The sequence below is a fragment of the Zingiber officinale genome, chromosome 7A (genome assembly GCF_018446385.1).
Source record: "Zingiber officinale cultivar Zhangliang chromosome 7A, Zo_v1.1, whole genome shotgun sequence".
Classification (NCBI taxonomy): domain Eukaryota; kingdom Viridiplantae; phylum Streptophyta; class Magnoliopsida; order Zingiberales; family Zingiberaceae; genus Zingiber; species Zingiber officinale.
Window position 1 is genome coordinate 10641844 of NC_055998.1, and position 72089 is coordinate 10713932.

General features: G+C 40.1%; 1 protein-coding gene, 1 long non-coding RNA gene and 1 pseudogene across 3 annotated transcripts; all 3 read left to right on the forward strand.

Annotated features, from left to right (window-relative positions):
* The first annotated feature begins 30420 nt into the window (after positions 1 to 30420).
* Positions 30421 to 32166, forward strand: LOC122000967 (dof zinc finger protein DOF3.6-like). Of its 2 annotated transcripts, none has more exons than XM_042555489.1 (2): positions 30421 to 30663; positions 30937 to 32166. In XM_042555489.1, exons 1-2 carry the CDS (start codon positions 30613 to 30615, stop codon positions 31852 to 31854), a joined length of 969 nt encoding a protein of 322 aa, XP_042411423.1. In that variant the 5' UTR covers positions 30421 to 30612; the 3' UTR covers positions 31855 to 32166. The 2 variants fall into 2 exon arrangements, with proteins under 2 accessions (XP_042411423.1, XP_042411425.1); XM_042555491.1 differs by having other exon boundaries at positions 30940 to 32166.
* A 3846-nt stretch (positions 32167 to 36012) lies between these two features.
* On the forward strand, positions 36013 to 39736 carry LOC121999203 (annotated as a pseudogene).
* Positions 39737 to 41341: 1605 nt separating this feature from the next.
* On the forward strand, positions 41342 to 41996 carry LOC121999917. The gene is made up of 4 exons (XR_006116827.1): positions 41342 to 41393; positions 41527 to 41615; positions 41719 to 41832; positions 41917 to 41996. It is a non-coding gene; the product is annotated as an uncharacterized LOC121999917 (long non-coding RNA).
* The last annotated feature ends 30093 nt before the right edge of the window (positions 41997 to 72089 follow it).

Below are 72089 nucleotides of genomic sequence, written 5' to 3' on the forward strand. Positions count from 1 at the left end.
AAAACAATAGTGAAGGAAGGCGACAAGGGGATGCGTGATGGTGTGTGTGTGATGCCTGGACTATGGAAAGCCTTGGGAATTCGTTGGGAGCGTATTAAGATTTCTTTTTAAATTGCTAGTAAAATTTTAGAGATTTTACTTTCTAATTATTGTTAAGAGGATGTCATAAATTGTTAGTTTTACATGGGTCAAGTGTCATCTAGTATTTCTGTTATTAATGATTGAATAGACTAGTTTTGGTGGATACTTGCTAGATATTATGATTCCATATTTTTCTGAGATGGATGTTTTTGGGCACATAAGATATAATATTTGATACATTGTTTGTAGATTAGTTTTAAAGAGTGCCAGAAATTCATTATGATCCTTCACATGCAATTATAGTTAGAAATGCTTTAACTACTTTAGAATTATGAGTTGAGTGTTGAAATGAATCATTTATGTTCCTTTATGTGTTGCATGTTTCGTAAGAATGCATTAAGAAGCTAGTAGTACTTATGCTATTTAACTGCATGTTATGATGTCGCTCACCGTAAGAACCAAATTAGTGGAAAAGTTCTGCGTCTAAGTTTAGAAAATTTTATGTACTACTATCATTAGCGTAAGCAACACTAGTTAAGTAAAGTTCATAGATAAGTACCGTTCACCTTAGAGAGCACTAGGAGGGTGGGCCTTTACAATAGCGATTTCTTTGGATATTGCTAAAGTTATTGAGTGCTTGCACAACTTTGCCAAGGAGAGTTTTATTCTCATATATTTGAAACTTTATAATATACTACTAGACAAAGATTTAAAGGCCAAAGTTTCTAATTTTTAGTTAGTAAAACTTGTTACAAATAAAAAAAAAGTCAATAATAACATGTTTAGCGGGAACTTTTAGATATATTGTAGCTGAATAAGCAAGTAAATGAATTGTTTTACTTTTTAGCTGATATTTTATCTTTCAAATTATAAAACTGAAACGACCCGACCCTTTGGCCTCTTGGGCGACCCTTGTGGCGGCCCAACTGGCGGCCCTTATGTCGTCGGCTCATTTGGCGACCTCTCATGTCGTCGACCGACGACCCTTTGATCGTGTCGTTACTCACTAGGACTTTCCACTCCTGGCAGTGGATTTTTGCCTCCCCCAGGATTCGAACTCTAAACCTCCAGGCTTAAGTATTAGAGTTTATGAATCCTGGTAACCAAGTGAGATCATCTTCAAGAGAATGATTATGTTATCTTCAAGAGAATGAGTTTGACATTGGGTTGAAAGATGATCCCAAATCCTTCCAAGAAGTTAAACAATGCCCTCATCCAAAAAAATAGATTGAAGTCATGAAGGAAGAGATGAAGTCTATAGTGGAAACCAACATTTAGGAACTTGTCGAATTGCTTGAAGGTGTGAAATTTGTTGGCTGTAAATAGAAATTTAAAATCAAACAAGATTCATATGACAATGTAAAAAAGTATAATGCACGACTAGTCGCTAAGGGATTTACTCAAAAAGAGGACATTGATTACAAGGAGACATTTTCATCGAATTCGATGAAAGACTTCCTTAGGATAATCATGATATTTATAACTCATTATGACCAAGAGCTACACCAAATAGATGTTAAAACTGCGCTTCTCAATGTCAATATTGAGAAAGTATATATATGGTGTAAACGAAGAACTTTATGTTAGGAGATTCAAGGCACCTAGTATGTAAACTAAAAATGTCCATTTATGGTTTAAAGCAGACATCTCTGTTAGGACCGAAAAGTAGCTAGAGGGGGGGGGAATAGCTCTTCGCTCGCTCGTTGCTCGGCGTTGCTTGTTTCTTCAAGGATGCGCAGCGGAAATACAAAGAAACAAATACAAACACGCTAACACTTGGATTTTACTTGGTATCCACCTCCAAGGGAGGTGACTAATCCAAGGATCCACACAACGCACGCACCCTCCACTAATGAAACTCTCCTTTATGGTAACTACCAAGGGCGGAGAAGCCCTACAAGACTCAATACAAGAAGAAGAAAGGGTAGTAAAGAAATACAAGCTTACAATGAGTGCACAAACCCTAACCCTAGTTTCTTCTTTTTGCTTTGATCCGCCTCTTGACTTGGAAGAGCCTCCAAGAACCTTCAAGAACTGGCGATCTCGAGCTTGAGAAGAGTTGTGGAGGAGCTGGTGAACATCTGAAATGAATCTGTGAAGTGATTACCGAAGACAACGCTCGCCTGCGGCTCAAATACGACGCAACGGTCGGATCCCAATCGATTCGATTATTCCCAATCAATCGGGGAGGCTTTGGATCGATCCACGGATCGATCCAAAGCGCCTCTATGCTCTGGAAAAATGCCTGGATCGATCCAGCGCTTATCGCGCGAAGCAGCAGCGTCCCAATCGATCCACTGATCGATTGGGACCTCTGGATCGATCCACTGATCGATCCAGAGGCTTTCTATTCGCTGGGAAAGGTCTGGATCGATCCACTGATCGATCCAGAGCTTGGTTTTTGCCCAAAACCAAGTCCCAAACCTCCCAAACCAACATCCGGTCAAACTTAACCTGTTGGTACGTCATGCCTAGCGTCTAGTCACTCCCTTGACCTGCTAGGACTCCCTCACCAAGTGTCCGGTCAATCCCTTTGACCCACTTGGACTTTTCTTTCATGCCAAGTATCCGGTCACTCTCTTGACCTACTTGGACTTTCACCTAGCTTCACTCACTAGGGTTTTCAATCTGCCTAGCTTCACTCACTAGGTCTTTCACCTGGCTTCACTCACCAGGATTTCCATCTGCCTAGCTTCACTCACTAGGACTTTCACCTGGCTTCACTCACCAGGATTTCCATCTGCCTAGCTTCACTCACTAGGACTTTCACCTGGCTTCACTCACCAGGATTTCCATCCAGTCAGGTATACCTACTTGACTCTTCTTCATTCACACTGATCAGTCCCTGATCAGAATCTCCCCATATGAACAACTGCACCTGCATTATCCATGTGTCTACATGTATTGTCAAACATCGAAACTATGACCAAGACTCAAGCTTGGTCAAACCAGTCAACCTTGACCTAAGGGATATTGCACCAACAATCTCCCCCTTTTTGATGTTTGACAATACCTTTAAGTTTGGACCATTCTGAGTTAAGCTAATCCCATAGCCTTAACTCCATTCATGCAAAGGTATGAATGTTGGTTCCCTTCATTCTCCCCCTATGACCTCCCCCATAGGTAATGAAGGTCTAACTTAAACCACACATTCTCCCCCTATTGGCACACATCAACCCATCTTTGAGCACACATCAACCCGTGCCTCAATTTTGGGCACTCTTCAACAAATGCCCCATTGTTGAAAACTCTCCCCCTGAAGAGTTGCTCATCGTTGTTCACAACTTCACTCGTTGTGACCAACACGATAATGAAGGACTCATTCCCTTCATTTTCAAATAATGCTCGCTCTGGAGCATTAACATGGTCTAATGACCCAAATGAAGGTCACATACCCTTCATTTATCCTTAACCCTACATTCTCCCCCAATGTAGGCAAATGCCCATCCTTGAGCATTATCCACTTGAAGCCACTTGAACAATGAGGATATCCACTCCCCATTAAAGTTCAAACGCTCAACCTTGAGCATGTTCTTAACGGAAGGTTGACCACCTTCCAAGGTTCATGAAAAATAGTTTTCATGTCTTTAAAGAGTCTCTCCCCATTAAAGACATGGTGGTAACTTCTGTCATTGCACCAACAATGACTTGGAATCCCTAAAATTTTAGGAAACCCAATTTTAGAAGTTTTGAGGTTCAAATATTCAAAATTTGAAACAAACCTCAACCTAAACTTCAACTTAGCCTTCCTTAACCAATCCATCCTTGTTTTCCACACGAAAACACCCTTTTTATGTATACAAATGTATTTTCAGGGGTTTGGAATGGTTACCTAGACTAAAATAGGTTCAAAATGCTGAAAATAAGCTTTCCCAGCCAAAATCAGCAACTTGGATCGATTGGAGTTGGGTTCCAATCGATTGAACCTTTCTGAATCGATCCACTGATCGATTCAGACTTCCTGGATCGATTGGCTGATCGATCCAGCGAGCTTCTGCTCGCGGGAGACTTGTCTTCTGAATCGATCCATGGATCGATCGGAGCTCTGATAGTAGCTGAATTTCAAAATCAGCCAACTTCAGAAACCCCTAGAAAATTCTACAAAAATCCAAAAATCATGAAATTTCGTGTAGGCATTATTTAGGGCATATACTATCAAGGAAAAATAGTTTTCTATGAAAATACTTCATATTTTCAAATATTTACACAAACTTGAAAACTTGCAAAAACTTTAGTGTTTTTCTTCAAGATTGTGTCTAACTATTCAATGGTGATTACTATCAAAAGATAGCCTTCACCAATGTTTTCCAAAATCATTTTAAAAACATTTTCAAAACCAATATCCCACCATGTTCCTTGGGCTTAATGCACATGACTTGTACATTAGCTTTCCCAATGATGGGAAAACACATAACTATGTGTTTTGATGAACCTAAAACTCAGAAGAATGCACTAAATCAACATCTTGAGTTTTGTTCATCTTCCTAACATCTCACTTGTATCTAATGTGCACTTAAACACATACAAGTCACCTTATAGTCCTTGTGAGATGTGAGATTTTGGTTTTACCCTATTCTAGGGTTCATGCATACCTATCTAGGCATTTTAAAGATATTAAACATCCACCTAGGATGTCACTTGTTAATAAGTGATGTTAAATGTCATTTGTCCTTAATTTCAAGGAATTTAAACTTAATGCATGATTATGTTATGGCATACATCAAGATGAAATAATTTTCAAAAGAAAATATCCTATAACTACTTGATGTATGAATGTCATGACATGGTATTTTTGGATTTTTTTTTTCTCATAATAAAACATAAATGCAAAAATAGACATGATGTCATGACATATGATGGGCAAATAATCATGACAAGGTTTAGCATAAGTAAAATATACCTAGATTACCTATCTAAGTATCCTTAACCACTTAGCTAAACCAATATATATCACTTGTTTTAACTTAAAATGTTAAACCTAGATTGCCCTAAATGCTTCAAAGAAATGTCAAAACCTAAATTGACATTTCTATTTCTCTTGATTTGTTTATGCCACTTAAAAATTAAGCATATCCTCAAATGTTGGCATATTCCATTTTTCCTCAAGAATAATCACATAAATCAAGGCCCAGATTGCCTTAAATTTCTAAGAGAATACCAAAATCCCAACTTGGTATTTTTCTAGGTTTTCCCAATTTATGTCACTTAAAATATCATCCAATTTATCAAATTGTGACACATTTTACTCTTCCCAAGAGTAAACATAAATCCACTTCATTTTCAAAGGTTAATAAAACCTTGAAAATGCTCCTTGAGTGTCAATTTCCTCAAAGTTGGGTTAACTACCCTTCTAATCGGAGTTGACACTCTCTAACCCATCTATGGGGTAGAGAAGATGCTCCTAGGAACCCAACACCTATTGGTGCTCCTTGGATGCTCTAGGTACTCACTAGGGATAACTTCCCTAGATACCTTCCTAATGACCTTGTTGGGCTTCTTAGAAGCCTTGGTCATATTTTCTAGGTCAACTCTAGGGATAGCCTCCCTTGTGACCTTGTTAGTGACTTTCTTAGACTTCTTAGAAGTCTTAGTCACATTTTTCGCAAAAATACTCTTAGCGATAACTTCCCTAGTATTCTTGGCTTGACCACTTGACCTAGGGTTTGTTCCATAACTATATGGAACTCTATGGTACGAGGGCACATCCTTCTTAGCCTTTGGTTTGTATCCCAACCCTCTATGGCCATTGGATGGCTTTTGTACCCCTAAACCTAGGTTATGCTCATTTTGCCCTAATAGGATATTTTCCAATCTTTTTAGGGTCTTTTCTAATTTATCAAGTCTTGACCTCAAGACTTGATTTTCCCTTACTAAGTCCTTAGTATTTGATTTTTCATTTGATCCATGAGCATTTTTATTCTTAGGCTTGTATCTATTATCCTTAGTGTTTTTGCCCAAATGTCTATCTACCTTCCTAACCTTAGGTTGGGTAGTCTTGGCATGTAGGGCCACATGCTTTTCCTTAATGCCCTCATGCTTTCTATTCTTATGGTAAATTGCATTAAAATGATAAAAATTTGAACTATCATGTTTTTTACCATAACGTAGAGGGGTAGGCTCAATAAATGTTACCTTCTTCTTTACCTTGGAGGCTCCCCCTTGACTAGTGCCTCCTTGAGCCTTGACCATCTTCTTCCCCTTGGGGCATTGACTTCGGTAATGCCCTTTTTGTTGACACAAGAAGCACACAATGTGCTCCTTGCTCTTCTTTGTCCCGGGGGTGGTCTCCTTTGGCTTCTCCTTGCCCTTTCGTGTCACTTGACCCTTCTTCTTGGCCAAGTTGGGACACTTGCTCTTGTAGTGCCCACTTTCCCTACACTCAAAACATATTATATGATTTTTATTTTTAATTGAAACATTTATACCTTCTTGTGTAGGGGTGGCGCTTTCTCCTCCGTGTGATGTGGATGTAGAGGCTTCCTCTTGATCCGATAGTGATGCTCCTCCATTTGATTTTTCTTGACTTGTGGAGGTGGAAGCTTCTTCATCCTCTTCTCTTCTTGACCCGGATGTAGACGATTCTTCTTGCTCTTGATCCGGTGTCAATGAAGATTGCTCCCCCTCAATCCTAGAGGTGGAGGCTTCATCATCTTGTACATGGAACAAGGAGTTCTCTTCATTGCACTCCCTTGAAGATGAAGCTTCTTCTTGGACTTCTTCTTCGGAGGTTGAGCATCTCTCAACCTTGGAGTCCTCCTCTTGGTCTTGCTCCAAAGAGTCACCCTCTCTGGATTCTTCTTGCTCTTGTACAGTGGAGGGGATCTCTTCATGAAGCTTGGCCAATTTGCTCCACAATTCCTTTGCATCTTCAAATTCTCCAATTTTCTCCAAGATGTTGCTCGGCAATAGATTGACCAAAAGCTTGGTCACTTTGTCATTTGCCTCGCACCTTTGAACTTGCTCTTGGCTCCACTTGCTCCTCTTGATAACTTTTCCCTTGGAATTTGTGGGAGCTTCAAAACCTTCCATGAGAGCAAACCATTGCTCTATCTCCACCATCAAGAAGTTTTCGATCCTTGATTTCCAAAGATCGAAGCTTGTAGATGTGTATGGTGGAGGCACCCTTGTATCAAATCCAAGTCCATCTAGGAATTGCATCTTGAAGTTGAGCTTCTTGAATTCTTTGACTTTTGATGAATTTGCTTCAACTTCTTCACCCTCTAGCTCTTCTTGTTATGCTTGACCCTTCCGGCGATGATTCCGGTGAAGAGCGGCCTTGCTCTGATACCACTTGTTAGGACCGAAAAGTAGCTAGAGGGGGGGGGTGAATAGCTCTTCGCTCGCTCGTTGCTCGGCGTTGCTTGTTTCTTCAAGGATGTGCAGCGGAAATACAAAGAAACAAATACAAACACGCTAACACTTGGATTTTACTTGGTATCCACCTCCAAGGGAGGTGACTAATCCAAGGATCCACACAACGCACTGTTGGGTTCTTCGAGCCACGAAAACCGCATTTTCGCGTCGCGGAAACCCCGAAGGACCCAAAGCCGTAGATCCGTGCAAAGATTCGTATAAAAATTCGAAAAACTATTTCTTGTACGAGTTCAAAAACTGATCTACTACTTAGATCTATGAGAAAAAGTGTTTACCCTTGATGCGATGCCCTTCGCGTTCCCGCTCGTCCAAATGATGCCGGATCTCAAGACCGTCAAGCGTCGGTCCTCTAGAAGTATCCACACGGACACACTAGATGGAGATGACCAAAAACCAAGGTGTGCTAGCACCTATGTGGTTCGGCCAAGGGAGGAGAGGGAGAGGGAGAGCTTGAGAGGGAGAAGGAGGAAGATGCACACAAGTGAATGAAAAATGAATTTTTTTTTTCATCCAAAAACCAAGTGGCCGGCCACATTTCAAAATTCACATTAATTGCATTAATTGCAATTAATATGAAACCATAAAATCACATTAATTGCATTAATTGCAATTAATATGAAACCATTAAGAGAGTGGCTTTGTTACTTCCATGAGGTGGCACCCATGATGATGTGGAACATCATTATTGGTCCACCTAATGTCAACTCACCAATGAGGTGGCAAAAAGGTCAAGTCAAAATTGACCTTTGGTCTTCCTTCTCAAGTCAAGTCAAACTTGACTCAATCTCTACCATGGTGGATCTAATCCAACCATTTGATTCGAGCCAACTTAATATAATGAATCTAATTCATTAAATTAAATTGATTCAATGAGTCAAAATCTAAATTAGACTCATTTAACACATGAATCAACTTGAGTCGAACTCAAGTTAGCCCAATTAGGATTACTCTTAATCCAATTTGATTCATCAAATGAATCTAATCCTCTTGGTTCATCATATGAACCTAATCTCCACCTAATTGTCCTAAGTGTGTGACCCTATAGGTTCTTGTAACGTTGGCAATGCCCTAAACCCATTTAGGAGCATAAGTAATGAGCGGTATCTAGCAACACATCATTACTACCCAAGTTACAAGAATGTCGAGATCCGACATCACCTTGTGACTACCAATTGTGACTACTCACAAAATAATGACAAGTGTCCTTCTATCCTAGACATCTAGATTGATCAATATGAGGCATAGACCGTGTCATCCTCTAATCAATCTAAATCTTGAACTCCAAGTAGACTCACTCGATCAAATGAGCTCAACATCTAATGTTGACTCATTTGAGCATGGCCATGCACTTAGTGGTCTCACTCTATCAAGAATACCGATGTCGCTCCCGTCATATGGGAGGGATAGATCCCATCTACATCACTCACATCCCTCTACATAATTCGTTATATACCCAGTAATCGCCTTTATAGTCCACCCAGTTATGGGTGACGTTTGACGAAACTAAAGTACATAACTCCTTATGTAGGGATCCATGGTGACTTCAGGTCTAAGGACTAATAGTCATACTAATAGCCACATGAGAAAGTATATGACACTCATATAACGATCCATGATACTTTCTCATGGCGGGTCATTCAGTATAAATTCTCCAATGCATACCCATGTGTCGACTTGATATCTCTATATCCATGACTTGTGAGATCAAGTCATCGAGCTGACCTACATGCTAGTCTTATTGTATTAACATTGTCCCTGAATGTTAATACTCGACTAGGAATGATTTAGAGTAGTGTTCCCTATATCATCTCACTATCGATTCAACTAATCGATTGATATAGGTATGAACCTTCTACTCAAGGACGCTATTATACTTAGTCTATTTGGCACTAATATAAATGAGTATAATAACCAAACAAATGCCTTTATTGATATACAAGAATATGATATACATGAGTCCATACAATCATCAAATGATTGGCTCTAGGGCTCTAACTAACAATCTCCCACTAGCACTAGTGCCAATCAGTATAGGCTCTAAGGCCTAAAGACCTAGTGTGACCATCATGCTTCCTCTGTGCCAAAGCCTTGGTCAAGGGATCTGCGATGTTAGCCTCTGTAGGTACTCTGCAAATCTTCACATCTCCTCTATCGATAATCTCTCGAATGAGATGGAAACGTTGTAGAACTGCTGTGAACTCTGCCAGCTCATAACACTACCATCTAAGCAAAACACGAACCCTGACTGCGATCGGTAATCATCCTGATCGGTCTGGAAGCTGGCATCACTGTAACCCTTTACAGTTAGCTCATCATTGCCTCCATATATCAAGAAATATTCTTTAGTCCTTCTTAAGTACTTAAGAATATTCTTAACCGCTATCCAGTGACTTTCACCTGGATCTGACTGGTATCTGCTCGTCATGCTCAAAGCATATGAGACATCAGGTCGAGTACATAGCATGGCGTGCATGATCGATCCTATGGCTGAGGCATAAGGGATCTGATCCATGCGGTCTCTCTCCTCTCTAGAAGAGGGACCTTGAGTCTTCGAAAGACTCATGCCATGTGACATCGGCAAAAATCCCTTCTTGGAGTTCTGCATGGCAAACCATAGGAGTACCTCGTCAATGTATGTACTCTGACTTAGGCCAAGCAATCTCTTAGATCTATCTCTATAGATCTGTATCCCAAGAATGTGGGATGCCTCACCTAAGTCCTTTATTGAGAAGCAACTCCTTAGCCAGGTCTTGACAGACTGAAGCATAGGGATGTCCTTGCCAATGAGTAGTATGTCATCCACATATAATATGAGGAAGACAACTATGTTTTCTACAACCTTCTTGTAGACACAAGGCTCATCTTCATTCTTGATGAAACCAAACTGTTTGATCACATCATCGAATCAAAGATTCCAGCTCCGAGAATGGCCTCTAGCCATTTCTCGGAATCTGGTCTCATCACAGCTTCCTGATAGGTGGTGGGCTCATCCTCTATGAGCACAATGTCATCATGGTCATACAAGAGAAATGAGTATCTCTCAGGCTGACGACGTACCCTATCAGACCTGCAAAGAGGTATGTCTACTTGAACTGGTTGTTGTTCCTCAACACCTTGTGGAACAACATCATCCACAACACTTTGTGGTTCCAGTTCAATTTCCATCGAGGCATCAGTGCTATTGTTCGCATCTTGAACTTCTTCAAGATCGAACGCGCTCCCATTAGTCTTTCTAGAAACAAAGTCTCTTTCTAGAAAGACCCCAGTCTTTGCCACAACTACCTTGTGCTGACTGGGAATGTAGAAGTAATATCCCTTAGTTTCCTTGGGATATCCAATGAAATAGCACTTGTCGGATTTAGGTCCTAACTTGTCTGAGACTTGACGTCTAACGTAAGCCTCACAACCCCAAATCCTCATAAAAGACACCTGGGCATCTCTCCCAGTCCATATCCTATATGGTGTCTTTATCACGGCCTTTGATGGAACTCGGTTGAGTATGAAAGCTGCCGTGTCTAGAGCATATCCCCATAGATATGTCGGAAGATCTGTGTGACTCATCATAGATCGTACCATATCTAATAAGGTACGATTCCTCCTTTCGGATACACCATTCCACTGTGGTGTTCCAGGAGGAGTGAGTTGAGATAAAATCTCACACTCAGCTAAGTAGTCACGAAACTCATGGCTTAAGTATTCACCACCTCGATCTGATCGAAGTACCTTAATACTCTTGCCAAGCTGGTTCTGTACTTCATTCTTGAATTCTTTGAACTTTTCAAAGGATTCAGACTTATGTGTCATCAAGTACACATAACCGTATCTACTAAAATCATCAGTAAATGTGATGAAGTATCTATAACCGCCTCTAGCAGCAACATTGAAAGGGCCACATACATCACTATGTATGAGTCCTAACAAATCAGTTGCTCTCTCGCTATGCCCACTAAAGGGGGTCTTGGTCATCTTGCCTCGTAGGCATGACTCGCATATCTCATATGATTCAAAATCAAATGAGTCCAGCAAACCATCTTTATGGAGCTGGGATAAGCGCTTGTCATTTATATGACCTAAGCGACAGTGCCAGAGGTAGGTTCGGTTCATGTCATTTGACTTGAACCTCTTGGTATTTATGTTATAGATAGGGCTCTCAAGGTCTAGAATATAGAGTCCGTTTATTAGTGGTGCACTACAATAGAACATATCTTTCAAATAAACAGAACAACATTTGTCTTTTATTATAAAAGAGTATCCTTTCTTGTCTAAACAAGAAACTGAAACTATGTTCTTAGTAAGAGCAGGCACATAACAACAATCATCTAAATCTAGTACAAGCCCAGAGGGCAGAGATAACTGATAAGTTCCTACAGCAACAGCAGCAACCCGTGCTCCATTGCCTACTCGTAGGTCCACCTCGCCCTTTGCCAATGCTCTGCTATTTCTCAGCGCCTGCACATCAGTACAAATGTGAGAAGCACATCCAGTATCTAATACCCATGATGTAGAAATAGATAGATTGACTTCTATGACATATATACCTGAAGTGGAAGTCTCACTTCGCTTCTTCTTAAGATCTTCCAAGTATACCTTGCAGTTCGTCTTCCAGTGCCCGGTCTGACCGTGGCGACCCCTCCTTTAGGCTTCAGTGCCTTGCCTTTGCCCTTGGCTTGGGACTTTCCTTTGCCTTTGGGCTTGCCTTTGCCCTTGTGCTTCTGGACCATCAGAATGGGCTTAACCTTCTTAAGGTTAATCTCAGCAGTTCGTAACATGCTAAGTAGCTCGGACAGTGGCTTGTCAATCTCGTTCATGTTATAGTTGAGAACGAATTGACTATAGCTATCCGGCAAGGACTGCAAGATCAAGTCAGTGGCCAGCTCTTGGCCAAGTGGGAACCCCAGTCTTTGTAGGTTCTCTATGTACCCAATCATCTTGAGTACATAAGGACCTACAGGAGCCCCGTCTGACATCTTGCACTGAAACAGTGCCTTCGAGATCTCAAATCTCTCATGTCTCGCTTGTCCCTGATATAGTTGGTGAAGATGCTCAACCATATCAAAAGCGCCCATCAACTCATGTTGCTTCTGAAGCTCTGAGTTCATGGTCGCGAGCATTAGACAGGACACATCTAATGCGTCGTCTTGATGCTTCTTGTAAGCATCTTTGTCGGCTCGCGGGGCATTGGCAGGAGGAGCCTCCGGAATGGGCTGCTCCAGAACGTACAGCTTACGCTCCTGTACCAGTCCAGGAAATTCGCTCCGTTGAGCTTGCCCTTCTCAAGGACAGATCGCAGGGAGAAGGAATTCGTGTTCGACGTCATGGTTATTTACAACAGAAAAATTTGCAGAAATAAATATCATATTCTTTAAAAATCATTTAATTAGGCCTTTTAATTAAATGATGCTTCCACTGAATTCTATAATTCTTGTGGGACAAGATCCACATCATACTAACCCTTGAGTTAGCTTTGGCTAATACGCCCAAGGCTTAGTATGATCGGTAGGTAACGATTACCAATTACATCTCTATGCAACTCTTGTTTATAGAATCAATATCCGCATTTATATTAAAACTCGAGTTAGCTTTGGCTAATACGCCCGAGAGTTAATATAGATGTGATTTTGACCTATTTTTCCAACTATTGGAAGAATGCCTATAGTTGACTCGATCCAACCGAGTAACTATGAATACTCAATCTAATTGAGTTTTTATTCACCCATGCGTTGATAGACGGGACCAAGATTGTCCCTCCGTACCCTACCAAGATAATATGTATTGCTCTGCTTTGGCAGATTCAACAATACATGTGATCGAGGTAGTGATAGGTATCACGGCACGGTTAGGCATTTTAGAGTTGGTTCGATCTAGATCTAATCTAATCGAGAAGAATGCATCTTGTGCACGACTTAGATCTAATCTAATCGCAAGGGTGCATCATGTGCACGACTTAGATCTAATCTAATCGTTAAGGCACTAATTAATTAATTAATTATTAAATATGCATCAAATACATAATAATTAATTAATTAATCTATTTGTGATTTAGTCATGGCCCTACTACGATCTTCTCAAGCCAATGAGAAGATCGATTGGTCAACCTAGGGTCAACAGCTTCTCCAAGCGCCTCCCTTTGACCACCTTGTGTTGCTCGTGCCCGCCTCGGAACTCCGTCTCGTGTGGACCCTCCACCGCTCCAATTTGTACATTACAATTTGAAACTCGAGTTACATTCGAGTCTAAATCTAATTTACAACAAGAATAAAAGACGAGGCACGACGCGCAGGTCGCGAATAACAAAATAAATACAACACGCGAAAACACATCACGGCACGCAGGCGTATTATGAATTACAACACAACCAATCATATTGGGTTTTGGGCCATGACTATCACAAATTAATATATATAATTCAAAATTATATATTTTCATAATTTTCTATAATTTTAAAATTAATTTTTACAATTTTTACAAGTAAAATTTCCCGGCGGTCCCGTTTAGCGGTTTCGGGCGCAATCGCGGAACGGATCCCCTTGCGGGGCCCAGGGGCAGCGCCCCTACCCGCGATCTAACCATCGCGAGGGTTCCTTTGCGATCCAACAGCGCCTAAACCCGCTGTCCCAAAACGATTTGGGCCGAGACATTACCGTTTCGGAAAAATCTTCCCGGCGGTCCCGTTTCAGCGATTTCAGGTGCGATCGCTGAGCAAATCCCCTTGCGGGGTTAGGGGCAGCGCCCCTACCCACGATCTAACCATCGTGAGTTGCTCCGTTGCGATCTAAAGGCACCCAAGTCCGCTGTCCCAAAAGATTTTGGGCCGAAACGAAGCCGTTTGGGTTCCGATAGCCGAAGCCTACAAGTGCCGAGACACTTGTGCTTCGCCTATAAGGAAAAATTACCCATAAAACATAAAATTGAATTTTTACAGAAAATCACAGAAGCTTTTGTTTTCCAAAAACCAAAACTTCATACAAGTCTTTGCAGTGGCTCGATACCCTTTGTTGGGTTCTTCGAGCCGCGAAAACCGCTTTTTCGCGTCGCAGAAACCCCGAAGGACCCAAAGCCGTAGATCCGTGCAAAGATTCGTATAAAAATTCGAAAAACTATTTCTTGTACGAGTTCAAAAACTGATCTACTACTTAGATCTATGAGAAAAAGTGTTTACCCTTGATGCGATGCCCTTCGCGTTCCCGCTCGTCCAAATGATGCCAGATCTCAAGACCGTCAAGCGCCGGTCCTCTAGAAGTATCCACACGGACACACTAGATGGAGATGACCAAAAACCAAGGTGTGCTAGCACCTATGTGGTTCGGCCAAGGGAGGAGAGGGAGAGGGAGAGCTTGAGAGGGAGAAGGAGGAAGATGCACACAAGTGAATGAAAAATGAATTTTTTTTCATCCAAAAACCAAGTGGCCGGCCACATTTCAAAATTCACATTAATTGCATTAATTGCAATTAATATGAAACCATAAAATCACATTAATTGCATTAATTGCAATTAATATGAAACCATTAAGAGAGTGGCTTTGTTACTTCCATGAGGTGGCACCCATGATGATGTGGAACATCATTATTGGTCCACCTAATGCCAACTCACCAATGAGGTGGCAAAAAGGTCAAGTCAAAATTGACCTTTGGTCTTCCTTCTCAAGTCAAGTCAAACTTGACTCAATCTCTACCATGGTGGATCTAATCCAACCATTTGATTCGAGCCAACTTAATATAATGAATCTAATTCATTAAATTAAATTGATTCAATGAGTCAAAATCTAAATTAGACTCATTTAACACATGAATCAACTTGAGTCGAACTCAAGTTAGCCCAATTAGGATTACTCTTAATCCAATTTGATTCATCAAATGAATCTAATCCTCTTGGTTCATCATATGAACCTAATCTCCATCTAATTGTCCTAAGTGTGTGACCCTATAGGTTCTTGTAACGTTGGCAATGCCCTAAACCCATTTAGGAGCATAAGTAATGAGCGGTATCTAGCAACACATCATTACTACCCAAGTTACAAGAATGTCGAGATCCGACATCACCTTGTGACTACCAATTGTGACTACTCACAAAATAATGACAAGTGTTCTTCTATCCTAGACATCTAGATTGATCAATATGAGGCATAGACCCTGTCATCCTCTAATCAATCTAAATCTTGAACTCCAAGTTAGACTCACTCGATCAAATGAGCTCAACATCTAATGTTGACTCATTTGGGCATGGCCATGCACTTAGTGGTCTCACTCTATCAAGAATACCGATGTCGCTCCCGTCATATGGGAGGGATAGATTCCATCTACATCACTCACATCCCTCTACATAATTCATTATATACCCAGTAATCGCCTTTATAGTCCACCCAGTTACGGGTGACGTTTGACGAAACTAAAGTACATAACTCCTTATGTAGGGATCCATGGTGACTTCAGGTCTAAGGACTAATAGTCATACTAATAGCCACATGAGAAAGTATAAGACACTCATATAACGATCCATGATACTTTCTCATGGCGGGTCATTCAGTATACATTCTCTAATGCATACCCATGTGTCAGCTTGATATCTCTATATCCATGACTTGTGAGATCAAGTCATCGAGCTGACCTACATGCTAGTCTTATTGTATTAACATTGTCCCTGAATGTTAATACTCGACTAGGAATGATTTAGAGTAGTGTTCCCTATATCATCTCACTATCGATTCAACTAATCGATTGATATAGGTATGAACCTTCTACTCAAGGACGCTATTATACTTAGTCTATTTGGCACTAATATAAATAAGTATAATAACCAAACAAATGTCTTTATTGATATACAAGAATATGATATACATGAGTCCATACAATCATCAAATGATTGGCTCTAGGGCTCTAACTAACACGCACGCACCCTCCACTAATGAAACTCCCCTTTATGGTAACTACCAAGGGCGGAGAAGCCCTACAAGACTCAATACAAGAAGAAGAAAAGGTAGTAAAGAAATACAAGCTTACAATGAGTGCACAAACGCTAACCCTAGTTTCTTCTTCTTGCTTTGATCCGCCTCTTGACTTGGAAGAGCCTCCAAGAACCTTCAAGAACTGGCGATCTCGAGCTTGAGAAGAGTTGTGGAGGAGCTGGTGAAGATCTGAAATGAATCTGTGAAGTGATTACCGAAGATAACGCTCGCCTGCGGCTCAAATACGACGCAACGGTCGGATCCCAATCGATTCGATTATTCCCAATCGATCGGGGAGGCTTTGGATCGATCCACGGATCGATCCAGAGCGCCTCTGTGCTCTGGAAAAATGCCTGGATCGATCCAGCGCTTATCGCGCGAAGCAGCAGCGTCCCAATCGATCCACTGATCGATTGGGACCTCTGGATCGATCCACTGATCGATCCAGAGGCTTTCTGTTCGCTGGGAAAGGTCTGGATCGATCCACTGATCGATCCAGAGCTTGGATCGATCCACTGATCGATCCAGAGCTTGGTTTTTGCCCAAAACCAAGTCCCAAACCTCCCAAACCAACATCCGGTCAAACTTAACCTGTTGGTACGTCATGCCTAGCATCTAGTCACTCCCTTGACCTGCTAGGACTCCCTCACCAAGTGTCCGGTCAATCCCTTTGACCCACTTGGACTTTTCTTTCATGCCAAGTATCCGGTCACTCTCTTGACCTACTTGGACTTTCACCTAGCTTCACTCACTAGGGTTTTCAATCTGCCTAGCTTCACTCACTAGGTCTTTCACCTGGCTTCACTCACCAGGATTTTCATACTGCCTAGCTTCACTCACTAGGACTTTCACCTGGCTTCACTCACCAGGATTTCCATCTGCCTAGCTTCACTCACTAGGACTTTCACCTGCCTTCACTCACCAGGATTTCCATCTGCCTAGCTTCACTCACTAGGACTTTCACCTGGCTTCACTCACCAGGATTTCCATCCAGTCAGGTATACCTACTTGACTCTTCTTCATTCACACTGATCAGTCCCTGATCAGAATCTCCCCATATGAACAACTGCACCTACATTGTCCATGTGTCTACATGTATTGTCAAACATCGAAACTGTGACCAAGACTCAAGCTTGGTCAAACCAGTCAACCTTGACCTAAGGGATATTGCACCAACAATCTCATCAATGGTACAAGTAGTTTGATCAAGTAGTTTTTTCATACGTGATCCTGTCCGAGAGTTGAGTCGATGGACGTTGGGGACGTGGTGCTCTCCGCTATTTTTGACTGGTGATGTGGATCTCCAGCGGGCTTGCAAGGAAGACGAGCCGGGAGGCGTTTCCCAATTTGATCCTGTTCGAGAGTTGAGTCAATGGACGTTGGGGACGTGGTGCTCTCCGCTGTCTTCGACTGGTGATGTGGATCTCCGGTGGACCTGCAAAGAAGCTGAGCCAGGAGGGGTTTCCCGGTGACGACCCTCCGACGCTCAAGTCAGGCAGCGAAGAAGAAGACAACGTTACTGTGGCTACAGTGATGAGAATTGCATACCTCCATCGAAGTCTGGGGTTCCTTATATAGGACCCCAGGGAGACGCAGGCATGCTTCTCGATGCGTGCACGCTTCCCCAAACATACGTCAATAGGTCGTGTCAGAAAAGCATGTCTGACGTCATTCCACAATCGTCCGAGCATATCCCGGATGTGACGGTGGAAGCTTCCACCGTACGATAATCTGTCCACTCTGGCCGCCAACCATGCTGTTTGTCGGCGGCAGGGGTCTCGAGGACGAAGTTACCAGTTGTCCTTTTTGTCTCCTAGCGCTCTTACTTGTTCCCGGGCCGAGCGGACCAGCTGCTCGGCGCTCATGGCCTCCGGGAGGCCCTGCTCATGTGCTCGGATGGAATTGCGCCTTATTGTCCTGTAGCTCGGCCGAGCGGCCTGTCCACCCGGCCCATAGACCCTTTTACCTTGAACATCATAAACCCGACCCCTGGTCAGGCTGTCTTTCATCCGGTCCGGGAGACCCTTGGCCAGATGTCCGGTCGACCGGATGCTCGGTCGGCCTGCCACTCCACTCGACACGACCTTGGGATTGACCCTCTTGCCCATTGACCTCCACGTGTCGTTGGCCTCCCGCCAACGAGTGATCCCCCGTCCTTACTACCGGATCAATACGATTTTAAGGAGAATCCAATTGATCAATGTTTGTATATCAAGTTCAGTGGGAGCAAATTTATTATACTTGTTTTATATGTGGATGATACATTGTTGGCAAATAATGATAAAAGTTTGTTACTAGAAACTAAGTCATTTCTATCCGATGAATTTGAAATGAAGGATCTTAGTGATGCATTCTTTATCTTAGACATATAGATTGTACGTGATCATTTAAGACACACACTTGGACTATCACAAATGCTTGTATAGAAAAGGTGTTCATTTGGTATGACATGAAGAATTGTGCTCTTGCTGGCACTCTGGTGATAAAGGATGATGGACTTAGCTTGCAATAATGTTCACGTCATGAACTTGAGGTTAAGGAAATACTATAATTGCCCTATGCATCAGGAGTAGGGACTTTGATGTATATTCAAGTATGTATGCATTCAAATCTTGCGTACATTATGGAATATTGGATAGATATTTGTATAACCCTGGACTAGACACTACAAAAAAAAATAATCATCTAGGATGAATTTTGGGACGAATTTCTAAAAAAATTTCGTTGCAAAAATTTTTGGGACAAATTTTGGGACGAAAAATTTTTCGTCCCAAAATTTTCGTTCCCAACTTGGGGACGAATTTGGCGACAAAAAATATTTTGTCGCCAAATTCGTTGCCAAGTTTGCAACAAGAACAGTATTCGTCGCAAAATTTGGGATGAAATCTGCGACAAAATTAGCAACGAATTAGATTCATTGCCAAATTCGTCGCCAATTCTGAAACAAAAATAATATGTCTCAAAATTGTTATAGCTAACTTTGTGACAAAAATTATTTTTGTTGCAGAATTAGCGATGAATTTGGCGACAAAAATAATAATATAAAAAATTTATGAACGGCGACAAATTAATTTTCGTGCCAAATTTTGTCCCAGATTCTGGGACGAATCCACAGATTCATCCCAAATTCTGCGACAAATTAATTTTTTGTCCCAGATTCTGGGATGAATCCACAGATTCGTCCCAAAACTGGGACGAATTTTGGAACAAAAATATATTTGTCGTAAATTCAGCTTGCCAGATTTGTTACAAAACTTTTTTGTTGCAAAAAATGTTACAATTTGCAAATTAGCATGATTAAAAAAACCTAATTTTCATCACAACTTTGCGACAAAAATACATTTTTGTCCCAAAACTGGGACAAATTTGGATTCGTTGCAAATTTTGGGACGAATATTATTCGTTCCAAATTTTGTCGCAAAACTAAAAAATAAAATTTCCAGCATTTCCCCTCTTTTTTGCTATCTTGTTTACATTTATACATATACAGCATAACAACATTCAAACATCCACCAAACATTCAACCTTTTACAATCATACATCCTTCACCATATTTGTGATCGACCTAGGATGGCCGCCACCGCCCAACAGTATTCAAGCGGGCTGTGACCGACCGGAAGTAGCCAAACTCGGTGGACCAACGGCCTGATCTGGCCAGGTCTAGCCGGATCTAGGAGATGCGCCGAAGAGGAGAGAAGAGATGGGGAAGAGAAACCCTACCTGACGGAAATTGTCGCCGCGGAAGAGCTACGCCGCCCTACTGCTGGCGGCCTCCAGCGGCCCCATACCCGCCGCCGCCTCCCCATTGTCGCCGGCGCCTCAGCCAGACCGACAGCAGCAACCCTAGACCAGCGCCTTCCCCTTGTCGCCGTAGCTACAAAAGATGGAAGAGAATCAAGAAGAAGTGTATTTAGGGCGAGAAGGAGCGTGTATTTAGGGCAAATTTTGGCACGAAATTAACTTCTGTCCCAAATTTTGGGACGAATCCTATATTCGTCCCAGATTTTGGGACGAATCTAGGATTCCTCCCAAATTCTAATAAAATTAAAAAAAAATAGAAAACTTAAAAATTTATCTAGAGATATCGGAATTTTATGAAACAAGTTTCTATGGGTTCCTAATTTTATCGTGATCTTAAAAATATCTTCATCCATAATTCTAACATACTATATTGAGTTTGGTAAATTTTTTATTACGAATTAGGTCATATTTGTGTTAAAAAATTACCACACTAAATATATGAAGTTAAAATTATAGATGAGGATATTTTTAAGATCATAAGAAAATTAGGAACCCATAGAAACTTATTTCATGAAATTCTGAGATCGTTAGGTCCATATTTAGGCCTTCCGAATGATTTTTCAGGATTCGTCCCAAATTTAAGAAAAATAAAAAAGGAAATAAAAATCATTCAGAAGGCCTAAATATGGACCTAACGATCTCAGAATTTTATGAAATAAGTTTCAATGGATTCCTAATTTTCTCATGATCTTAAAAAAAATACTCATCCATAATTTTAACCTCATATATTTAGTGTGGAGATTTTTAACCCGAATTTGACCTAATTCAGGTAAAAAAAACACGAAACTCAATATATTATTTTAAAATTAAGGATGAGGATATATTTATGATTAAGGGAAAATTAGAAACTTATAGACTCTTGTTTCATAAAATTCTGACATCTATAGATCTATATTTTAAGTTTTAAACACGTATTCGAACATGCGTTAAACGCTAACATACTTAATTAATACTAAACTATCTATGTTTCACTAAATATGGACCTAACGATATCAGAATTTCATGAAACAAGTTTCTATGAGTTTCTAATTTTTTCGTGATCTTAAAAATATCTTCATCCATAATTTTAACATATTATATTGAGTGCGGTGAATTTTTTATTACGAATTAGGTTATATTCATGTTAAAAAATCACCACACTCAATTTATTAGGTTAAAATTCAGATTTAGGATATTTTTATGATCATGAGAAAATTAGGAATCCGTAGAAACTTGTTTCATAAAATTTTGAGATCGTTAGGTCCATATTTAGGCCTTTCAAATGATTTTTCTTTTATTTATTATTTTTTTTTAAATCTGGGACGAATCCAGGATTCGTCCCAAATTTAAGAAAAATAAAAAATAAAAGAAAAATCATTTGGAAGGCCTAAATATGGACCTAACGATTTCAGAATTTTATGAAACAAGTTTCTATGGATTCCTAATTTTCTCGTGATCTTAAAAATATCTTCATCCATAATTTTAACATATTATTAAGTGAGGTGAATTTTTTATTACAAATTATGACAAATTTGGGTTAAAAAATCACCACACTAAATATATGAGGTTAAAATTATGGATGAGGATATTTTTAAGATCATGAGAAAATTAGAAACTCATAGAAACTTGTTTCATGAAATTCCGAGATCGTTAGATTCATATTTAGGTCTTCTAAATGTTTTATCTTTTATTTTTTATTTTTTTTTAAATCTGGGACGAATCCTGGATTCGTCCCAAATGTTGGGACGAATTCCTGGATTCGTCCCAGATTTTGGGACGAATTCCTGGATTCGTCCCAGATTTTGGGACAAATCCAAGATTCGTCCCAGATTTTGGGACGAATCCAGGATTCGTCCCAAATTTAAGAAAAATAAAAAAGAAAAGAAAAATCATTCGGAAGACCTAAATATGAACCTAACGATCTCAGAATTTCATGAAACAAGTTTCTATGGCTTCCTAATTTTCTTATGATCTTAAAAATATCTTCATCCATAATTTTAATCTCATATATTTAGTGTGGTGATTTTTTAACCTGAATTTGACCTAATTCAGGTAAAAAAACATGAAACTCAATATATTATTTTAAAATTAAGGATGAGGATATATTTATGATTAAGGGAAAATTAGAAACTCATAGACTCTTATTTCATGAAATTCTGACATCTGTAGATCTATATTTTAAGTTTTAAACATGTATTCGAACATGCGTTAAACGCTAACATACTTAATTAATACTAAATTATCTATGTTTCACTAAATATGGACCTAACGATCTCGGAATTTCTTGAAACAAGTTTCTATGAGTTTCTAATTTTCTCGTTATCTTAAAAATATCTTCATCCATAATTTTAACATATTATATTGAGTGTGGTGAATTTTTTATTACGAATTAGGTTATATTCATGTTAAAAAATCACCACACTCAATTTATTAGGTTAAAATCCAGATTTAGGATATTTTTATGATCATGAGAAAATTAGGAATCCATAGAAACTTGTTTCATGAAATTCCGAGATCGTTAGGTCCATATTTAGGCCTTCCGAATGATTTTTCTTTTATTTATTATTTTTTTTTAATCTGGGACGAATCCAGGAATTCGTTCCAAAATTTGGGATGAATCCAGGATTCGTCCCAGATTTAAAAAAATAATAAATAAAAGAAAAATCATTCGGAAGGCCTAAATATGGACCTAACGATCTCGTAATTTCATGAAATAAGTTTCTATGGGTTCCTAATTTTCTCGTGATCTTAAAAATACCTTCATCCATAATTTAAACATACTATATTAAATGTGGTGAATTTTTTATTACGAATTAGGTCAAATTCAGATTAAAAAATCACCACACTAAATATATGAGGTTAAAATTATGGATGGGGATATTTTTAAGATAATGAGAAAATCAGGAACCCACAAAAACTTGTTTCATGAAATTCTGAGATCGTTAGGTCTATATTTAGGTTTTCCAAATGATTTTTCTTTTCTTTTTTATTTTTCTTATATTTGGGACGAATTCCGGATTCGTCCCAAAATCTGGGACGAATTCCGGATTCGTCCCAAAATCTGGGATGACTTCTAGTTTGTCCCAAAATCTGGAACGAATCCTGGATTCGTCCCAAATTTTGGCCCGATTATTTTTTTTTCTTTAAAAAAAATTTGATTCTGGAATGAATCCAAGATTCGTCCCAGAATCTGGGCAAATCCTGGATTCTTCCCAGAATCTGGGACAAATTTTGCAACGAAAATAATGTTCGTTGGGAATTTGCGACGAAAATATTTTGTTGCAAATTTCGTTTCTAATTTGGATCAAATTTTGTATTTGTCGCCAAAATTGTTGCGATTTTGGGACGAAAATTTTTCGTCCCAAACTTTTGTCCCTAAATTATTGTTTTTTTGTAGTGAGAGCATTGGAAAGCTGTAAAGAGAGTTATGTAGTATTTAAAATAAATGAAAGATTATATGCTCATATATTGGAGATTAGGTCATCTAGAAATCATTGAATATTCAGACTCTGATTTTTCTGGATGCTTAGATAGCAGAAGATCCACCTCAGGATATATCTTTATGATGGTAGGAGGGGCTATATCACAGCAAAGTGTCAAACAGACACTAATGGTCACTTCCACTATGGAGGTAGAGATTATAGCCTGTTATGAAACTTCCAACCACGGGATATGGATGTGAAACCTTATCACAGGTATACAAATCATTGAGGGCATTGATAGACCATTGATGTGATAATAAAGCTGCAGAATTATATTTCAAGAACAACTACAGTTCGTTAAACTCTAAAAACATTGATAGAGCTGTCAAACGGGTCAAGTTGAAGTAGGGTGGTTTGGCCTGTGGTGGGCCAACCATTTGGCAAGGTGGGATGGGCCAACCCATTATCTTGGCAGGCTAAAAAAATCCCCAATTCAACCCAATCCAAGGTGGGTTGCGAGTTAGACGGGTTAACCCATAGACTCATCAAAAATTTTAAAAAATTTTAAAAATATTTCATATCTTCAATGTTTTAGTTTAAAAAGGTTTCATTAATCAAATGTATCTGGAAACATATATTTTAAATGTAAATGGGCATAAAAGAGTATTCATGTTTAATGAAAAGTACTATTTTTATTTCAAATTTATAACAAAAAAGATAATAAATTGACATAAAACTCTACTTACATGTGTTTCTCAACCTACAGGCCAACCCAAGCTTATCACGGGCCGACCTATACGAGTCGCGGGCCTGGGTTGGTCGGCTCGCAGCTGGCTTGAATTGATAAAATTTCAACCTAACCAACTTAATTATTTAGTGGGGTGGGCCAACCCGACGGGTCTAACCTAAATTGACAGCTCTACACAACGACATAAAGTTTTTGGTGGTTAAAAAAATATCTCAGAATGGTCAAATAATAATAGAGCATATAAGGACAGATTTCATGTTAGTGGATCCACTCACCGAGGGCTTATCACCGAAGGTGTTTCATTAGCATGTGTTAAACATGGGGATTCTTCATTTTAATGAAGTATCTATTATGTAGGAATCTTTATTTCGTATGATACTCTATATTCATAAACACATATTTTGGCTTATTATATATATTACAGATTTTCTATATGTGTGCATAATTTTGACTTTTTCTAACATATGGATATCATATCTACTGTTGCATTTTTTTATTTGATTGTTATAAATATGATGTGGACTTTGTTTGGAGTTATAAGGTTGAATCTGTAGGATTGCAAAGCACTAGGGGTTGAATAATGCAAGTCACTTTTTCACTTTTTCATAAAAACACGTGAGAAAGTTGTGGAAAAGAATTACACAAAAAGAACACGACTAACACAAGTTTTTTTAACTTAGTTCAGAGCCTTCAATGACTCATACTCTAAGGTCCACGCTCGCTGAATGTTTTCGTTGGACAATTCACTATAAGCTCAAATAATTACAATGATATAGAAAATTAAAGTGTAAGTAAGTAAATACAAATATGCTGACGACTTTGTGTTGAAGCTTGGGCGTAGTCGTCGGAGTGGCATTTCGTCATCATAGAGAGCTTTTTGGAGCAGTGTTTGAGTACTAAAGTTGCAGTAATTTGTGTTCTGATGTTGCTGGTTGAAGCTTCTTTTATAGGCCTTTCTAGACGCCTGGACCACCACCGAACGCCTCCACTTGTGCCTATTCGATCCTTCTTTGACGTTGAGTTATCCAACTCTCGGTACTTGGACTGGTGATATGGTTGCACCTCGACAAGCTCTATTTGGTAGACTCTATCCATTCCTAGGTGTCTGGACACTGATGTGTGTCGGTCGATCAAAGAGTGCCAACTCAATCTGCAAGCTTGCCTGGGTTTGATCCAATGCAGGCACCTGGACCCACTTTGAGCGCTCGAACCTCTAGGTGACTAGACCCTTTTGGGGTGCTTGAACCATATTTTTCCAGCCAACTTTCATCTTTGATTTCTTGCATCACAGAGTTAGGAAAATATGCAATAACATGAAAAAGAAATATTTTGACAATCTCAGGACTGTCTGATCCTGACTTTAGATTTCACTGAAACCCTAAGTCGAACCAATGCCTACTGTTCCCTCAGTTGGGAATATGTCCTTACTGGATTTCTCCTCAAATTCTTACCTTACTTACCATTGTAGACTTTCTCAACCTTGATCTTTTAACCCACCAGGCTTTCCTGTAGATTTCCCATCTGAATTTTAGTCAGTTGTTAGGTCCTCTAGATCCAATTGGACTTCCTGCCAGACATCAACTTATCTGGTATTCCTACCAGTTTCTAATTGAACTTCAACCTAGTGTCAGGTCTCATCAAGTCTGTCAATCTTGCACACTTAGTAAATAGGTTAGAAAACACAAGTCTAATTTTAACGTTTGTCATACATCAAAATTTGAGTTTGATTATTATTGCAAAATGCACTAATAGAATCATGATTTACCACTGTGGTTTAGCAGAAGGTTTTGGTAAATATGATTTGGACCCGGTTTGGGTGATAAAGTAGATTTATTGAGAATAGACACATATAAATCACATTTCGTATCATTATTGTACTGCATATTCACATTTGATATCTATATCATTAATGATATTAGTATTGTGATTACTATTGGTCTTGTTACAATTATAGTACCTATGACTTCTTTAGTTCTGTACTAATTGATTTAATAGACTAGATTATTTAAAGAAATACATAACCCATAGAGTTTAGCATGTTGAGCTCAACTAAGAGGTTATGTGGTGTATAAGGAATCAAGTATAATCCAAGTGAAAAATTGTAAGATTAAGTCCACGTGGGTAGACTTAATCTCCATAAGATGGGCTTACACTTGATTAATATACACACAACTAATTATCATTAAGGAAACTAAACTGCAATATTAAGTTATCTAATTCTTGATTGTATATAAAGGGGGTTTGGATTAAATGAATATAGATTCAATGTGTAGATCCAATAATATGGTTTATTAACATTGATGGGTTGTTAATGAGGAATGCGCTTTATGGTGGATAATGTCCATAGGTTGGGTCGATCATATAAAGGAAGAGATTGATTCAATTAGTGCATGATGAATCGTACTCTCTTCCTTTTGATTCTTCTTCCTCATTGAGAAGAACCTTTGGTTGCACGCTCAATCCCGTGGAAGATTTTCGCTATGTTTGCAAGATTTTCGGTAACAAGTAAGAAATAATAGTCCTTAGCGGTAGATTCAGATCATCTCTTCACTAGTTATTATTTCAATTTTATATATTATTTTAAAGTTTGATAATAGATAGATTATGTTGTAGATGTATCCTTTAGTTTATTATTGATATATCATAATCCTAATAACCATCACCAATGATCATAAGATCGCCACCTTAGTTCCCTCCTATAGCCAAGAACCTAGTCTCCAGAGAACGAGAGATATGTTTGCATTCCACCGTATGTCTTTTTACTTTTTGCTACTTTTGTTTTTCATTTTAGATGGAATATTCATCAAATACTCCCTTTCTTTTCAGATACAATTGCTTTTGGTGGTTCTGTTCAAGCTGACAACACCTTGAATTTGATTTTCTATTGATGTTGCCTTTATCAGTAACTCGATTCTTCTGCTATACAAGTAGGGGCTACGTTATGTTTCACGACTGGATTCCTCCACTACAACTATCCCTGTCTCGGAGTCTGAATTTGTGGAGGACAAACTTAGAGAAGTGCACTTACCTTGCTCTTGCTTCCAAATGCTGATATACTTTATATAACTGGGACATCACTGCTTTTCTTTCGGTGCTTTAGAATCTTATCTGGCTTGTCGTATTATATACTGGGTCTTCCGATCTTCTAAGATGCTGTTTATTTTCATGCTTGGCCAGATTAATTTCACCTAGTAACTTAGCACACCCCTCCTTTCCATCCCATCAGGCACTCGCCTTTTCTGTTATGAATTGCAAAGAGAATTCACGCCTAACCTATTAACTTGCATGCATGACTTCTCCACCGAGGTCTTCCAAAGCTGATCAAAGCTGTGACAGAATGGTCACAGTTTGATGCAGATGGATGTGCATTTTGTTCGAGAAAGTCGATGCAATGCCGCAATCGAATTGAACTTGTAGCTGACGATCATGCGATCGAGTAAATTTAATTAAGCTTCTTTTCTGAAGCAGCAAGTGTGTGATGACCTGAATTGGCTAGTAGCCTGCGAACAAAAACAAACGGATAACTAATTTATGGTTTGTTTATTTCTATTTAAACATTCAGAATAATACAAGAATTTTGGATTGAATTGTTCTCGGTAAATCATCGATTTACCGTACGAGATGTTAACTAAACCGGTGGCCGGTCTAGCAACGACGAAAGAGATGGGGAAAAGAGACGGAGTTGCTTTCCCAGTGCATCTCGGCCGTCAGCTAGGTGGTCCGGTCACCAGGTGACCATCCTTGCCGCACATTCGTACGACTAAGCACCCGCGACGGACGCGATGCTGTCGGGCGACACCACCGGTCAGCCCTCGTCATTGACGCGTGGGGCCTCTTTGTGGGTCCTAGACATTGACTGCTCAATATCGGCTGTGTCATCGGATAGAATAAAAAGATTTGATTTAAAGCTGCAAATGCCACCATATAGAATGAAATTAAAATGAACTATTTTATTATGATCCAATTTGAGGTTTAAATAAATGTTCAAGATTCATTCTATTTTGTTTTTTTGTTTTATCTAATCTGTCGTTCCATATTTTATGAGCAAATGTATATTATTATAGGAAAAATGATATATATAAGGAAAGAATCGTACAAAAATATTATATATAAAGTGATGAATCATAAAACATTTTTATTGACCATACATTTAAGTGTCTATTTTTTAACTTTTTTCTTAAATGATTTCTCTGTGTATATAGTTATTTTATTGTAGTATATTTTGCTAGATAAAATATTCTGTTACCTAATATTTTAAAAATTAGTTAAATTTAAATATATTAAATTAAATTAAATTCATCTGTTGAGATGACCTGAACACATAATCTCAGTCAATAAAGACTGATTTCTACCAAGTGCTGAACGCAGACGAGTGACCGACAAGGGCGAGCGAGCGGATGATTGAGCAAATCGAGCGAGTGGAGGGGGGGGGGGTAAGTGACTGATCAGGCGAGTGAGCGAACGAGCGAATCGCAGACCAAGTGACCCAGCGACCGAGCGAGCAAGCAAACGAGCGGTCGTGTGAACTGACCGAGCAAGTTGAGGGCGGATGGGTGGATGAACCGAGGCATGTGAGGGTCGCAGTTTTCTTGAAACAGATTCGCCCCACTTCCGGCTTTGCTTTGAGGTTTTCTCGGGTCGTCTATTTCCCAGAATACAACGGTGAACCGTGGAGGTATCCGACTGCTATCATGGGCACTGCACTCTACCGAGCAAGAGATGCACGACAGAAGAGAAGGGGAATATAGGTGAAGAGCTTTAACTTTTTTGAGCATATAACCTTTTCCTTATGGTCGCAGCCTCCTTACATTGGAACTAAGATGAATGGGCAGTGTTAATGATCATTATTCACCAACTGTGAAACGTCAACATTTCACTCGGTAAATTTTGCCTCGACCAGTCAAGCATTTGATGTGCTCAGATCGTGCTCGCACACGAGTGAACTTAGTTCAGTACAATTCGGGCCTTGAATTTGCACCCCTGCGCACCCATATGTGAGAGAGAGTCTCTCCCTATATATTTGTTCACATCATCAATACATGTGAATCAATATAAACTAACAAATATGCCTTAAAACTTTCAATATAAGACTAAAATCTTATTTACAATGGAACTTCATGTCTCTTCCATCTTTTCTCCATTCATATATATCTAACATGTTTATCTAAAATGATTGTAAATTTGACCCCAATCTACTTAGATAATATAATAGACAACGCACGTAAACTCTTATTTCTTATGTATTCGTTGAATGCTCTTATGTTTGACATAAATTTTAGTTTGAATCATTCAATCAAACATCCTTAGAGGCAATATTAATATATTTACTATGTTAAAACAACAAGGAGATCTTGCAAATGGAACACTTTGTTGATAGTGCACATATGCGTTGAAAAATCTAAGATTCGAATTGTAGAATATTGTAGGAGATTTTTTCTTTAGTGAAAAATAGATTTAAAAATATTGATAGTTTGGATGAATTTTTATAAATATTTTTCAACTTATTCTGGCTATATATATATATATATAGCCAGAATAAATTATTATATCATACATCATCCACGTGTTTTTTTAAGCTTTAACTACAAATTATTTTAATATGACATTAGGTGTGACTATTTTTTATTTCTAACAAAAGTTAGAGCTAAAATTAAACCCTATTAAATTATATCATTCTGCGCATTTTAAAAACTCCCCGGCCCAAATGAAAAAAATATCATTATGCCAATTTTAAAAACTTCCCGGGCCAAATGTACTGAAACATGAAATATTAATTACTTCTTTGATGATGAGGGTTAACTTTCAAAACATGTTATTTACTCATGTCGACAAGGATTACAATTATATATCTTCTGCGATGTGTCATACAATTATCCTCACAATCCTTACGATACCCTTCAACATGAACACACTCCCCTCCTTATCCTGCATGAACAGTGTCTCTACCCTTTACGGTAATCGCATGCCACCTTTAAAAGCTTAAAGGCAAGGCTAAGGAATCTCTCTACCTCTCTTTACCAACCAAACACTATGAATTAAACAGATATATAAATATAATGGCCACTACATGATAATATAGAAGTAAATCCCTTCATCCTTTTTTTTTTCTCAGCTCCTCCTCTCCTTTATTTGCCTTGCTCTCTCTGCAACTCTCCTTGTGGATGTGTGATTCTCCACCAGTACTATCAGTCTTTTGCTCAAAAGGAAATCACACTTAAAAGGTTGAAGAGGAAGCACAAAGCTATAGCTAGCTTGTTGGCCAACCATGGTTTTCTCTTCTCTTCCTCTCTATCTAGATCCACCCAATTCGAACCAGGTGATCAGTGTCTTTATTTCTTGAATTCAATTAGCTATAGCTAGTCCATCTTTCTTTCTCCTGCTTTCATTTTTTCCCCCTAGCTAGCTATCTTTCTTTATGCATCTTCCCATAAAAAAACCAAAAACAAAAAAACACAAAACCCTCACACTTTTGTTCTTGAGTATATATACCATCACTTCACATAAAGTATCAATTTCTTGCTTTATTTCTTATATTTTGGAGTTATCATCCACTTGTTAATCATTTCAATATTTATCTATTTTATAACAGCAGCAAACACAACGACAGCAAATTCATCTGTTAGGGGGCGGTGGAGAGTCTATCTCCCGCCTGCCGCTTCCAGAGGGCTTGGTCCTGGCAGCCGGATCGATCCGGCCGCCCGGGTCCATGCCGGACCAAGCCCGGCTGGCGAAGATCCCGCAGCCGGAGCCAGGGCTAAAGTGTCCGCGGTGCGATTCCAGTCACACCAAATTCTGCTACTTCAACAACTACTCACTCTCGCAGCCGCGCCACTTCTGCAAGACCTGCCGCCGTTACTGGACGCGCGGCGGCGCCCTCCGAAACATCCCCGTCGGTGGGGGATGCCGCCGCAACAAGCGCACAAAGCCCTCCTCCACAGCTACTAATTCAACCAAGTCATCCACCGCCGCCGCGGCCATCCATTTTGTGGCCTCCTCCTCCACGGCCACCCCCACAGAGCATCAGCTTCCGTTCATGTCGTCGTTGCACCCTCTTCCTGACTTTGGTGGCTTCGGAGCCAGTGCCGAACCGCCGGCGAACACATTGGATTACCAGTTTGCTACTGCTGCTGAGAATTTGAGGCTGAAGCAGCTGCCTCAGCTCCCTTTGCTAGGAGGAGGGCAGCTGGATCATGCACTGCAACCGCCGCCAGATCCAGTGCCGGCTGTCTACTCTTTGGAAGGCAGCGGCGGCAGCACGTTCTTAGCCGGATTGTTTGCGGGACCGTCAGCAGTAAAAATGGACGACAAGAACAACAACCAACAAATCTTTACAAATCTAGCGACAATGCAGTATCTCAGCGTTTCGCGCAATGATCAATTATTTTGGAGCGGAAGTGGTAGCCGCGCCGGTGGCAGAGGGAGTACCAGTAGTGGTAGCGCTGGCGGCGGTGGATGGCCTTTGGATCTATCTGGATTCAACGACTCTTCCCCGGGCAATATAATCTGATCATGATAACAGATTATGATATTGATTAAGTCGTAGAAGCTTAGTTTTTTAGCAATGGCTTCGAAGAACATGGATCTATATCTTATTAAGAAGAATTAAGAAGTTTAGTTAACTTGTGATCTATTGCGAATTACTACAAGGATCGAGCCTAAGAAATGTAGTTAGGTTAATTTCAGCTCGGTTAATTAATTTCGGGTTTCTATTTGGGTCGGTGTGTAGTATGCTATGTATTTTAGTTTCATAGAGTGGAATTCTGTAAATTAATGCATGTGCATGGGATTAATTTGGTTGGATCATTTGTAATTATGTTCTGGACCTTCTGGTGTCGTTGGGTTATCTTTTTTTTTTTTTTCTGATCAAAATAAAATGTTCCAATCAATTCATAGATCTATCTCTCTTCCAGCTTTTATTTATTGCAAATGCATGCCTTAACTATCTTGTAAACATATTAATTATTCACTTCATGCTATATATCGCCATTCCTTTTTCAATATTAGGGTTTTCTATTCTCCCTAATTTGTTTTGATCTCTCTAGAATATTTATTTATTTAACTAATGTGATTCTGAATTCAATTATCATTTCTGAGCAATGTTTCTGGGTGCTCTGAAGCAGAAAAAATCTTACTAATTATCAATTAGGTTAAACTATATTTCTTATAGTATATCTTATATATTGAGTTCTTTTTACAGATTTACAAGATCTATCTGTTTATGCATGCATCTTGATCCATCTATATTTTGGAATATTTAGCAAACTGATGATGCTTGATCTCTATTAATATATATATATATATATATAAGCCAAAAGTTACAGTTGAAGTCTTTTTTTCCTGCATCTTTGTAAGAGTCCTTCAGATTAAAGTTTTCATGAAACATTACTTCCCATCTTTTGAGAGATAAGGAAGAACAACTTTTGACCAACAGTACTATTACTTGCATGAATGGTTTGTATCAATACATTTCTCCCTCATACATGTACGCATGCACTATCATATAGAAAATCAAGGCAAGCTGTTGAATTTTTCTACAGTGGCTAGGTCATCACTCAAATACTCGCCAATATTGTGCATAATGAAAGACCTTAGATGTTCATCAAAAGTACTGTACTATATATATGGATAAAGGAGATCTAGCTGAAAGCAAAGCCACGGTGTCACTAAAATTCATGCAACATCAATTGAAGAAGTTAATATAACCTAGGGCATGGTTAGTCGTGGAAGCTCTTGCACTGAAATATGAGAGGAGAATATGGGAAAGAGAGAAGAATGAATGATGTAATTTATTAGCTAAGAGGTGGGGGGCCATGTATGCATGAGCATTGGGCTGAAGGAATCTGGGTTCCGGTTGCTTTCGCAAGGACCAAGAAAGCTCTCTTAATTAGCTCTCCATTGAAGAATAAAGGTGGTGCATGAGGCCACATAGTACAAAATTAAAGGAAAAGGAGGGGCAAAAAAAAGAGAAGCCTCCCTGTATCTGCATGGGTTATATGGTTGTCAGAGTACACAGGATTGATAGTGTAAATCTAGCTCAGTTAATTCGACATGTTGGATCAAGACTAGTTCGAAACTCATCTGACTTACTATGATTTGATCGTCAACTTAGGGGTTGTAAAGGAGTCGTCAATTGACATATGATGGTGTGATATGACATTAGATGGTACAGAATTTTGTGGCTTTGCATATTGTTTACAGAATTTTTGGCACAGTTAATAATTAAATGACTGATTATTTTAATAAGTTTGGGATTAATTTTTAACTGGTGTAAAATATGATGTTAGATCTTTTATGCAAAAGGTCACTATATTAAGGATAAAATATCTTCGATAATTTATTTATTTGTCTATATTTAACTGGGATATATAGATATACTGAGCCATGAACATTATTCCCTTTTGCTCCACGTATAACATATTTTTGGTGATAACGCTTTTAAATATTTTACTATATATCATGAAGTAGCTTTGGTATGCCATTTGTCTTGTAGTCATACCAACTTCTATAATCAAATTGATTGAAGGGTAAAGCAATAGGAAGGGTTTGCGTCAGATAGTTAAAATGTCAAGAGAAGTCGCATCTATATCTCCACTTGTGTTTTGGATTAAGTTCGTGTTTCATATTTTGTGCACTTGGTCTTTTCTCTGCATGCTTCATGTTTTTTTTTTTTATGAATCAGAGAAAAACAAATGATGTACATAAATGTGTTCCCTAGTTTGTATTGCAGTAAAAAGTTATAATCCTCATCCAGTTCCTCCATGACTATCTTATACTCGGACACGTTGAGTTTTGACTTCAAGATTTTATGTGACAACACCCTATGTTTTAACCACGGCACCGTCTGAAGGGACTGAATTTGCACCACTACAGACCCTTATCAGGAGGTTGATTTCTTTCATAAAATGTTGGAATTAAGGATTATATTTGCTTGGAAGAGGAAGAAGGTATTCAATTTGAATAAGGTATATATGAAACATTTTTTCGGGGCCAGGCAAAGAACGAGAGAAACAAGATAAACAAGTTGACATCAAGAGGAAGGAACAAAACCACTTAATACAATTAGATTATTCTCGTAATTAACATTAGTATTTTGGTGTTGGACGAGTCCACAATATTTGGAGTTATAAAGAGACTATAATCTGATGAATATATTAGGAAAGTCTCTTTGAGATAGAAAAATAAAAAATAAAAAATAGATTGACTACTTTAACGGCCCATGTAGTGTTGGTCATTTTTTTTTTAACTAATTAACTTACTACATGATTATTTGTGATAACATATATGTTGATCAATATTATTTTATTTGATTCATATAAATACATTATAATTGGAGATTGAACTTAGGATGATTGGGTGACAACTTGGATATTCTATCACGGCACCATAGTCCTGAGGACGACATCTCTATCAATATAATGTAAACCTTATTAGTTATTCTAGTTGCTAATTATGCACTAAGAAGTGCATACAAATCACATCCAATTCACTAAGAAATGCCATTTGACTTGCTCTATTCCAAAAAATTAACAATTTTTATCCTATTTTTTACTTTGGATTAGCTTGAAACCGCTATCCAAATCAATTAAACTATATTCAATTGAACCAAGGCAATTAAGTTCTGACCCATTAAATAGCTATCATGCTCAAGTTATCGTGAACCCTAATTCAAACTTAACCAAATAATACGGTATGTTAGGTCAAGTTTAGATTTGAATTATAACAGGGTTTCCTCTGTTAAGGGAACATACAACAACTTTAGCTTTATGACTTTGTCCTCTCGCTCTCCTAGGAGGCCTCCTTGGTGTGACGAGGGATATGAACAAGAAATAAAAGGAAATAACATAGAATGGTGATGGTGTTGAGAGAGGCCACAACCATTTGATTCCTCTCACTGTGCCTAACATGATTTCAATCATATTCCCTAAATTTATAAAGTATATCATTAACTAGTTAAGTATTTCTATTTGTATAACTTGCATGGTTGAGTCATGACAACGTTGGATACCCCAAACGGCCATTCTAATTTTCTTCTACTTTTTCTCCTCTCAAGTTTCGGACGTATTCACCAGAGGATTCCCCTTCTTGTAGCAATTGCAGGTCTTGACAGTTGTGTGAATTTGGAAGTTGTTTGGCGTTATTCGCATCATCCTCCACTGGAAAATAATAATTAAAAAGGGAATCGACATGAAAAACATGTTCTCAGTCCAGGTATGAATGAGGGGACAATTAGTTGGATTACCATTTTGGTGGTAAAAATAAATTTAATTAAAATGGAAAAAATGAAAGAGAAGAAAATTAAAATAGTTTTGCATTAACATTACAACCGTTTATACTCTCAGTATTTTTTTTTTAAAATTCAGAAATCTAAATCTTTGGTTGAGATGATTAATTTGATCCCATAAAAAATTTTCACCATTATCAAAATAAACACGAAAATATGTGCAACTCTCTCAAATTTTTTATCCCATTTACACTTGCCGCTGAACCGGGACTCTCTCAGTCGTTAACTTGATTGAACTACAATTTGGTGCATAATGATCCCATTTACACTCGATCAATGTGAATCTCCAGTATTTGAAGTCAGAAGTTTGGCCAGTCCGGTCACTAGTGAAAATGATGACGACGTCTGTCTAATTCTAGTTTTAAGGGCCGACAAGCTTTTTCCATGGTCTTATTCACTTTTGAATCAGGTGGCATCGATAACTGTCTTCGAGGTGTGAATAATAATCGTGATTTTTTTTTTCCGTTTTTTTTTGCAAGAATTTCGAGAGAATAACGCAAGTAATAAATATAGAGGAATAAAAAAAAATTTGATATAAGTTGACTTTATTTGATTTTGAATTCGTGACGACTCTTATTTTGAGATTCGTGATCGTACATCGATTTCGTTAGATAATTCATCATAAGTTCGAAGAATTACATCGAATATGAAATTTAACTTGTATGAAAATAAAATAATATACTGCCAACTTAATGAATGATGAAGAAATTTGAGCATAGTCGTTGGAGTTCTCAGGACATAGCGTAGATGGTGGGTGCATAACATCTCTGGCGTAATGATCAAGGTTGATTTTCAGGAACTGATAACTTAAGATTTATCCCACCATGCGTCTATGACCTGTGTTTCTACATGTACCTCCCTCCATATCTAAGACCGGCACTAGGGGACTGCTAAGGTAGCGGATTTACCTTAGCGTAGTTGTTGGAGAAGCGTTTCGACTTCGTAGAGTAATTTTCGGAGCAGTCTACAAGTATGAAAGTCGTATGGATCGTGTTGTCGCTTTGTTGATATGAGGTCTTGTTTGACACTATGCCTATATAGATGAACTAAGACGCCTTAAAGTAAGTTGGAGGTGCCTTCAGCTCAATCTAGATCAGTGTTAAAAAGTCCGATTCTTATCTAACCGAAGATGCCTCCATCCAAACGGAGGTGCATGGAATCCTCCACGCGATAAGTGTTGATCTGCACGGAGGTGCCTCCTCGAACTAAGGCGCCTCTGCACCTTCTGCACTGAGGCGCCTTCGCGCCTCAAACATAAAGCGCTTCGGCCAACTCAATCGAAGCCAGCCTTTTCAATTTTGTTCCTGCAACCAATGTTAGTCTAAAACAAATAATAACTTGCACCAAAGAGTTAGCACAGTCAAAATAAAGATAATTTGACAGTCTAGGGATTGTTTAGTTCTGAATTTTGGATTTCTTGTGAAACTCTGGGTCGAACCGATGTCTACTGTTCTCTCAACGGGAAACACGTCCTCACCTACTCTTCTCAGGAGAATTTACCTGATGTCAAATCTATGCTGTCTAGACCGTTTGAACTTTTGCTCAACATCTGAGACTATAGAACTTTTCGTTGAACGACGTTTGATCCCCGACCTGTCCAGTGTTCTGTCCGGTGCCCGTGACCTCCAAAACTTTCACCTACTCTCCTGGACCTGTAAGATTTTCCATCCGATGTCCTTAACCTGCTAATTAGTTTTTTGTCCAATCCCTCATACTAAGACTTTCTTACATAGCCACAACTAAGATTTTTCATATGCCTAGTACTCATTAAGACTTTTTATTTTTCCTAAACTTATTTAGGACTTTTCTACCTACTATTAAATTTATTAGTACCATAATAATCCTTGATTTTAAATCATTTATCATTATTAAATCTTTTATCATTATCAAAATTTAAGTTCCATGCGTCATGCACCAACCCAAATTAAGAAAAAATTATGCGATCTTAGTAATCTCACTTATATAATAAAAAAGGTTTAACTTTTTCACAAAGTACAATCGTTTCTCTATTTGTGTCGAACATCAAATTATTTTCGATTAATTTTGTAAAAAGTATTTTTGTTTATTTATCAATAATTAATTTTGTCCCGATAATTTGTTTACTTTAGTTTGTTTGCAGGTGTCACCCATCATCATGACCGCCATCGCTCGGGCCAGGAGCAACTTCGAGGCGACCCCAACGTAGGAAAATGGAGGTCGGTCGCGGCTGCTCCGCCGGCTGAGCAGAGCCTATCCATGTTTCCACTGGGGTCGTGCGAATGTTCAGCGCCGGAAGGCCACGAGTCTAATTTTTCTATCTTTCTTGAGGATGGTCCTTCTCGGACTCTGCGGGTCATCTGAATTAGTATGTGATGGGTGTTGTTATAATGAGGTCGCAGAGTCGATCCTGGACAGCTAGAGAATAAATCTCCTATCCCCGTATTACACCCTGTCTGTCACATGCTCACTCGGATGTTGCGATTTACCTCCCTCGTGATGGCCTTGGGTCGGGTACGACGGAGGCGCTAGGGGCGAGCGTTTCACCTTTTGCCACCACAATGAGGATGGTCCTTCTTGAAATGGTCAATAGCTAACGCATAAAATGTTACCATCATAAAGTCTAAGATTTGAATTTCTTCATAGTCGAGGTAAATACCTCTCTCATACATCAGCCACTATGCTAAAGGCTAGTAGTCATTTGTGAATTACCTCCTCTGTGTTGGTCCTAAGACGGATTGGCGGGACGTTGGGGCGAGTGTAGTCACCTTTTGCCATCATGAGGATGGTTGATAATGCCTCCTACTTACTATTTCAAAGACTAATAATCATACATGATTTATCTTCTTTGTGATCTTGGGATAGATTGACGGGGACACTAGGGACGAGCACAGACGCCTTTTGCCCACCCGACGGATAATGTGGAGGTCAATATTAGAGAATATTTTTAAAAATATTTTCATTTATTTATTTCTTAGTTTTTAAAGTAGTTTCCTATATTAACCACACCAAATAGACAACAGTTTTTTGAGAAACTGTTGTCTTTTTGTCATTTAACAACAGTTTTATTGAAAACTGTTGTTGTTGGTCGTGTTTTTAAAAAAAGACAACAATGTTTAAAAAACCGTTGTCTTTGACATACATAAGACAACGGTTTTTTAAAATTGTTGTATATGAGATATCTTTATTTGGCATACGACAACAGTTTTAATCAACCGTTGTCTATTAGCGTTGCTTACATTTTAATGTGCATATTTTAATTTGATGTCTAAAACTATGTTGTCTTTAAAAATTATTTTATAAAAAAAATAGTCAAACATAGTTATTTGCCTATTTTCATTGATGAAGTGAAATTTATATCCCTTAATGTTTATCTCTAAGATAAAATTTGTGGTTTATTTTAAGATGGATGGATTTATTCAAATAGTAAAAATAAAATTACAATTTTGTACGAACTATATTTTGCAACAACTATTCTAAAGCGGAGGTTATACGCATTGCGCGAGCGCAAACCCTAATCGCGCTTTGCGGCACGGTGCCCGGGTACTGGTTCACGGTGTCACTGATCGACATCATCGGCCGGTTCACGATCCAAGTCCTAGCGTTCGGAATGATGACGGCGTTCATGCTGGGGCTGGCAGTGCCGTAGCACTACTGGACAACGCCTGGGAACCACATCGGCTTCGTGGTGATGTACGCCTTCACCTTCTTCTTCGCCAACTTCGGGCCGAACAACACGACGTTCATCGTGCCGGCGGAGGTCTTCCCGGCGCGGCTGAGGTCGACATGCCACGGGATATCGACAGCGACAGGGAAGATGGGGGCGATCGTGGGGGCCTTCGGGTTCCTGTACCTGGCGCAGAACCCGGACCCAGCGAAGGCGGACCGAGGCTACCCTGCCGGGATCGGGGTGAGGAATGCCCTCTTCTTGCTTGCCGTGTGCAATCTTCTAGGGCTAGCGTGCACCTTCCTGGTGCCGGAGTCGAAGGGAAGGTCGTTGGAGGAAATGACCGGCGAGAACGAGGCGACAGTGGACGATGATCACAAAAGTTGGTATGGAGGGCTTCGGCGGCATCACAAAAGTTGGGAACTGGCTGCACCGGATCGCTATCTACCGTGCCATCGACCGTAAAGGCGCATATGTCTCCGATGCCAGCGCCTCGTCCAGAAACCTAGGTCACAAATTTTTGGGCATCGCCCTCCATGATCACCCCTCGGTCGACTTCTTCGTCATCCCACTCCCACGCCACTTGACCGTTCTCGAGGCCGACGCAAACATCCAAATCCTCATGAGCCAACTCGGATCGTTCAAGCATTCGAGTGTCAGATACTTCCAGGTCTTTGTTCAAATCTTTCCATTTCTTACATTTTTTTCCCCCACTCCTGTTACGCTCAGAGTTCTATTAACTTGCAGCAAGAAGTATACATTTCCTTTTAACCGACAAAAGTTTACAATTCTTCATATTCTTTTTAATGCTTCTCCCCATCTGGATTGTGCAAGCAATGATGGAGAGTGACTGAATGCGTTTCATGGAAATTGGTCGTTTGGTATGATGTCGGATGCAAAGCATTTCGGTTGCATCCAAGAATTTGCTCATTTTTTTCTTCTTTTTGATGCATCTTTCGCCCCTTTCTTTACATTTTTTCAATTCTACTTGCTCCTTTATCATTCCACCAGGTTCGTCTTCCTGCTGTAACGATCACAAGATTGGGTATTCTATCCTTATTTTCGTTACTGATTGTTTAAGGGTCAGTGTGAAGTTCAAGGTCTAGTCTTGGAAGGATTGTTTTCCTGCACTTTTAGGTGTTCGACCAAATCGGTTGATTTCTTACCTTTTATAATGCTTCTCTTCATTCTTATGCTTCTACTGCTAGTTTGTGTGAGCTGATAAGAGATGGAATACCTTAAAGAAATTGATGTCTAATAGAAAGAGATTTCCATTGCTCCCGACATTGTATCCAAGAATCTGCTGCCTTTTTTTGCTTTTTTTTAAAAAAAAATTATTTTTTGCCTTATTCTTTATGTTCTCAACTTCACTTGTTCATTTATCATTCCACAAGACATGGCTTTCTTCTGTAGTGCTCATCAAACAGGTTATTCCATCCGAATTTTTCAAGCCTACATACACTTCATCACAACAATAGTTCACTTACTTTGAAATATATTTTAAGAATTCATCCATCTATTTAACTGTATGAGAAGTTTAATTTAGAGTATATCACAATGAATAAAATAACAAACCTTGTTAGCCAGTTTTTGTTATATACTTTGCAAACTCTAAAGCTAGACTTGTTGTTGTTGAATGACAATCTGGACGATTCAATTAATTATCACAATTCACAAGAAGGGTCTGGTTCTTCAAGGACATGCTATGCATAAAAAAGCGGTAAAAATATCTATTGGTGTTTGCTGATAATAATATTCAAGTGATATGTTCTTGTGGCGATATATGATGTCTTTAGAATAGCTTACTATGGGAACAAAATTTACTTATTGTATCATAAGTGTGCATTTCTTTAATTTTCACTATATCTATGTGAACTTGCTAAATAAGTATTATGACATATTAATTTGTCATTTTGACATTCGAATATTCTGTAACTATTATTATCAATTTTGTGACTTTTATATTTACATGTGGAACTTGTTTAATAATTATGTTGAACTTTATGCTTAGTCTTAATTCTTAACTCCTATGTTTTGTGGTATATATTCACTTATATTAAGGGATTTGCAGGGATTTGCAGGGATTGCAGCTGCTCATGCACTGAAAAATGCAGCTTTTCAGGTGTTATGTCGATATAAATTAACAGTTTTTTCAGTTGCCTTTACATATTAGATTCTAAGTTCTGATATGAATGCAGTGTGTGAAGTGGCTGGGTAAATTTGTATCACATGGAAGTTTATTTTTTATTCCTTAGGTTGTGCTTTTAGAATCTCGGGATAGAATTGGTGGTCGAGTTCACACTAACTACTCATTTGGTTTTCCTGTTGACATGGGAGCAGCCTGGTATGCTTCTTTTTTTTGTGTTTTTGTTTTCATTCCTTCTGAAGAGGATTGTGGCCAGCCTTCAAAATTTCAGTGACTAGAAGTTTTAATTTGGACACTTCAGGTTGCATGGTGTCTGCAACGAGAATCCATTGGCATCTTGGATTGGAAGACTTGGTCTACCAATTTATCGAACTTCTGGTGACAATTCTGTCTTGTATGATCATGACTTGGAGAGGTAATGGTTAATTGAATAACTAACATATATCACTGATCATGGAGACTATAATCTTATGGAGACAAATTTACTTCTATTTTTCAGCTACGCACTCTTTGATGGTGATGGACATCAAGTGCCTCAAGATCTAGTGGAAAAAGTTGGTTAGGTGTTTGAAACCATTCTGGAAGAGGCAAGTTCTTTATTAACCTTATATCTGCAGTGCTGAAACTTGGAAATATTTCTCTTGTGAAATAACTGTTCAACGTTTACAGGCTAACAAACTCAGGTATGAAACAAATGAAGACATGTCTATAGCACAGGCTATTAAGCTAGTCATGGAGAGGCATTCAATATGATGCATTATTAATGAATTAAGTCTACTTTATGAGATTTCAGATTTTTTTTATCATTCATAAGCATTTAGTTTAGATCAAGTGACATTTCTTTATCTTCTTCTTACAGGTGGAGTTTGAAGGATTAGGAGAATTAAGAAGCCAGGATGAAGAAGATGAAGGATTAGGAGAATTAAGAAGCCAGGATGAAGAAGATGAAGGATTAGGAGAATTAAGAAGCAAGGATGAAGAAGATGAAGGCATTTAGTTTATCTTCTTTCTTTATCTACTTGGTCCACTTCGATCCAAGTACGATGCAAACATGGCAAAGATGAAGAAGATGAAGGATTAGGAGAATTAAGAAGCAGTGTTTTGTTACTCTTCTAGTGTTGTACATGGTAAAAGTAGTTCAAATGCTCCAACTCTTCAAAACTAGATATCAAGATTAGGATGTTGTGTTACTCTTCTAGGATTAGGATGTTGTGTTGTTCTACCTTTGTTTTAATAGTGTCGTTGTCATTTTGTTGGTTGCTTTTGAAATTTCTTCGAAATGTTGTAAATATTATTTTCGAATGTTAGAAAATTATATGTTAAATTTTATTTACAAATTTAGTATTTTGAATGATTTATAATACTAGAAAATTGTATAATAAATTTTAATATTTTTTTTTATTTTTTATCAAAAAAAGACAACGGTTTTTCACTGTTGTCGTAAATAGTTTAAAACTGTTGTTGAAGACCCTGTTATTAAAGGTAGACGCTCAAAGACAACGGTGAAAAACTGTTGTCTTTGAAGGAAAAGACAACAGTTTTTCACCGTTGTAAAAACCGTTGTCTTTGAGTACCCCCTTTAACAACAGTCCGAAAGGGGCTACGACAACGGTGAAAAACCGTTGTTGTAAAGCTTTTTTCTTGTAGTGTTTATATATTATAGGCATCATTAATAAAGATTATCAATGTAACTTTCAACATGATATATCAACTTAATAATATTTTTTTTTCTACAAACCCTAGTCGTGCATCACTGTAGTTGCTACCCACAATGGCCAACGACGATGCCATCATCCGCCATCTACCTCCCATGAATGCTCCTAATCTGTCTTCCGGTCTTGTGGTTCTCAACGTTAATGTTTAGGCAACATTAAAACTCATCACCTCCAATTATCCTATCTAGCGCTTACAGTTCACGTCTCTTCTATTTGGGTTTGGTTTACTGGGATTTATTGATAGCTCACGTCCTTGCTCCCTTAGATAGATAACGCATACAGACGTTATTTTAGGTGAATCCTGATCATATTCTCTGGTTTTGTTAGGATCAACTTCTCCTCAATGTTATTGTTGGATTAGTGTCTCCTATTCCTGTGCAGTTTATTTCTATATCCACTTCATCTAAAGATGCATGATAGATGCTGGAATCTGCTTCTAAACTATTGTTTGCTTTTGCTTTCTCTACGTTTGTCTCATCGTCTGTGTCTTTATAACATAGTCATTTAGGTTATCCGTTGTTAGGTATTTTATGATATTTGTTATTTTCCTTGGGTCATTTGTTTCCTATAAATACTTTGTCTAATTTTTTTTGTACTTCGTGTAATATCAATAAAAGTCATAAGTTGCATTTTCATAAATCTAGTATTTCGTCTTGTGCTTCTTTGGATATTATCTTTTTTGATTTGTGGACGTCTCCTATTCCTTATTTGATGGGCTAAGATATTATGTTATCTTCGTTGATCATTTTATAAAGTATATATGACTTTATCTCTTATGCAAAAAATTGGATGTATACTTTTATTGTGTTCAAAACTCTTGTTGAAAATCAATTTTCAATGACTATCGAAATGTTGTTCACTTACAATGGAGGTGAATTCTTAGATCTTCGCTCCTTTCTTACTGCTAATGGTATCATTCATCTTACCACCCCTTCGCATACTCCTGAACACAATGGATACTTTGAATGTCGTCACCATCATATAGTCAAAATTGGTCTCAATCTATTGCATAGAGTGTTTATTCCAGTCACTTTCTAGCCTTAAGCTTTTGCTGCCACAGTCTATTTGATTAATCACATGCCTAAGGCTGGTCTTTCCAATGTTTTCTCCTTTGAAAAATTGTTCACCATCATCCTTGATCTTTCAAAGATTCGTGTCTTCGAGTATTTGTGCTTTCTGTCGTTCCGCCCCTACTCATGCCATAAGCTTGATACCAAGTCAACCTCTTGTATCTTTCTTGGCTATTCTCTTACTCAGAGTGTCTTCTGTTAGGGATCTTGTATGACTGGTTAGAAGAGGGGTTGAATAGATGGTGTCCCCAAATCAATTGCTCCCTTTGTATTCGTTAGTGCACAGTGGAAATCTAATACTAATATGAATATAAAAGCTAAAGACAATAAGGAAAAGAATAAGCAAACCGCTACATGCCGATTTACATAGTTCGGAGATAAGACTCCTAATCCAAGGTTGTCCATAAGGTGGACGATTCCTATCCGTTGGTGGATTACTCCTCGGAAGACCTCCGGCTAGCTCACGTAGCTCCTTGTGGGTGGAAAAACCTCACCACAACTCTCAGAAGAACTCTTGAGAAGCTAGGGCGTTGGTAGACTATTAATAGGGGTTAACTACCTATACTTCGTCAACCTTAACCAAACTCCCAAGGCTTGGTTATATAGGCCATGGGTTGGAAAACCCCGTCTATTAGTTAACTGGTGAAAGTGTCAGTCGACTGTCCTCTATGGAGATTCGATCATTATATCCCAATGACTCGATACTAGTTGACTGGTGAAAGTATCAATTGATTACTCCACATTGGCTGAGCGAACAGAGACATTCTGTTCGCTCCCTAGTCGACTGGTGAAAGTACCAGTCGACATGTACCCCGAGTACAATCTCACGCACTCGGACCCTCACCCTTACGACTCACTTGACTCTTCGTTGTAGCCTTGACCTCTTGCCTTCAAGCCTACTTCCTTTGGCTCTCGTCCCTCGGATGCACCCAAGCCCACGGTTTGTCCCAATGCCATCCTTCACGTATGCCTCGAAGTCGTTTCCCTCGACCCTTGTCCTTGATGTCTTGTCCACGGTCTCTCGGATGCTCCATCCTTCACCGGACCCGAAGCCATCAAGCTGAGTCATATGCATATCCTGCAAACCTACACACTCATATACACATATCAAATACAAGGGTGAACCTAACTTAAACCATTTGTGCAAACATCAAAACACATGGTCGCACGGACCATTGAGATTGCTGTAACAATCTTTCCTTTTTGATATTTGACAATATGTTTAAGTTAGGGAAAACATAATAGCAAATAAATATACTAAAACAAATGGACTTATGTTGCCAAGGCTACACGCTTGGACTTACACTGCCGAATGGACTTATGTTGTCAAGACTACACACTTGGACTTACACTGTTGAAAGGGCTTACATTGCCAAGGCTACACACTTGGACTTACACCGTCGAATAAACTTACGTTGCCAAGGCTACACACTTAGACTTACACCGCCGAATGGAAAATGTAAACATGCATTGGAACCTATCCCAAGGCTCCCCATACACTTAAGCTCCCCATTAGTTAGGATTTTTCCCACAGGGATATTTAAGAACCTATTACAAGACTCCCCCTACACCTAAGCTCCCAAGCTAAGATTTTCACCACCGCAAAGGTATTTTCAGGTTTTCTCAACTAAACCTTACTTCTCCCGCTTTGCGTAATATCAAAAAGCTCTAACAGTATCCCAATTGTTGAAATTTGACATCCAAATTGACCCTAAACTCATGTATTAATCTCTCTAAGGATCTCATATACCAATGCGAGTTGACCCGGTCACAAACCAATGCTGAAAACAGTTTCAGACTTGTATCAGTCGACTGCCAAAAGTACTAGTCGACTGCCCTTATCGAAATAAACCCATAAAACCATTCTGTGTTCGATAGACACTATTACCAGTCAACTGGTAACTGCATTAGTCGACTGTCACACTATTTTCAGCCCAAATAGTATTTTGAACCCAACTTTAGAAATATGCCAATAATTTCATAGACCTCTAAAATTCTCCAAATTTTATGGAGAGGTCTGTTTTACTCGTGTCTACTTGGGAAAAATATATTTAAAATTTTATATATCTTGGATCCCAAGATTGACACAAAACCTAAAACTAGTTAAATGGTTCAATTGAACCTTGACCTAAAGTTCTAGTTTTGGCTTCCTCTTGATGTATTTGCCCATACTAAACATCAATTTATCCCTAGCATTAGTTTAGATGACATCTATACATCAAAAACTAATTTTCATGTCATATGACCCCAATGTCATATGACCCCAATGTCATATTTCCATGCATGAATTTAATCTAATTGTGTCAATTCACTAGGTTTGAGACTCAAGTCCATCTCCAAAACCCTTTGGCATATTCCATGACTCATCTAAAATTCCAAGCAATACCCACTTGAGATGCATTGGCCATGTATCCTAAATTGACTCTTTGATCTCCCTTAGAGCTCTTAACCTTAGTTATCTCCCTAGGCGACTCATCCACTATTGCTAGACCACATCAGTGTACCTCCGGTGACACTTGATCTACAAACCTAAACTTTTAAACCTTGGACACCTTGTCCTTGATTAACTTCTCCTTACCTTTAAATGACTTCCCCTTGCCATTTCTTGACTTCTCCTTACTATAGTCATATGCAACCCTAACATAAGACTTTCCCTTAACCTTGGAGACCTTAGATCAATATCCCAAACCCGATCTACTATTGTTGGGTCTTTGACTATCCAACACCGTATCTAACTCCTTAGATCCAACATTGAGTCTCTCTAGGATTTTCTCCAAATGATCAAGCTTTGCCTTCAAAACTTGATTTTCCCTTTCTATATTCTTAAACCTAGAATCAACATATCCACTTTGGACATTTCTAGACCTACCATTCTAGGCATGTGTCTCCCCTTATTGGGATTAATGCTTTGGTTTTCCTTAGGTCTACCATTTCTAGGTTTATCATGCATAAATCTCCTAGGGTTATGATCTACATTGACCATATGTAAAATACCAAAAATGGCAAATAATGATAAGGGAAATTTCCAAAATTTTTAGAAATTTTTCTGGATTTTTTCGGAGCTCGTATGGCTCAGGTTACAGGGATAAAAATGAGGCCTGGAAAAATCTGTTTAGGCTACCCTATTTAAATGAGGAAATGTTAATTTTCCTTTTTATTTTTCTTTATTTCTTTTTCCCCGTTTCCTCTACTGTGCCACCCTCTTCTTCATCTTCGTCGAGCCCTAACCGCCACGAGAGCACCGCCGGCTCCTCCTCTCAGCCAATCCATCCTTGCCGGTCGACGAGAGCCAAGGAAAAGCCCTGTCGCCGGCCACACACACACCCGAGCCCTAGATCTTACTCTCTCGGCATTGACACCCCGATACCTCTTCTCTTCGTCGCGTGCCCATACCGACGCCATGCCCTAGCCTGAAGCCGACGACCACAGTCCGATCTATCTCCGGCGACCACTGCTTTGCATCCCTCTACCCTAGCGTCGACCGCCCCTTCTGCACGGGAGAGCCGAGCCCTAGATTGAGCAGTCGTCGTCGCCTCCGCATTCAGGAAGCAGCCACCGTCGGGCGTTGAGGGTGTTGTCGGTCACCCAGTCCTCGTCGCCCTCCCCACAGTCGACGTTGACCCTTGATCCGCCGGCATTTGTGCCCTAGAGTCGCTGCCATGCCACAGCCGATGCGGCCGAGACTTGCTCTCTGCCCTAGCGTCGCTGCCTCCCTTGCCCTAATCTCTGCTCCGTCTTCCATGTGCCCGAGATCTGAGTCAGTGAGTATCTTTATCTTGTTTACCTTTCTATCCGATTTGTATAAGGGGGGCAGATGTATTCGAAAACACTGTGAACTTACTGAATTTCAACCAACAAATGCTGATTTTGGGTATTTGATTTGGGACATTCATTGGGTGGTCAGCAGGTATAGATGTTTTCTGTGAAGCTGGAATCGTGAGCAGTGTTAGCAAGAACTGTTATATTGAGGTAAGGTGTAAGGGAATTTGATACAATTGGTTAAGTGTGAATTGGGTTTATGTTTGTGTGTTGATTAGGGGTTTACCCTAATTTAGGGTTAGAGATTTTTATTTAGCTATTTATAAGAATTGTAGCTAAATAAAATATGTATATATGTTGGTGATACAGGACTTTGACGCGAGACGAGTATCTCGACGTCAGATTTGGACTGGATTGGATCCTTTCTTTTGGAGGCGGGTACTTTGACTTTATGTCATTCGATATGCATAATAATGTTTTTAACATATAGCAATGATTGTTTTCTCATTTGCTTCGGTTGATCACTACCCGATTTATTACATGTTTGTTTGTTTATTTTTATGCACATCATGTTAGTATTTACCTAATCATACATGCTTATAGAGGTAGTGACACAACCATGTTATATACTATGTTCAAGACCTAGGGTTTATTTGATACCCTATCTGATCTGTGTACCTTTGATTTGATTCATTGTCCTGTGGTACACATTTTATATTTATATATGGATATTGCTATGCTGTTCAGGATATTGTTATGTTTAGTGTCATGCATCATCTCACATGATTGCATGCTGTGCGATAGTCTGCTCCATTATTGTCGAGCACATCGCCAGTTACATGTATCTGTACACACCACCACTCATGGGTTAGTGGTATATCAGACAGGTGTGTGGCAGTTCTGCTGTTTGGCTCCATTGGTCTGGTGACTCAGCATGGTAGTCGGCAGACGGTTCTGCTCTGTTTGGCTCCGCTAGTTTAGTATAGCAACGTGGTATCTGGCAGGCGGTTGGACTCTGTTTGGCTCCGTTGGTCCGCTCATGGGTAGTGTGACGCAACGTGGTAGCCGACAGAGATTCCTCCCCATCATCGTGTACCGAGAGATAAGAGCATTGAGATCCCCCATTTATGATTTGGGGTGGGAGGATCGGTGTACTCTGACAGCATCACGCCCACTCGGTCACTCATCAGCAGCAATGATGGTAGAGTGCATGGTTGTCACAGCCCTATCCACTCGGTCTCACCATTGTGTGTGAGATGGCTGACTGGCGTCAGGGGTGACCATGACATTTGCATCATATGCATGATGCATTTATTGCTTGTGTTTGCTGCACTTATATGTTGCATTTATATGGATGCATATGATTAACATGCATACAGGATTTATGACACTCTCGGTCTGACGACCCTGTTGTACTTATATCCTGGTCCTGGTTAGTACAGTTATCTCCTGCTTTATTCAGTTGCATTTATCCTTCTTGTATTAGGAGACTGTACGCATGATTAGTGTTGGTTGTTATTTTCTTTATTATACATATCAGTTGTTACCCGCTGAGTTATTGAACTCACCCCCGTGGACACTATTTTTAGGTACTAGATTGTTTACGGAGTCGCTTGGAGCATCCTGTCTGCCGATCCCCACGTCACATCAGAAGACTTACAGTTTCTCTTTATGTTTTATTTGATTTATGTGTCAGTGTATTTAGCTTTTGTGCTTCAGTTTTTGTTTCTGGAGTGTTGTAGTTGTTACGTGGTATTTTGCATTGTTTGTTGGTTGTGAAAGCCTAGCCGACTAGCAGTCTTTGTTATAGTTGTATGTGTTGTCTATTGGATTTTCGTTGTGTTTGGTTTTTGGTACAGCCGAGTGAGCTGTTAGTTTTACATATAACTGCGTGGTTGTATTTTTTTATTGTATCAGCCGAGTAGGCTGCATATAAACTGCGTGGTTGTGTGTATATTCCAACCGCCTATGGCTGAGGTATATTGTGCATGTAGAAATGATTCAGATTGTCAGCCGTACAGGGGAGTTGCTGCCAAAATTTCTTCGGACAGGGACTCCTCCTGGGCGTGACAATTTAGTGGTGCTTCCTTGGCTACCAGGATTCATAAACTCTAGTATTTAATCTGGAGATCTAGAGTTCGAATCCTGGGGAAAGTAAAAATCCACTGGCCAGGGGTGGAAAGATCTAGTGAGTAACGACACGGCCGAGGGTCGTCGGTCGACGACATAATGGGTCGCAAAGTTGGGCCGCCATGTGGCCGCCCAAGGGACCGCCAAGGGGCCGCCAAATGGGCCGCCAGTTGGGCCGCCCAAGGGGTCGAGGGGCCGGGTCGTTACACCATATTTCTATCATGATATTTAAATCCAAAATTTTGCATAGGTAAATAATGAAAATTATTTTTAGAATGCATGGGAGCATAAGAATTATAATTGCAATTCAAGTTAGGGTATACCTCCTTTACCCTTGGAGCTCCCCCTTGACTTAAGCTTTTCTTCTTCTCCCATTTCTTTAGATGCACAAACTTCTTCATCTCCCTTTTCTTAGGGCATTCGGTGTGGTAGTGTTCCTTCTCCCCACACATGAAGCATACTATGTGCATCCGCCTCCTTTGGGCTTCTTCATTCCTACAACCCTTGTTAGTATTTTAAATAACTTGAATGAGTTTAGGAATTACCTTCTTCTTATCCAATAGACACCTACTCTTGTAGTATCCCTTCTCATTGCACCCAAAGCAAGTGATGTGGTCCTTTAACTTCACTTCGGCGGAGGTGCTCACTAGGTTGACTTCCAAGACTTCTTCTTTGCTTGTCTTGGATTCTTCTTCGACCCCTTAAGGATGCTTCCTCATCCACACTTGTGGATGAAATTTCTCCATCCTTCTTCTCTTCGGATGTTGAGCATAACTCAACTTCCGTTTGCTCCTCCTCAACTTGAGTAATTAAACCCATCTCCTTGGGTTCTTCTTCTTCTTGTGTAGGCATAGGTTCTTTGCCTAGAACTTTCTTCACTTTGCTCTATAAATCATGGGCATTCTCATATTCACCTACATCACTTATCACGTTAGAAGGTAAAATATCAATTAAAATCGATATTACCTTTGAATTTGCCTTTGACCATAAAGTTTGCTCTTTCGTCCAATATCACGGTCGGAGTTTCTTCCCATTCTTGTCTCTCTGAACTTTGAATAGATCTTCTATCACCATCATTGTGTCCCAATCTGTCTCGAAGAACACCTCTATTTTCACCATCCAAGAGATGATATCCTATAGACTTCCTCCTTCGAATTTCGGCCAGATAATCAAGTCAGTCATCCTTGCTTTCCTCGACGATTAGTCTGACGGAGAGCATCCTCGCTCTGATACCACTTGTTGGGGATCTTGTATGGTCGGCTAGAAGGAGGGTTGAATAGACACTACCCCTAAATCGATTGCTCCCTACGTATTCGTTAGTACACAGTGAAAATCTAATACTAATATGAATACAAAAGCTAAAGACAATAAGGAAAAGAATAAGCAAACCACTACACGTCGATTTACATGTTCGGAGATAAGGCTCCTACTCCATGACTGTCCGTAAGGTAGACGATCTCTATCTGTCGGTGGATTACTCCTTGAAAGACCTTCGACTAGCTCACGTAGCTCCTTGTGGGTGGAGAAACCTCACCACAACTCTCACAAGAACTCTTGAGAAGCTAGGGCGCTGGTAGACTATTAATAGGGGTTAACTACCTCTATTTTGTCAACCTTAACCAAACTCCCAAGGCTTGGTTATATAGGCCACGGGTTAAAAAACCCCGCCTATCAATCAACTGGTGAAAGTGCCAATCGACTGTCCTCTATAGAGATTCGATCGTTACATCCCAACGACTCGATACCAGTTGACTGGTGAAAGTATCAGTTGACTACTCCATACTGGCTGAGTGAACATAGACATTTTGTTCGATCCCTAGTCGACTGGTGAAAGTACCAATCAACTTGTACCCCGAGTATAATCTCACGAACTCGGACACTCACCCTTACGACTCACTTGACTCTTCGTTGCAGCCTTGACCTCTTGCCTTCAAGCATATTTTCTTTGGCTCTCGTCCCTCAGATGTATCCAAGCCCACGGCTTATCCCAATGTCATCCTTCGCTTATGCCTCGAAGTCACTTCCCTCAGCTCTTGTCCTTGCTGCCTTATCTACAATCCCTCGGATGCTCCATCCTTCACCGGACTCGAAGCCATCAATCTGAGTCATATGTGTATCCTGTAAACCTGCACACTCATATACACATATCAAATACAAAAGTGAACATAACTTAAACCCTTTGTGCAAACATCAAAACATATGATCGCATGGACCATTGGGATTGCTCCAACACCTTCATGTGTTATGATCTTACTCTCAAAAAGGTCTTTGTTTCTTGTCATGTTAAGTTTGTCAAGTATGTTTTTCCATTTGTCGTCACCTCCTCCCTAGGTCCACAATAATAGACATTGACCCTGAGCTCTCTACCGCACTAGTCCTCTTATGGGACTCTTAGGCACCAGTGCCACAACCTGCCACTAGCCGTAACCACCCACATTTGACTCCTTCATTGTCACTGTCACCATCGCCGTCACCATCACCTATTGTCGGGTCGTCCATATTGCCTAGTGACGACCAACCTTCTAACCCATCACATCTCTCTTCCCCTCTAGCTTCCTTGAACCAACATCCCATATAAACTCTCTTTAAAATTACTATTTACAAACTCAACCCAAAGTATATCCTTCATACTAGCCTTTCAAAGCCTATGAATCATCCTTTGTCATGCAGGTGCTCAAAGATCCAAACTGGGTAAAGGCTATGCATGATGAGTTTGATGCTCTTCTTTATAATCAGACTTGGAGTCTTGTCCCGCCTTCGCCAGACTAGAATCTTGTGGGTAACCGATGGGTGTTTCGTATTAAGTGCAAACCTGATGACTTTATTGATCATAGGATTGTAAATGAACTAAGCGTTTGTGAACAAGCTTGGTGTTCAACTTGGTAAGAGCTTGTTTATGGTCGTTCAATATACACAAGATTAATTAAATAAACAAGCTTGAACAACTCATTAAACTAAACAAACAAGCTTGAACACTTATATGTTTAGCTCGTTAACGTTCGTGAGCAACGTTCGTAAACAATATTCATTAATAAAACTCTTTTCAATATGTAATAAATAATAAAATAAAATAACAAATAAGTTTAAATTATCAAGTTCAATAATCAATCAAACAACTAAAAGTTTCAAATAATCAAACAAGCTTCGATAGAGAGTTTGATAACATCTAAACGAACCAAGCTCAAACCAACTTCAAGCTAAGGTCAAACCAAGCTCAATCCAAGCTTGAATTGAGAGCTCGATAAGATTTAAATGAACCAAGCTCAAGCTCATAAAAAATAAATCAAATCAAGCTTCTAAAAAGCTCAAGCTCATAAAAAATAAAGCAAACCAAGCTTGAACACTCATCTTAAAGCTTGGTTCATTTTAAGCTTGGCTCGGCTCACTCGGTTACCTTATCAAACAAGCTTGAATACCCCAAAGCTTGGCTTGGCTCATTTATAGCCCTATTTGATCAATATAAGGCTCGCCTTGTTTTCAAGGGTTTCATCAGCGTCCTGGTGTTGACTTTCATGATACATTCAATCTTGTTATTAATCAAGTAACCATTTGCATTATTCTTAGTCGGCTCGTTTACAACCCTAATTGATCAATATAAGGCTCGCCTTGTTTCCAAAGATTTCATCAGCGTCTTGGTGTTGACTTTCATGATACATTCAGTCTTGTTATTAATCTAGTAATCATTTGCATTGTTCTTAGTCTGGCTATGATCAAGGGTGGTGTCTTCACCAACTTGATGTCAACAATGTGTTTCTCAATGGTCATTTTACAGAGGAGATTTATATGATACAACCTTCCGATATGCGCAATGTTGAATTTCTAGATCATGTGTGTTGTCTACATAAGGCACTTTATGGTCTAAAGCAGGCTCACCGAACCTAATACTTGGAGCATCATGTTTTCTTGGTCTCTCTTAGTTTTATTGATTCCCAAGCTGACATCTCCTTATTCGTTTATCATCGAAATAATACTATCATCTATTTTATGATATTTGTTGATGATCTAATCATTATAGGTAGTAATGCTTCTTTTGTTGAAGTCATAATATGTTAATTTAACACAAAATTTGTGACTAAGGATCTTGGAGCTCTTTCCTTTTTCTACAGGGTTGAGGTTTGCCCAACCTTAAATGGTCTTATTTTGTCCCTGTTAGCTAGAGTCCTAGAGCCAATCATTTGATGATTGTATTTTGGACTTATTGTATCATATTCTTATATAAATAAAGGCATTTGGATTTTTGTTATTATACTTACTTATATTGGTGCCAAATAAACTAAGTATAATAATGTCCTTGAGTAGACGGTTCTCACCTATATCAATCGGTTAGTTGAACCGATAGTGAGATGATATAGGGAACACTACTCTTAATCATTCCTAGTCTAGTATTAACATTCAGGGACAATGTTAATGCAATAAGACTAGCATGTAGGTCAACTCGATGACTTGATCTCACAAGTCATGGATATAGAGATATCAAGTTGACACATGGGTATACATTAGAGAATGTATACTGAATGACCCGCCATGAGAAAGTATCATGGATCGTTATATGAGTGTCATATACTTTCTCATGTGGCTATTAGTATGACTACTAGTCCTTAGACATGAAGTCACCATAGATCCCTACATAAGGAGTTATGTACTTTGATTTCGTCAAACGTCACCCGTAACTGGGTGGACTATAAAGGCGATTACGGGGTATATAACAAATTATGCAGAGGGATGTGAGTGATGTAGATGGGATCTATCCCTCCTATATGACGGGAGAGACATCGATATTCTTGATAGAGTGAGACCACGAAGTACATGACCATGCCCAAATGAGTCAATATTGGATATTGAGCTCATTTGATTTAGTGAGTCTACTTGGAGTTCAAGATTTAGATTGGTCAGAGGATGACACGGTCTATGCCTCACAACCAATCTAGATGTCTAGGATAGAAGGACACTTGTCATATATTGTGAAGAGTCACAATTAGTAGTCACAAGGTGATGTCGGATCTCGACATTCTTGTAACTTGGGTAGTAATGATGTGTTGCTAGATACCGCTCATTACTTATGCTCCTAAATGGGTTTAGGGCATTGCCAACGTTACAAGAACCTATAGGGTCACACACTTAGGACAATTAGATGGAGATTAGGTTCATATGATGAACCAAGAGGATTAGATTCATTTGATGAATCAAATTGGATTAAGAGTAATCCTAATTGGGCTAACTTGAGTTTGACTCAAGTTGATTCATGTGTTCAATGAGTCTAATTTAGATTTTGACTCATTGAATCAATTTAATTAAATGAATTAGATTCATTATATTAAGTTGGCTTGAATCAAATGGTTGGATTCGATCAACCATGGAAGAGATTTGGTCAAGTTTGACTTGACTTGAGAGGAAGACTAAAAGTCAAGTTTGACTTGACTTTATGCCACCTCATTGGTGAGTTGGCATTGAAGTGGACCAATGATGTTACTCCACATCATCATGGGTGCCACCTCATGGAAGTTACAAAGCCATTTTCTTAATAACTTCAAATTAATTGCATTTAATGGGGGGTTACACTATGGGAAGTGGCCGGCCACTTTTGGTCTTGAATGGGAATTCATTTTTCTCATTCATGTGATTATTCTTCCTTCTTCCTCTTGGAGCTCTCTTCCTCTCCCTCTCCTCCTCATCTTGGCCGAACCACAAATAGGTGCTAGCACACCTCTTTGTGTGTTTTTTCTCCACCTACGAGTCCATGTGGATACTTCTAGAGGGGTATCTATCTTGATACTCTCGAGATTCGGCATTTTGGAAGAGCGGGATACGCGAAGGGCTTCGCTACAAGGGTAAATTTCTAAACATGTAGATCTAAGTGTAGATCTAAAGTTTTTGAAACTCGTACTTGTATTTCATTCGGTTTTTCCTTGCACGGATCTACGGCTTTGGGTCATTCGGGGTTTTCGCGATGCGAAAAGCGGTTTTCGCGGCCCGAAAAATCTAACAGTGGTATCAGAGCCACGTGCAAGGCTTGTAGTAGTTTAATTTTTGGTTTTATGAAAACTAAACCTTCTGTGATTTTCTATAAAATTTAGTTTTTTATGTTTTTATGGGTAATTTTTCCTTAGAAGCGAAGCACAAGTATCTCGGCACTTGTAGGCTTCGGCTACCGGGAAGTTTTTCCTTAAACGGCTTCTTTTTGCCCCAAATCCGTTTGGGACAGCGGGCTTGGGTGCCATTAGATCGCAAAGGAGCAACTCACGATGGTTAGATCGTGGGTAGGGGTACTGCCCCTAACCCCGTAAGGGGATTTGCTCCGCGATTGCACCCGAAATCGCTAAAAACGAACCTGTCGGGAAGATTTTTCCGAAACGGCAATGTCTCGACCCAAATCGTTTTGGGACAGCGAGTTTAGGTGCTGTTGGATCGCAAAGGAACCCTCGCGATGGTTAGATCGCCGGTAGGGGAGCTGCCCCTGGCCCCGCAAGGGGATCCGTTCCACGATTGCGCCCGAAACCGCTAAACGGGACCGCTGGGAAATTTTACTCGTAAAATTGTAAAAAAAAAATTAATTTTAAAATTATAGAAAATTATGAAAATATATAATTTTGAATTATATATTAATTTTGTGATAGTCATGGCCCAAAAACCCAATATGATTGGATTGTGTTGTAATTCATAATACGGCCTGCGTGCCGTTATGTGTTTGCGCGTGTTGTATGTTTTTATTTTTTTTCCGCGACCTGCGCGTCGTGCCTTTCTCATATATTCTGGTTGTAAATTAGATTTAGATTCGAATGTAACTCGAGTTTCAAATTGTAATGTACAAATTGGAGCGGTGGAGGGTCGATACGAGACGGAGTTCCGAGGCGGACATGAGCAACACAAGGTGGTCTAAGGGAGGAGCTTGGAGAAGCTGTTTGTTAGGATCGATGGTCGCGGCTAGAGAGGGGGGTGTGAATAGCCGACCCCAAATCTTCGTTTCTTTCTATAAATCAAGGTTAGCGCAGCGGAAATAAAAATAATAGAAACGAAAGCGGAGAAATCAAACCTCAACACGCGTCAATGTAACGAGGTTCGGAGATATACTCCTACTCCTCGGCGTGGCCGTAAGGTGGACGAAGCCTATCAATCCGTCGGTGGATGAGTCCCCGGAGAACCGGCTAATATATATACTCCTTCTGGGTGGAGAAACCTCGCCACAATCTTTCTTGCACCAGCAAGAACAGGAGTACAAGAATACACAAGAAGAAGCAACAATATGAATGTAAAAACAAACAATCTTGCCTTCTCGTCGGCTGTTAATGAAGCAGCAACTTCACGGGCCAAATACAGTAGCAACTGTTGGATACCCCAGTCGAGGAAGCTCACGCGAAGCTTCAGCTAAGAAGAGCTCAGCAAAGCTCAGCAACAGCAAGCTCTTACAGAAGCAAGAGGTAGCAGCTGAGGAGAGGAAGAAGAAGAAGTAGATAACTGTAGCAGCCCTCTATCTCCTTTTATAACCTCTGATATCCTGAGCCAACCTGCGAACCTGCAAGCAAAAAGGCCAGAACACAGAAGCCCGAAATAACCTAGCCGTTGAGTCACAACGGCTAGTCCTGGACCGATCAGGCTCCACCCTGATCGGTCCAGGGTTCTTCTGATCGGTCATGGAGACCGATCAGGCTCTATGCTGATCGGTCCCCAGACCGATCAGAATGCTTTCACAGAGAGTTGCCCAACTCTCTGTGCGTACCCTGATCGGTCCTGGGGACCGATCAGGCTACCTGCAGATCGGTCCCCAGACCGATCAGTAAGCTCACAGAGGCACACTGATCGCTTTCTGATCGGTCTCCAGACCGATCAGGAAACCACAGTATCGGTCCAGACCGATCCAGGTCTTGGTTTTTGCCCAAACCAAGTCCAAACCAATATCCGGTCAACCTTGACCTCTTGGTACATCATGCTTAGCATCCGGTCACTCCCTTGACCTGCTAAGACTCCCCACCAAGTGTCCGGTCAATCCCTTTGACCCACTTGAACTTTTCTCTTCGTGTCAAGTATCCGGTCACTCCCTTGACCTACTTGACCTTCTCAACACCAAATGTCCGATCACCCTTGATCTATCTGGATTTTCCCTTGCCCGGCTTCACTCACCAGGACTTTCACCTAGCTTCACTCACTAGGGTTTTCACCTGGCTTCACTCACCAGGATTTCCAATCTGCCCGGCTTCACTCACCAGGACTTTCCAACTACCTGGCTTCACTCACCAGGACTTTCCCACTGCCTGGCTTCACTCACCAGGACTTTCACCTAGCTTCACTCACTAGGGTTTTCACAACTGCCTGGCTTCACTCACCAGGACTTTCCCACTGCCTGGCTTCACTCACCAGGACTTTCACCTACCTTCACTCACTAGGGTTTTCACAACTGCCTGGCTTCACTCACCAGGACTTTCCCACTGCCTGGCTTCACTCACCAGGACTTTCCCACTGCCTGGCTTCACTCACCAGGACTTATCCGTCTGCCTGGCTTCACTCACCAGGACTTTCCACATCCGGTCCAGAGAACGAGCTACCGAGCCCTCTCTGACCACAGTTCGGAGAACGAGCTACCGAGCCCTCTCCGACTTCCATCCGGTCCAGAGAACGAGCTCCCGAGCCCTCTCTGACCATAGTCCGGAGAACGAGCTACCGAGCCCTCTCTGACTTCCCATGTGCCAAGTTTCCATACTTGGACTTCTCCGTGCCAAGTCTCCATACTTGGACTTCTCCCGTGCCAAGCTCCCTGCTTGGACTTTTCACCATGTCAAACTCCCTGCTTGGACTTTTCACCATGCCAAACTCCCTGCTTGGACTTTTCCCATGCCAAGCTCCCTGCTTGGACTTTTCCCGTGCCAAGCTCCCTGCTTGGACTTTTCCGAGTCAGGTCAACTCACCTCGGGTCAACCAGGTCAACCTTGACCACGGGTTGCACCCACAATATCCCAAGCTTGTATCCTTGTAAAACATCAAGATACAACTTTTCTGTTCACGTCAAACATTGTCAAACATAACTCGTCAAACATCAAAACACAACTCGAGTCAAGTCAACTCGAGTCTGGTCAACCAGGTCAACCTTGACCTAAGGTTGCACCAACAATCTCCCCCTTTTTGATGTTTGACAAAACTCATAATCAAACTTAGGTTTTCTAATGTTCTTCCTTGAACATTCTCCCCAAACCTACACTCTCCCCCTTTTTGACACACATCAAAAAGAGTGAATCAAGGTCAAGAGTTTCTTTCTAATGAAGGTCTCATACCTTTCATTGAGACCCTTAATTTCCCCCTTGATACTAAGGTCAACAATTAACTTAGTGATAATCCCATATCACTCAAGTCTTTAGGAGTAAAAACTCCCCCTAAAAGACAACTCCCCTTGACTAATAGGTAAAATTCCCCCTAAAGGTCAACTCCCCCTTAACCATTGCACCAACAATGTCTTGGAGAGTTTCAAACCTTCAAAATACCAACTCCCGAGCTGAAATTTCAGACAACCAGTCAAATTTCAGCAATTTGGCACGCCCTGATCGGTCACCAGATCGATCAGGGATTCCCTGGATCGGTCACTGTGACCGATCCAGGCACCCCTGGACCGATCAGAATCCCCTCTGATCGGTCCACAACTCTGATTTCTGATTTCTGATTTCTTCTCCCGAAATTCAGAAACCTCTAGAAAATCACAGAAAATTTTAAAAATTGTAAAATTTTGAGGATATATTCCTCATAACATATACTATCATGGAAAAATAGTTTTCTATGAAAATAGCTTCCATTTTTCAATCTTGATACAAAGTTCACAAGTCTTTGAAATAGCTCAAAGTTAACTCATCTTTGTATCACCTTGTTCAATGATGAATGTTATCACTAGAAAAGCTTCATCAAGGTATTTCAAATCAACTTTGAAATGATTTTAAACCATTTAATTTAGGACCACAATCTTAGGGCTAAATGTACATGACTTGTACACAAGCTTTCCCTATGATCCTCAATTTCGAATTAGGCTCATCTAGGTACAAGAACTATGCACCTTGATCCTAACTCATGATCCTAATATCTCACACACATCTAAGGTGTATCAAACACATCCAAGTCAATTTTGATGTGAGATATGAGTTTAGGTCATCTTAGGCTAAGTTCTCATGCATTTTCTAAACAACAATTTGATCTCCATATCAAATTGTGTTTTTGTCCTTAAATCAAATTAATTGATTTTAAATGCAAAAGATGATGACATGGCATATAATGATATCATAAGTAAAAACATGTGCCACTGTCATGATGTCATGTCATAAAGTATGAAACTTAAATAAAGCATGACATTTAACTAACCTAAGCATTATCATGACATTTTAAATGATCATAAAATAAATATGATGTCATGATATGGCATATGGCAAACAATACATGGCAAATAATATATAAAGGTATAGAAAATACCTAATTCTAGCCTTAGTTGCCATTTTTGATAATTTTGATTATTTTGCCATAGGTTCTATATTCATAAGTGTAATAGACCTAGCATCTTATACCAAAGATTTTTAGATCACTATGTGCCAATTAGATTGACTCTAGAAAACTCCTCAAATTTGATTAGCACATTCTAATCACCTTAGGAATAATTCTTAATTTCATTTTCAAGGCTTGATCACACCTTGAAAATTTCTAAAGTGCCATCTTTTGCCATGATTAGGTTAACTACCTATTCAAGTAAGGTTGGCACACCCTAACTCATCTAGCGTGATGAAATCACGCTCCTAGGAACCCAATACCTATTTGAGCTCATTAGGTTCACTAAATATTCACTAGGGATGACTTCCCTAGCAACCCTCCTAATGACCCTCCTAGGCTTTGAAGCCTTGGTCATTTGGGACTCATCAAGATCAACTCTAGGGGTGACTCCCCTTGTGACCTTGATGATGGTCTTCCTAGTCCTAGGTTTTGTTCCATAATCGAATGGAACATCATGGTAAGTGAGCTTGACCACTTGGGACTTAGGTTTGTGACCCAAACCTTTCTTGTCCTTGGACTTGGGTTTTTGACCCCTAGACTCTAGAGTCAAATCCTCAAGAGCCTTTTCTAGAGAGTCAAGTCTTGACCTCAAGACTTGATTTTCTTTCTCTAATAATACCTCAAGCTTTAATTTATCATTTTTCTTTGAGGTATTCCTAGGCATATGTCTAGATGATTTGGGATTTCTACCTAGATTTTCCTTAGCCTTAGATGGGTTAATTCTAGGGTTGACATTTCTAGTATTATCCTTATCTAGGTTAACATGTTTGGCTCCTAAGCTCATGTATTGGTTCCTAAAGTTAACATGCTTATCATTATTAACAATTGTAACAAAACTACTAGCATGTGTCTTATTGCAAGAATGAGACTTAAATGTTACCTTAGGGTTTACCTTAGCTCCTCCTATTGACGTGCTCGGTCTCTTGTCCTTGTGAGGTTGCCTCCCCCTCGGACATTGACTCCTATAGTGTCCCTTTCGCTTGCATTGGAAGCACACCACGTGCTCCTTACCTTTGCGTGTCGGGACTCCAGCTTCCTTGACCTTTGGCGCCGGTGGAGTCTTCCTAACCCTCTTTGGACACTTACTCTTGTAATGCCCAAATTCCCTACACTCAAAGCACATTATGTGTAATTTATTTGAAATTAAATGGCTTGAGTTACCTAGGGTTGAGGATGGATGTGAGCTCTCTTCTTCATCCCTTCCGGAGATAGAAGCTTCTTCTTCTTGCTCTGATCTTGAAGAGGAACTCTCCTCCTCTTCTTCCTTAGATGTTGAGTAGCCCTCAACCTCTAAATCCATGCCTCCATGATGTGAGCTACTTGGCTCACTTGACTCCTCTTCATGACTTGAAGTGGAGTTCTCCTCATGGAACTTTATCAAGTTATTCCACAACTCCTTGGCATCGTTATATCCACCTATCCTACACAAAACATCATTAGGTAAAGAAAATTCAATGATTTTCATTACCTCATCATTGATGGTTGATTGGTGGATTTGCTCCTTCGTCCACTTCTTCTTCTCCAAAAGTTCTCCTTCTTTATCCAATGGAGGAGTAAAACCTAATAGCACACACCTCCAATTTTCTAGGTTAGTCATAAGAAAGTACTTCATTCTTACCTTCCAAAATGCGAAGTCGTCGCGATCGTAGAAAGGTGGAATTGTGACGTCTTCTCCAAATAACTCCATTCTCTAGCTTGTGCTCCCTTGGGTGTTAATCCGTCGAAGAGCAACCTTGCTCTGATACCACTTGTTAGAATCGATGGTCGCGGCTAGAGAGGGGGGTGTGAATAGTCGACCCCAAATCTTCGTTTCTTTCTACAAATCAAGGTTAGCGCAGTGGAAATAAAAATAATAGAAACGAAAGCGGAGAAATCAAACCTCAACACGCGTCGATGTAACGAGGTTCGGAGATATACTCCTACTCCTCGGCGTGTCCGTAAGGTGGACGAAGCCTATCAATCCGTCGGTGGATGAGTCCCCGGAGAACCGGCTAATATATATACTCCTTCTGGGTGGAGAAACCTCGCCACAATCTTTCTTGCACCAGCAAGAACAGGAGTACAAGAATACACAAGAAGAAGCAACAATATGAATGTAAAAACAAACAATCTTGCCTTCTCGTCGGCTGTTGATGAAGCAGCAACTTCACGGGCCAAATACAGCAGCAACTGTTGGAGACCCCAGCCGAGGAAGCTCACGCGAAGCTTCAGCTAAGAAGAGCTCAGCAAAGCTCAGCAACAGCAAGCTCTTACAGAAGCAAGAGGTAGCAGCTGAGGAGAGGAAGAAGAAGAAGTAGATAACTGTAGCAGCCCTCGATCTCCTTTTATAACTTCTGATATCCTGAGCCAACCTGCGAACCTGCAAGCAAAAAGGCCAGAACACAGAAGCCCGAAATAACCTAGCCGTTGAGTCACAACGGCTAGTCCTGGACCGATCAGGCTCCACCCTGATCGGTCCAGGGTTCTTCTGATCGGTCATGGAGACCGATCAAGCTCTATGCTGATCGGTCCCCAGACCGATCAGAATGCTTTCACAGAGAGTTGCCCAACTCTCTGTGCGTACCCTGATCGGTCCCCAGACCGATCAGTAAGCTCACAGAGGCACACTGATCGCTTTCTGATCGGTCTCCAGACCGATCAGGAAACCACAGTATCAGTGGATCGGTCACCAGACCGATCCAGGTCTTGGTTTTTGCCCAAACCAAGTCCAAACCAATATCCGGTCAACCTTGACCTCTTGGTACATCATGCTTAGCATCCGGTCACTCCCTTGACCTGCTAAGACTCCCCACCAAGTGTCCGGTCAATCCCTTTGACCCACTTGGACTTTTCTCTTCGTGTCAAGTATCCGGTCACTCCCTTGACCTACTTGACCTTCTCAACACCAGATGTCCGATCACCCTTGATCCATCTGGATTTTCCCTTGCCCGGCTTCACTCACCAGGACTTTCACCTAGCTTCACTCACTAGGGTTTTCACCTGGCTTCACTCACCAGGATTTCCAATCTGCCCGGCTTCACTCACCAGGACTTTCCCACTGCCTGGCTTCACTCACCAGGACTTTCACCTAGCTTCACTCACTAGGGTTTTCACAACTGCCTGGCTTCACTCACCAGGACTTTCCCACTGTCTGTCTTCACTCACCATGACTTTCCCACTGTCTGGCTTCACTCACCAGGACTTTCACCTAGCTTCACTCACTAGGGTTTTCACAACTGCCTGGCTTCACTCACCAGGACTTTCCCACTGCCTGGCTTCACTCACCAGGACTTTTCCACTGCCTGGCTTCACTCACAAGGACTTATCCGTCTGCCTGGCTTCACTCACCAGGACTTTCCAGATCCGGTCCAGAGAACGAGCTACCGAGCCCTCTCTGACCACAGTTCGGAGAACGAGCTACCGAGCCCTCTCCGACTTCCATCCGGTCCAGAGAACGAGCTCCCGAGCCCTCTCTGACCACAGTCTGGAGAACGAGCTACCGAGCCCTCTCCGACTTCCCATGTGCCAAGCTTCCATACTTGGACTTCTCCGTGCCAAGTCTCCATAATTGGACTTTTCCCGTGCCAAGCTCCCTTCTTGGACTTTTCACTATGCTAAACTCCCTGCTTGGACTTTTCACCATGCCAAACTCCCTGCTTGGACTTTTCCCATGCCAAGCTCCCTGCTTGGACTTTTCCCGTGCCAAGCTCCCTGCTTGGACTTTTCCGAGTCAGGTCAACTCACCTCGGGTCAACCAGGTCAACCTTGACCACGGGTTGCACCCACAATCTCCCAAGCTTGTATCCTTGTAAAACATCAAGATACAACTTTTCTGTTCACGTCAAACATTGTTAAACATAACTCGTCAAACATCAAAACACAACTCGAGTCAAGTCAACTCGAGTCTGGTCAACCAGGTCAACCTTGACCTAAGGTTGCACCAACACTGTTGACCCTAGGTTGACCATTCGATCTTCTCATTGGCTTGAGAAGATCGTAGTAGGGCCATGAATAAATCACAAATAGATTAATTAGTTAATTGCTTATGTATATGATGCATGTTTAATAAGTAATTAATTAATTAGTACCTTACGATTATATTAGATCTAAGTCGTGCACATGATGCACCCTTGCGATTAGATTAGATCTAAGTCGTGCACAAGATGCATCCTTTTCAAATAGATTAGATCTATCATGTATTTGATACACATTGACGTTTAGATTAGATCTAAATTACATCAACTCTAATGCCTACCATGCCGTGATACCTACCACTACCTCGATCGTATGTTGTTGTTGAATCTGCCAAAGCAAAGCAACACATACTATCTTGGTAGGGTACGGAGGGACAATCTTGGTCCCGCCTATCAACGCATGGGTGAGTACAACTCAATTAGATTGAGTATTCCTAGTTAACTCGGTTGGATCGAGTATAACTATAGGCATTCTTCCAACGATTGGAAAGATAGGTCAAAATCACATTTATATTAACTCTCGGGCGTATTAGACAAAGCTAACTCGAGTTTTAATATCAATGCGGATCTTGATCCTATAAACAAGAGTTGTATAGAGATGTAATTGGTAATCGTTACCTACCGATCATACTAAGTCTTGGGCATATTAGCCAAAGCTAACTCAAGGGTTAGTATGATGTAGATCTTGTCCCACATGAATTATAGAATTCAGTGGGAGCATCATTTAGTTAAAGGCCTAATTAAATGATTAAGAATATGATACTTATTTCTGCATTTATTTCTGTTGTAGAATTGCCATGACGTCGAACACGAACATCTTCTCTCTGCGTTCTGTCCTTAAGAAGGACAAGCTCAACGGAGCAAATTTCCTGGACTGGTACAGGAATCTGAGAATAGTTCTCACTCAGGAACATAAACTGTACGTTCTGGAGCAGCCCATTCCGGAGGCTCCTCCTGCCACTGCCACGCGAGCAGACCGAGATGCTTACAAGGAGCATCAAGATGACGCATTAGATGTGTCCTGTCTCATGCTCGCGACCATGAACTCTGAGCTTCAGAAGCAACATGAGTTGATGGGTGCTTACGATATGGTTGAACATCTTTGTCACCTATATCAAGGACAAGCAAGGCACTGGAAGAGGAACTCCAAAGAATACCTGGAAGATCTTAAGAAGAAGGGAAATAAGATTTCTACTTCAGGTATACATGTTATAGAAGTCAACCTCTCTATTTCTTCATCGTGGGTATTAGATACCGGATGTGCTTCGCACATTTATACTAATGTACAAGCGCTGAGGAATAGCAGGGCATTGACAAAGGGTGAGATAGACCTACGAGTAGGCAATGGAGCACGAGTTGCTGCTATTGCTGTAGGAACTTATCATCTATCTTTTCCCTCTGGGCTTGTACTAGAATTAGATGATTGTTGTTATGTGCCTGCCTTGACTAAGAACATAATTTCAGTTTCTTGTTTGGACAAGAAAGGATTTTCGTTTATAATAAAGAACAAATGTTGTTCTGTCTATTTAAACGATATGTTCTATTGTAGTGCACCTCTAATAAATGGACTCTATATTCTAGACCTTGAGAGCCCTATCTATAACATAAATACCAAGCGGTTCAAGTCAAATGACATGAACCAAACCTACCTCTAGCACTGTCGTTTAGGTCATATAAATGACAAGCGTTTATCCCAGCTCCATAAGGATGGTTTGCTGTACTCATTTGATTTAGAATCATATGAGATATGCGAGTCATGCCTACGAGGTAAGATGACCAAGACTCCCTTTAGTGGGCACAGCGAGAGAGCGACTGATTTGTTAGGACTCATACATAGTGATGTATGTGGCCCTTTCAATGTCGCTGCTAGAGGTGGTTATAGGTACTTCATCACATTTACTGATGACTTCAGTAGATATGGTTATATGTATTTGATGACACATAAATCTGAATCCTTTGAAAAGTTCAAAGAATTCAAGAATGAAGTACAGAACCAGCTTGGCAAGAGTATTAAGGTACTTCGATCAGATCGAGGTGGTGAATACTTAAGCCATGAGTTTCGTGACTATTTAGCTGAGTGTGAGATTTTATTTCAACTCACTCCTCCTGGAACACCACAGTGGAATGGTGTATCCGAAAGGAGGAATCGTACCTTATTAGATATGATACGATCTATGATGAGTCACACAGATCTTCCGACATATCTATGGGGATATGCTCTAGACACGGCAGCTTTCATTCTCAACCGAGTTCCATCCAAGGCCGTGATAAAGACACCATATAGGATGTGGACTGGGAGAGATGCCCAGGTGTCTTTCATGAGGATTTGGGGATGTGAGGCTTACGTACGACGTCAAGTCTCAGACAAATTAGGACCCAAATCCGACAAGTGCTATTTCATCGGATATCCCAAGGAAACTAAGGGATATTACTTCTACATTCCCAATAGTTGTGGCAAAGACTGGGGTCTTTCTAGAAAGGGACTTTGTTTCTAGAAAGACTAGTGGGAGCGCGTTCGATCTTGAAGAAGTTCAAGATGCGAACAATAGCACTGATGCCTCGATGGAAATTGAACTGTAACCACAAAGTGTTGTGGATGATGTTGTTCCACAAGGAGTTGAGGAACAACAACCGGTTCAAGTAGACATACCTCTTCGCAGGTCTGATAGGGTACGTCGTCAGCCTGAGAGATACTCATTTCTCTTGTCTGACCATGATGACATTGTGCTCATAGAGGATGAGCCTACCACCTATCAGGAAGCTGTGATGAGACCAGATTCCGAGAAATGGCTAGAAGCCATGAGATCCGAAATGGAATCCATGTACACCAACCAAGTATGGACTTTGGTTGATCCACCTGAAGGGGTAAAACCCATTGGGTGTAAGTGGGTCTTTAAGAGAAAGACTAACATGGATGGACTTATTTATAAGGGTCGCTTGGTAGCTAAAGGTTTCAAGCAGATTCATGGTATTGACTATGATGAAACATTTTCTCCAGTAGCTATGTTTAAGTCCATTCGGATCATGCTTGCTATTGCAGCCTACCATGACTATGAGATATGGCAGATGGATGTCAAAATCGCGTTTCTGAATGGAAACCTACTCGAGGATGTGTACATGACACAACCTGAGGGTTTTGTAGATCCACAGCATACTAGCAGAGTATGCAAGCTGCATAAAGCAAGCTTCTCGGAGCTGGAATCTTCGTTTCGATGATGCAATCAAATAGTTCGGTTTCATCAAGAACGAAGATGAGCCTTGTGTCTACAAGAAGGTTGTAGGGGATATAGTTGTCTTCCTCATATTTTATGTGGATGACATACTACTCATTGGGAAGGACATCCCTATGCTTCAGTCTGTCAAGACCTGGCTAGGGAGTTACTTCTCAATGAAGGACTTAGGTGAAGCATCCCGTATTTTAGGGATACAGATCTATAGAGATAGATCTAAGAGATTGCTTGGCCTAAGTCAGAGTACATACATTGACAAGGTACTTCTACGGTTTGCCATGCAGAACTCCAAGAAGGAATTTCTGCCGATGTCACATGGCGTGAGTCTTTCAAAGACTCAAGGTCCCTCTTCTAGAGAGAAGAGAGACCGCATGGATCATATCCCTTATGCCTCAGCCATAGGATCGATCATGTACGCCATGCTATGTACTCGACCTGATGTCTTGTATGCTTTGAGCATGACAAGCAGATACCAGTCAGATCCAGGTGAAAGTCACTGGATAGCGGTCAAGAATATTCTTAAGTACTTGAGAAGGACTAAAGAATATTTCTTGATATATGGAGGCAATGATGAGCTAGCTGTAAAGGGTTACAGTGATGCTAGCTTCCAGACCGACTAGGATGACTATAGATCACAGTCGGGGTTCGTATTTTGCATTAATGGTGTTGTCAGCTGGAAGAGTTCGAAGCAGGATACAGTAGCTGATTCTACAACAGAAGCCGAGCAAAGGAGGCAGTTTGGATCCGTAAGTTCATCACTGAACTTGGGGTGGTTCCTAGCATTGCTGATCCCATTGAGCTCTATTGTGACAACAATGGAGCTATAGCACAGGCGAAGGAACCTCGCTCACACCAGCGGACCAAACACATACTACGGCGCTTCCATCTCATTCGAGAGATCATCGAGAGAGGAGATGTGAAGATTTGTAGAGTACCTACAGAGGCTAAAATCACAGATCCCTTGACCAAGGCTTTGGCACAGAGGAAGCATGATGGTCACACTAGGTCATTGGGGCTTAGAGCCTACACTGATTGGCACTAGTGCTAGTGGGAGATTGTTAGCTAGAGCCCTAGAGCCAATCATTTGATGATTGTATTTTGGACTTATTGTATCATATTCTTATATAAATAAAGGCATTTGGATTTTGGTTATTATACTTACTTGTATTGGTGCCAAATAAACTAAGTATAATAATGTCCTTGAGTAGACGGTTCTCACCTATATCAATCGGTTAGTTGAACCGATAGTGAGATGATATAGGGAACACTACTCTTAATCATTCCTAGTCTAGTATTAACATTCAGGGACAATGTTAATGCAATAAGACTAGCATGTAGGTCAACTCGATGACTTGATCTCACAAGTCATGGATATAGAGATATCAAGTTGACACATGGGTATACATTAGAGAATGTATACTGAATGACCCGCCATGAGAAAGTATCATGGATCGTTATATGAGTGTCATATACTTTCTCATGTGGCTATTAGTATGACTACTAGTCCTTAGACCTGAAGTCACCATAGATCCCTACATAAGGAGTTATGTACTTTGGTTTCGTCAAACGTCACCCGTAATTGGGTGGACTATAAAGGCGATTACTGGGTAAAATTATGCAGAGGGATGTGAGTGATGTAGATGGGATCTATCCCTCCTATATGACGGGAGAGACATCGGTATTCTTGATAGAGTGAGACCACGAAGTGCATGACCATGCCCAAATGAGTCAATATGGGATATTGAGCTCATTTGATTTAGTGAGTCTACTTGGAGTTCAAGATTTAGATTGGTCAGAGGATGACACGGTCTATATCTCACATTGACCAATCTAGATGTCTAGGATAGAAGGACACTTGTCATATATTGTGAAGAGTCACAATTAGTAGTCACAAGGTGATGTCGGATCTCGACATTCTTGTAACTTGGGTAGTAATGATGTGTTGCTAGATACCGCTCATTACTTATGCTCCTAAATGGGTCTAGGGCATTGCCAACGTTACAAGAACCTATAGGGTCATACACTTAGGACAATTAGATGGAGATTAGGTTCATATGATGAACCAAGAGGATTAGATTCATTTGATGAATCAAATTGGATTAAGAGTAATCCTAATTGGGCTAACTTGAGTTTGACTCAAGTTGATTCATGTGTTCAATGAGTCTAATTTAGATTTTGACTCATTGAATCAATTTAATTAAATGAATTAGATTCATTATATTAAGTTGGCTTGAATCAAATGGTTGGATTCGATCAACCATGGAAGAGATTTGGTCAAGTTTGACTTGACTTGAGAGGAAGACTAAAAGTCAAGTTTGACTTGACTTTATGCCACCTCATTGGTGAGTTGGTATTGAAGTGGACCAATGATGTTACTCCACATCATCATGGGTGCCACCTCATGGAAGTTACAAAGCCATTTTCTTAATAACTTCACATTAATTGCATTTAATGGGGGGTTACACTATGGGAAGTGGCCGGCCACTTTTGGTCTTGAATGGGAATTCATTTTTCTCATTCATGTGATTATTCTTCCTTCTTCCTCTTGGAGCTCTCTTCCTCTCCCTCTCCTCCTCATCTTGGCCGAACCACAAATAGGTGCTAGCACACCTCTTTGTGTGTTTTTTCTCCACCTACGAGTCCGTGTGGATACTTCTAGAGGGGTATCTATCTTGATACTCTCGAGATCCGACATTTTGGAAGAGCGAGATACGCGAAGGCCTTCGCTACAAGGGTAAATTTCTAAACATGTAGATCTAAGTGTAGATCTAAAGTTTTTGAAACTCGTACTTGTATTTCATTCGGTTTTTCCTTGCACGGATCTATGGCTTTGGGTGATTCAGGGTTTCCGCGAGGCGAAAAGCGGTTTTCGCGGCCCGAAAAACCCAACAGTCCCAACAGAAGTATGTCATTGATCTTCTCTCCAAACACAACGTGCTTGACTCCAAGTCAGTCTCCACTCCAATTGCTGCTAGCTAGCTCTCATCTTACGTTGCATGATAAGTCTCCATCCTATGATGCAACTAAGTTCTAATAGGTGGTTGGGGTTTACAACATCTTCATATGACCCATCCTGATATTTCCTTTATGGTCAACAAGCTCTCACAATTTATGTATGCCCCTTCAGAAATGCACTGGGGCATTGTGAAGCTTCTGCTTCGGTATCTCAATGGTAGTAGGGATTTTGACATTTGTCTTCTTACAGATACACCTCTTACCCTTCATGGCTTCTCCGATATGGACTGCGCAGGAGATCTAGATGATCAGTGTTCTATAAGTGTATTTATTATTTTTCTGGGTGCTAATTCGATTTCTCGAAAATCTATCAAGTAACGTACGATTATGTGTTCTTTGACTGAGGCCGAATATCGGGCCATTACCTCTGTGACATCAGAGTTTCAATGGATTAAGTCACTTCTAACAGAATTGCTTCTTTTGGTTATCACGCATGTCATGCTCTTCACCGATAATTTGGGTGTCACCTATCTTTCAGTTAACTCTGTTTTCCACTCTCAAATGAAGCATCTGGTTATTGATTATCACTTTGTTCATGATCTGGTGTAGTCCTTTGAACTACGAATTACTCATATTCCTGCTACTAATCAATTGACCAATGCACTCACTAAGTCACCTTCTCGACCTTGGTTGTTAGCTATTTATAGTAAGATTGGTGTCATCTCTGGGATACTATTTTGAGGGAGTGTGTTAGAGAATATTTTATAAAATATTTTTATTTATTTATTTTCTAGTATTTTAGGTGGTCTCCTATTTTACACTTGTAATAGTATTTATATACTGCATGCATCATTAATAAAGATTGTCAATTAAACTTTCAACAGTCAATTCTTGATAGCAAAATACTTGCCAAGTTCTTGCCCTTGAAAGGTTCTCATAAATCCCTAAACCGTATGAATTTTATGAAACAACATAAGAACTCATAACAGGAAATATAAGAACATAAGCATAAATCTAGTTTTAGCGAAAGCATGGCAAAGAAAACAAAAAACATAAACATGACAAGGATTCTAATTGCAGAGGCATGATCTTTGTCATTTAGCATTATTTGAGAATCTCTGTGGAAGAAAAATATGTAGAAGCAAAATGAAGAGATCTTCCAAGGGGATTAAGGTTGACGGCGCTGCAACCTTCATCAATTGGGGAGGAGAATTTATGTCAAGATGATCCCTGAACCCTTGGAGACCTCCCCTTATATAGACAACTAATCTGTTATCAACCCATAAATCACAACGGATCGGGTTAAAGGGTTCTACATATTCAATCCACATCCAATAATCTAAAATTCAAT

Coding starts and splice junctions, on each gene's coding strand:
- LOC122000967 (XM_042555489.1), top strand. CDS start 30,613: ATGGTTTTCTCTTCTCTTCCTCTCTATCTAGATCCACCCAATTCGAAC. Junction 30,664..30,936: donor ATCCACCCAATTCGAACCAG/GTGATCAGTGTC, acceptor ATTTTATAACAG/CAGCAAACACAACGACAGCA.